Here is a 72,089-nt window from a genome sequence, read left to right as displayed (position 1 = left end):
TGCATGCTACTAAATCAAGTTTTCTCATTGCCCCCAACCCATATGTGCATGCTCACTAACGTAAGCACAAGAACGTCTGCAAGGCGGCTTGCAGATGTGTTCGAAAGGTCTGCTGGACGGCTGCAAGATGTATTCTAGAGAGCGTTTGCTCATGTGGCAGACGTATCTGATACGTCTTGCTAAGTTCTTCAAACAGCGTTTAGCAGCCGTATCCCAGATGCTCATCAATACGTCATAATAGGACATCCATCTCCATAACGTCTTACAAAGATCTTATAAAGGTATTAAATATGATAAAGATCTAGGACTACGACACACAGGCCCTGATGTACTAAGAATAGCGATCGTAACGTTTTTTGCGCCAAGGCCAACACGCAGAAAGCACACGCTATCATACTTCAGTTTACGTCCTATTTACCAATCCTGAAATTCGTTGGGTAATCTGCGCCGTGCTCCGCCCCTTGACGCAGTTTGCGAAGGACAACAACTGAACGACACGTCAATCAGAAGCGCAGTGGAATGAAGTTAACTGATGACAACATTAAAATGAATCCGACGTTTAGCGATCATGAAATAATACAATGCATAATGTCAACAAGCAGGAAGATAATTTAGGGCAGTAGTTCTACTCAAACTAGGCTTACTTGTGCACGTAGGCTATGGAAGATTGATCAAATCTAACAAGTAGGAAAGTTTAAGCTGATGGCGTGAAAGTGAAAGTAAACATTCGAAAAGCCACCGAAAGTTAAGGTTGCTTTTGATGTAGTACAAAGACGCAAAACTGGTGGTCTAATTAGCGATTTTGTTGTCTTTGAATGATTCTCTTATAGATGCATTTAACAGCAAATCGCATTTAACACCTGCTTTTACAAGGCGGAAATATTTAGGCGCAAAATAGACGTGCGCTTTCATGGGCAGTTTTAGTACATACAGGGGAATACATAATTAGGCGCATTTAACGCTTCTCCTCCCATCTTTTTACACAAACCTCCTACTATCAGCTGACACTCCCATAAATCCATATGCATGAGACGGAAAAGCGCAATTTGCCATTTTCAGCTCCCGCGACAGGCAGTCTGCGCCTTCACGTCATTGCGGCCCGTTAATACATACCTCGCCATCTTTCTATGCGCACGTTGCGAAACAAATACGCCTGAAGTGGGCGCAAAAGCGTTAGTACATCTGCCCCACATTCTCAGTGAGATGCCGCCGCTGTTTGTAAGATCAAAATAAGACGTTCTAAATGGAATGCGATGTAATTAAGCTGTTCAGATCTTTTCCAGGCGTCTCGGAGACGTATTTGTCTCTATTTGTGCTGACTCCCCTAAACTAGGTGGGAACAGTGGCCTCTAAAGCAGGCGCTGTGCCATTTTAGACGAAAACTATACTGTGAGTTAAGTGGTTTTAAAGAGACCCTATGCAACTTTATGCAGGAGACGATCGCTCTTTGTTTACATCTGGAAGTCTGAGACGAAGAACCACGCTTGCAATTTATATATTTAAATATAGCCTATACATGTATAAATATACACGCTAAAGCTGTCGGGGAAGCTCTGCAGAGAAAATGCAAGCATAAAACGAGCGAAAACGAAAAACGAAACCGAAACCAGAGATGAAATCGCCAATCCTGCATAGTTCCTCTTTAAAGGTGCACTATAAGATCCTGAATGGTGTTACTTCTGTTGACATTCCACGTAAACAAACAAAAAACTATTTTGCAATGCATGCTACAATCAAGATCTGTTTCGACCTCACTCTGACCGTCACTACGGTCTAAAAAATAGTCAAAATAGTCATGTCCATGACCTCCGGAAGCAGAACGACTTGCGTTAATTAATAGCAGAGAATGCTCCCGGGTCAGTCTCTTTCTCCTTCTCGCCTCAGAGACTTGTTTGTGAGTATTCAGGGTCCCCGCGGGGTAGTAAAAGGTAGTAAAATTTTTTTTCAGAATTAAGGCCCTTGAAAGGTAGTAAAAGGTAGTAAATGTAATTTCACTTGGTAGTATTTTTTTTTTTTTTCCGCCTCTATATATGAGTTTCCATTGTTTGCATAATATTTGTACTTAAAAAGGGGGAGGGGGGGGGGGGGGGGGAATCTAGCTTATAAATAAAGTAGCCGATGATTACGGCACCTCAACGGAGTAGCCGTCAGCATTCAATGGTTGCCATAGATAGCGACACCGCCAGGGATGTCATTGAAAGTGAAAGCAGTCATGTTGATGAATGTTTGATGCAAGTTCGATGTGTGTGGTGAACTATTTGTAGCTGAAGCCATGACACAGTAAAGGTCAAATTATTTATTTAAAAAGACATAATTTATGACGTTGTTTTTTGTTGTTGTTGGCTTTGCCACGCGTTCGCGTCCAGTTTTAACGTGTCTGGATTTTCCGATAATGACAGCAATCTCGTGATGCTGATATTGACTTTTAATTTCTGTGCGTGTAAACTTGTCTAGGCTACTGTGCTTGAAGTTAGCTGTGACAGACTAGCCTACTGGTTTTCATCGTTTTAGCCACAAAGCCTGTCTACCTTAGGTCTACTAAATTGTTTAGTTAGCGAACACCTTGTCATTTCGCATTTGTCCAGCCGTTCACCTCCGTGCGCCCGCCCCATGTCATTCAAAACATATTCGGGACGGATAGCCATCTCACTATGAGAAAACGTATGACGATAGTGCTAAGATATTAACACTTTGGCATACTTGGTAAACATCAGTCTTGCACATAATATTGAGCTGATTTCTTAGTGGAAATGGCCTACAGTAGCCTAGCATTGTGCTGATAGATGACTATTGACTATTTAAAGGCACAGTCTGAATTTTAATCCTAGCTCTCCTTTTAGTGTGTGCACTTGGACAACTAGTGATGTAGCTTATAACAGTAGGGCCTGCCATTTATTTTAGGAGGAGAGGGGACATGTTAGGCTACTTTGGAAGGAGAGGGAGTGGTGCAATTTTTTTTTTTTTTTTTTTGGAACTTAAATATCACAACCTTCAAGCAACCTCTTCAATCAGCATTCAATATCAATCTAGGTCTATGGTTCACTATATTGTACAGGACTGTAAGGGGGCAGGCTATATGTTATCAAGTAGGCCTATACTAAATTATGTAGTCAAAATGATAACTTTATGTTGGTTTAAGTTCAAACAAAACATGGTATGAACTGAGAAAATCCATGGTTCTACATCATTGTTGGCAAAATGATCATGATAGCCTACATATTTCAGGCATATTTAGGGGGTCTGCCTAAACATTGGTTGGTAACACTAGGTAGTCAAAATGGGGAAATGTAAGTTCGCGGTCGCGTCGTGTTGGTAGTAAAAATTATTTTGATGGTAGTAAAAAAGGTAGTAAAAGGTAGTAAATTCATCTTGATGATTCCTGCAGATACCCTGGTATTGAAGAGACTCCGAAAGGTAAGATTCCACTACTTTACGTAATTCGCTACCTGCGTGGTACGGGTGCATATATATTGCCCCCGAGGATTGGAGTAGTGTGTTTCTCTGTCAACTAAGCTAGCTCTTTTGTTTAGCTTAGATTGCTGTTTTGAGCACTAGTTTCCGGGCTATTTTGTGTTGTTTATACTGTGCCTAGACGCCTGTTCGCAGCCGTGGGCTTTGTGCGAGCCCACTAGGTGCGTGCGCGCACTGGTGTGGGCCGCCGTGCGGTCTTCTGTGCTTTGTTGTCATTGCAGCCGAACTTTTTCGTAAGTCTGCCTGTTATCTTTTGTGTGTTACTGCGTTGTGCAGCCGGATTTTGTGTGGGCCTGTCAGTTTGCTGCAGGCCGCCTAGCCCTAGTTTATTGTTTATTCTTACACGGTAAGTGATTACGTTATTGTGATATTGTGTGGTACTCTAGCCTGCTTGTGCAGTGGGGAGTTTATTATTTATTGTAGCACGGTAAGTACGTTGCTGTAATATTTTCTGTTACTCTAGCCTGCTTGTGCAGTGAGGAGTTTATTATTTATTGTAGCACGGTAAGTAATCACGTTGCTGTGATATTTTCTGTTAATACCCTGCTTGTGCAGTGGTTTATTGTTTGAGTGTACCTGGACTTATTTCTGGGGTGTTCTCTGTTGTTGTGTAGCCTGTTTTTTGGCTTTATTTTTGCTTAGTAATACTGTGTGCTTATTGTGTGATCGCTGCAGTGCTCCTCTGTGTCGCCTCCCTGCCACGCCCTATACCCCTGTTCGCAGCTGGTGGGGCTAGTGTGCGCCTGCTAGGTGCATTCGTGCGCTGGTGCGGGCCACCTCTATGGTTCTGTGGCACCCTAGACCGCTGTTCGCAGCTGATGGGGCTAGTGTGCGCCTGCTAGGTGCATTCGTGCGCTGGTGCGGGCCACCGGAATACCCTGGTGGACTGATCGAGGAGGGCTCCAGTCATCGACACCGCCTAGGCTTCTTGGGCCTGCGATGGCGTCACACTGCTGCAGGATCTGCAGCGCCTCCATGAGTGCAAGTGATGGGCACAGGGAGTGCCCCATGTGTCTTGGGGCCACACACGTCCTGGAGGACGTCGACCACCCCTGCAGCGCCGCCTGCGACCTCTCCAGGGGTGAGAGACAACGCCGGGCCGCCCTTATATGCGGCCATGTGCATGAGGGCCGACAAGAGAGGCGACGTTCCCCTGTCCAGCCACTCCCTTTCAGCGGGCATGCCCGTAAGCACACTCACAAGCGGGACCGACAGCATGGGTCCCCCCACAGGCCGTCCCAGAGAGCTGCACCCACTCCAGCTAAGCGTCCGGCTGAGCGACCGGCTGAGCGTCCGGCTGAGCATCCTGCTGAGTGTCTGGCGACAGCTGCAGCGACCGAGGGTGGTAGCGCGGAGTCGCTCCAGATCCTCTCTGCTCTCCAGGCTCTGGCACAGAAGATGGACCGGCTGGTAGATCGCCAGGCCTCTTCTCAAGACACCCTGCCCCCTGGCCAGGAGGGCACCCTCTCATCCAGGCCTGAGAGCCATGGTGAGGAGGAGGAACGGGACGATGCGGATGTGCTATCCCTCTATGCTCCTCGAACAGAGTCAGACCACACAGGTGACGACCTCATGGGCGATCTGCAGACGGGCTCTGCAGTGCTGGGTGACAGCTCCGTGGGCGCGGGAGAGGTCCCCGTCAGCTCCCTGATGGCGCGGGTGCTGAGCGCTGCCAACATCCTGGGCCTTGAGGCGCCCACGCCTGCTCCGGCTCCCATGGGAGGTATCTGGGAGGGCATCCCTTGTGCTACCCCACCACCCCCCGTGCCGGTGCCGCCTGACTACACGGCAATGCTGTGGTCGTCATGGGGTAAGTTGACGCAGCGCCCGCAGTTCAATGCAGGCTGCCGCCAGCTAGCAACAGCCACGTACCCCGTGGAGACAGGACTCGGGGACATGCCACCGGTCGAGCCGTCAATGGCCGCGTTGACATCTCTGGGCCTCACTGGGGTGTCGCCCAATCCACGCTGCCCCCGTAAAGAGTGCGCGAAGACGGACCGCCTGGCCACTCGTACGTTTAATGCAGCAGCACGAGCGGCCCGGATGGGTAACGCTCTGGCCATTACGCTGGCGTCGCTTCGCAAGACGCTGAGTCGTGACGACCAGGACGCCAGGGCCCTGCTGGATGCAGCTCTGTCATCCCACGCCCAGCTGACCCGTGACGTGGGAGACGCCATGGGTTCCGCGGCGGTGGCTCGTGGCTACCGACTGCAATTTCGACGACGGCCCCCTATGTTTTCAGGGGTCAAGGTAACGTCTGTACAAGATCCGGTTTTAATGTCCGCACTTGCCACAGAGGTTCAAGAGCTACTTCTGAAAGGGGCCATCTCAGAAGTACCGCCCAGCGCACAGCTCGTTGGGTTCTACAGCAAGTATTTTATCGTCCCAAAGAAGGATGGCGGTCTTCGGCCCGTTCTCGACCTCAGGCCCTTGAATCAGTATCTCAAGGTGCTGCCCTTCAAGATGGTCCACACAAGGGTGGTGATGCAGTCCATCCGGCAGGGGGAGTGGTTCACATCTTTGGACTTAAAGGACGCCTACTTCCACGTTCCGATTTGCCCGGAACACAGGCCCTTTCTGCGCTTTGCCTTCCAGGGCAGGGCATTCCAGTTTCAGGTCCTACCTTTCGTCCTTTCACTCTCCCCACGAGTTTTTACTCGCGTGGTGTCAGCCGCGCTCTCCCCCCTTCAGGCTCGCGGTCTCAAAATACTGCCGTATTTGGACGACTGGCTCGTCTGTGCCCCCTCCCGAGAACAGGTAGTGCGCAACACGGAGACTGTTCTGGCCCACATTCAATTCCTGGGCTTCAAGGTCAACCACAAAAAGAGCAACCTGCAACCCCGCCAACAGGCAGAGTTCCTCGGTGTCCTCCTCGACTCGGTCGGCATGACGGCATCTCTCACGCCACAGAGAGCAGACAGCCTGCTCGGCATGCTGGGTCATTTCCGCTTGGGTGGTCTCGTGACTGCTCACAGAGTCCAGAAGCTGCTGGGTTTGATGTCAGCAGCTGCAGCGGTAGTTCCTCTTGGCCTGCTGAGGGCACGCACCCTGCAGTGCTGGTTCAACGCCTTCGGTCTTCACCCGAAGAGCGACAGGCAGGTGAGGCTGCGTGTGTCCCGGGCTTGCATCAGAGCCCTGCGCCCTTGGAGGGACCGGGAGTTCTTACTCCGAGGTGTCCCACTGGGGGGCCTTCCACACAGGAGACAGGTCCTTTCGACGGACGCGTCCCTGACAGGCTGGGGAGCTGTCTGGGAAGGACGGACGGCGAGGGGCAGGTGGCAGCCCCCATGGACGTTGGAGCACATCAACGTCCTCGAACTGAAGGCCATCCATCTTGCCTTGCAGAGATTCCTGCCAGTGTTACAACACCAACTCGTTCTCGTGAGGACGGACGGTACTGTGGCGGTGTACTACGTCAATCACCAAGGGGGAACGAGGTCCCAGCGGTGCCTCAAGGTGGCGGAGGCCTTACTGACTTGGGCATGGCCGCGGCTGTCTTCACTAAGGGCAGTGCACATCCCGAGTGTGGAGAACAGAGCAGCCGACATTCTCTCCAGGACGGGGCCACTCCCGGGAGAATGGAGATTGAGCGCGGAGGTCGTAAGCCAGATCTGGATGCGGTACGGGATCGCACAAGTGGATCTCTTTGCATCGGCGGAGACGACACACTGCCCTGAGTGGTACTCCCTCACAGGGCAGGGGGACAGTTTGGGCCTGGATGCTCTGTCACAAGAATGGCCGACAGGCTTGTTGTATGCTTTTCCTCCACTCCCGCTCATAGCGCAGGTTCTCCGGAGGATCCAGGAGGGCCATCACTCAGTCCTGCTGGTGGCTCCACGGTGGCCAGCGAGGCCTTGGTTCCCGGACCTGCTCCAGCTGTTGCAGGGTCATCCATGGCAGTTGCCATGCAGAGTGGATCTTTTGTCACAGGCAGACGGGCGGATCTGGCATCCGAACCCAGGGACCCTCTGTCTGTGGGTCTGGCCCCTGCAGGGCCCGTCGTTGAGCAGGTAGATGTGTCTGTTCAGGACACGCTAAATAACGCCAGGGCTCCATCCACTAGAGCTTGCTACGCACTCAGGTGGGGGATCTTTTCAGATTGGTGTGTTGGCATGGGCCTCGAGCCAGCGACTTGCCCCGTGCCACAGGTTTTACGTTTCTTGCAGTCCGAATTGGATCAAGGCAAGGCGGCCAGTACTGTGAAGGTATATGCTTCAGCGATTTCGGCCTTTCACCGGGGTGTGGACAATGGTCCCCTTGGTAGGCATCCCTTGGTTTGCCAGTTCTTGAAGGGAGCCCGCCGGTTGCGTCCAGGTCGCACTTTGCGGGCACCGGGCTGGGATCTGCCCACGGTTTTAACGTCACTTACTGTAGGCCCGTATGAGCCTATTTTAGACGCAGATTTGCGTTCCTTGTCGCTTAAGACTGCATTTCTTTTAGCGCTCTGTTCGGCGAAACGTGTCGGTGAGCTGTGTGCTCTCTCCGTTAGTGACGACTGCCTTAGGTGGCAGGCAGGAGGTGCTAGCATGTCACTTTGGCCGAATCCAGCTTTCCTGCCAAAGGTTCTTAATCCGCAGTCCATTAACCAGGTTCTGGAGGTGACTCAATTCCAGCCTTCTTCCACCTCACAGGCAAAGCAAGACAAGTTGCTGACCCTGTACCCAGTCAGGGCCTTGAGGGCCTATCTGGCCCGTACGCAGTCCTTGCGGAGAGCACACTCTCAGCTTTTCATATGTTATGGGACAGCAAGGCAGGGGCTTCCACTCTCCAAGCAGAGACTCTCGCATTGGCTGGTGGAGCTTATTTCCCATGCATACAGGGCGCAGGGAATACCGGTTCCTTCTGGTATGAGGGCTCACTCTACCAGGAGTATGGCTACGTCTTGGGCTGCCCTTAGGGGTGTAGCAGCAGACGATATCTGTGCAGCGGCCTCATGGTCGACGCCATGCACTTTTACCCATTTTTACAGGGTGGATGTCACTCGCCCGCCTCCAGTCGGCGATGCCGCCCTCATGTCCGTGTCCAAGCGAGGTTTTAATAATTGATTCTGGGTTCCTCGCGACCCTTTTGGTATGTGTCATCCCTTTTTAGACCGTAGTGACGGTCAGAGTGAGGTCGAAACAGATCGTAGGTTACGAATGTAACTATGGATCTGTGAGACCGAGGGATGACCGTCACTATCCTTGTCGCTCGGACCATTCTGAGGCGTTCAGGGATAGGAGACTGACCCGGGAGCATTCTCTGCTATTTATTAACGCAAGTCGTTCTGCTTCCGGAGGTCATGGACATGACTATTTTGACATATGGTCTCGGTGATAGGCAGAACGAAGGTGATCATTCCTTTTTAGACTGTAGTGACGGTCATCCCTCGGTCTCACAGATCCATAGCTACATTCGTAACCTACGTTTTCTCACTGCCCCCAACCCATATGTGACGTTCCACGGCAAAACCAGTCGCTTGTCGCAACAGGCGTTTCTGAGAAAAATGGCCATTTATGTCTCTTGTGCTAAAATCGTGGATTTTTTTTTGTAAGTGTTTTGAAACAGTGGGAGGTCTACACTGTACGGTCGTGAATACATTTCGCCGAAAAACTGACCTTTTGTAGTCTAAAAACGTGAGTTTGTTGAGGTGAGAAAGTTAGAGGAAGCAGGAAGTTAGGCGTCTCGTTTTTTTGCCCCTCTATTCCAATATTTACGGTAAACGCACTCATTGACAACCACCAAGCCATCCGCGTGCTATGTCGTTGATACAAGTACCGTAAAACGTGTAATAGCGGCGACCTTACAAAGCGTTCGTGAGTGTTGAGCCGACGGTTAACTTCAGAGGCAGATTTCTCCGTTTTTCTATTGGCATGACAGGATGAACTCAACTCCTTTGAATGTTTATATTTCAGTAATATGACGTTCAATTCATTAGATATAGGTATCGTTTTGAAGGTTGATTATGCCCCTTCCTGAAAACGTAATAACTTTGATTTTGAAAATGTGGACATTGTGACTGATTTCGCCGTGGAAGGTCACATATGTGCATGCTCACTAACACCTAACCCCTCCCCTAAACATCTTGTTGTTGTTTGGCTGAGATATGGTTTGTTATGTTTTGGTACACAGTAGGCCTTTTACTCTCACTGTAAAAACTGGCTTAGCCTATGCCACTGCCATTATGACATCGTAGTTGACTTGTTTTACGTGATAGCTGTCTTGCTAAGTAAATTATAGCCCTTTTCTGACTGAGAAACATTACAGTACATTCACGTTACAGAAATAACGGGCTCAGGGGGATTTCGCAGTGTGAAAGGTAGTCGTGTTGTCTGAAGCCGACTGCTGAACGACTGCTGCTATTTCAGTTAGCTCGTTGGCTAGTTAGCTAGCATTAGGCAAACATTCCAAAAAATACTTGCTGGCCTTACTGTCAGACGGTTTTGGTAACATAGCAACAATAAACACTTGACCGAAGCGCTGAGAAAAGGAGGAGGGAGCTCTCACGAGCTCTCAGCAGCACCTAAAACGGTCGTTTGCTAAATAGTCAACACTTAAAAAAAAAGGAAAAAAAAAAAAAAAAACACATTCGAATTATAATTTTAACATTCGAATAGTATTAATTTTTTACAAATTTGAATTATATTCGAATACCGAAATTCGTTCCAACAGCCCTAGTACACGGTCTGTGCCCTAGTGTTTGTTTGACATTTTACAGCACCTGTGTTGTCTCCAGAGACCGGAGTTTTCACAATGTATTCAGGGAGCAGGCAGCAAGCTGATCAAAGGGAGATCGCTATGATTTGAGACAAAAAAGAAATTGCTCTAAAACCATGCAGATCTCATAGTGCACCTTTAAGGTATGTGGTTATAAAGAGTTGCACAGCTGGTACACACATTCAAAAGACCGAAAATGTGTGCGTTATTGAATGAGGTCTGGTCCAAAATGCCAGGGCTGATTTTTTGTCCCAGTCCGCCCTTAGGACCCACTGTATGTTTACCAAAAAATTACACAGGACAAGTGAGTTAGGGAGACACTTGTTTCATTATTCATTCACACGTTCCAGCAAACAAAACAGTGCTACAAAAGTGCAACAAATAGGTTAAAGTTAACAGGTTAACAGGACATCAAGTTCATCCACACAAACAAATTTCTTTCAAGATTTAAAGTTTAAGAGAGTGAGGGGCAGATGTACTAACACTTTTGCGCCCACTTCAGGTGTATTTGTTTCGCAACGTGCGTATAAAAAGATGGCCAGGTATGTACTAACAAGCCGCAATGAGGTGAAGGCGCAGACTGCCTGTCGCGGGAGCTGAGAATGGCAAATTGCACTCTTCCGTCTCATGCATATGGATTTATGGGAGTGTCAGAGTGTCGAACACTGCACTGAGGTCCAAAAGTACTAACACTGAAGAGTCAGTATTGAGACGTATATCATTTGAGACTTTGATAAATGCAGTCTCAGTGCTGTGATGGGTCCTAAAGTCAGACTGGAAACGGTCAAGGCAACAGTTTGATGTTAAAAAGTCTGTTAGTTGATTAAAAACCGTTTTCTCAATTTGCTGATAAAAGATAGATTAGAAATAGGTCTAAAATGGTTGAGAACTGAGGTATCCAATTTTTTCTTCTTAAAGGTACATTATGTAGGATTTTGAGTGTTTTAGTACCTCAAATCAACGTCTTCATTCATAAATAGATCCTCTTTGGTGTAAAATAACATATGCCAATGATCTGACTTGTCCTCCTGGCCGAAGAATCACTTCCCGGCATTTACATTGAAAGGGACGTTACCGGAAGACTTCCATGTCTTTCCGGTGTATGAACGGCCGAGAGGGACACACTACCTGTTAATACCACTGGGGAAAACGCGTTTCACGTTACACAGAGAAGCAGCGTGAAGACGGCCATTTCTATACAAATTAAGACTGCAGATTTGTAAAGAAACGCAAGCACCCACATCATAAGTGTATCTAAATTAGCTATGTACCAAACATGACATTTTACCGTGACTCAAGGAGCTGTAACCAACTTGTAAGGTTGTGTGTACAAAACCGCTAGCTTAGCTAGCGAACATCCCTACCCATTAGCTGCTAACGCCTTTGGTGCAAACGTTAGCTAGCTAGCTCGGTTAACAGGCTAAATAAAATGGTTTATTGTGTCTGAAAGTGTGTTTTATTGGTATCACACACAAGTAACGACAATGGGGAAGTTTCGATTTTATGTTATTTCAGGTTAGTTTGCAACAACAAGTTTAACCACAGTCCTTAGCTACCTAGCTAGCCAGCCTGACTAGCCCTTCACATTAACTTTCTATGTACTGTGCTACTGCTAGCTAGCTATTGTGCTTAGCTCGGTTAACAGGCAAAGTGAAATAATTTACGTGTCCGAAAGTGAGCTTTATTGGCATCACACACAAGCAACGACAATAGAGAAAAGTAGGAGAAAACTAGGAGACTGGAACTAGGCCCATTGATAGATAGATACTTTATTGATCCCCAAGGGGAAATTGTCTTGGTAGATTCACGAGATGAACCTTATGCTACAACAACCTGAATGCTTTGCAACGGCTTGCAAATGCCGGCAACGATGTGCAACGTTTAATCATAGACAGTAAAAGATAATTTCATTTAATTCACACCTCTGCAACAGTTTTGTCTCGTCGCAGATCTTTGAGTTATGTTTTTGACGTGAGATGGCTACCGTAGTCTCTATAGACTGCGATATAATCCCTAACCGCTAGATGGGAGAATTTCACAATGAAATTTCCTCAGGCTTACACAGTGTCCGTTTAATAAGTGGTCTGACAAGTGCTGTTTTCAAGGAGTTGGGGAAGATGCCAGACTGTAAGGATGCATTTACAATCTGGACCACATCATTTGACAGTAGATGAGTGGGTGGGCAGAGGGCCAGATGTACTAACGTTTTGCGCCCATTTTAGGCGTAACGTGCACGAAATAGCATGGCGATGGTATGTACAAATCGGCCGCAATGAGGGAAACGCGCAGCCTGCCTGCCGTCTGAGCTGAGAATGGCTATTTGCGCTTTTCCGTGTGAAGGCCCAATCACATTACAGGCGGCATGCGCTATGAAACCCATTCATTTCAATGGGTTGAGAGCGCAAAAACGGGTCTGCCGCTGTGCTCAGCAAAGCGCAGCGCCGGCTGCATTTTGTCGCTTTGCCGCTGTTGCGCGTACCGCGGTCAAAGTTGAAATATGTTGAACTTTGACCGCGGCGCGCTGTAAGTGAATGGTCTTTAGCGCGGAGCCCAGCAGTAACCATAGAAATAGGAGCGGTAACAGCAACAAATATCGTAGAACGTTATCTCAACCAAGAGCAACCTAGCGGTGAGCGCAGCGCATGCTGCTTATAATGTGATCGGGCCTTCATGCATATTAATTCCTGGGCGGATCAGCTGAAAATGGGTGTAACGCGCAAGTACAGGGGAGGAGAGGTGCTAATAGCGATTGATTAAGTATTCCGCCATATGTATGAAAACAGCGCACGACTATTTTGCGTTGAAAAACTTCCGCCTTCTGAAAGCAGGTGTAATCCAAATTGCGGTTAAATACGTCTATTAGAAAAACGTTTAGAGTCAGCTGAATCAATATTCAGAGCATCAGTTTTCTTCATTATACTATATGTCAAAAGCAACCTTAACTTTTGTTTGCCTCTCTAAAATCGTATTTTCTCTTTCACGACATAGCCTACACTTCCCAATCTGTTAGACAGGCATTACTGTAAGTCATATCCTGATAGTCTACCTGCAGTAAATAGTTCACAAGTATTTTTTAAGTGGATTAGTAGAACTTCTAGGCCTACTCTGTCTGTCGCTGCTCATTGACATCTCTTTGTATCATGTATGATCGCTAAACTTTGATTCTTTTTAATATTGCAATATTCAACTGCGCTTGTGGTTCAGCAGCTCTGCACACGCAACTAGCGTTGTAGAGGGGGCGGGAACGGGCGGGGATGACCGCAGTTAACGTAATGAAGTGACACCTTAGTAAATTCCACGCAATATAGCCAAGCACAGCGTTCGCATTCTGCGTTTACAAAAACTCGCTGTTAGCGCTGTGTTAGTACATCTGGCCCAGAGTATCTAAAAAAAAGATGTGGAAGAATTCATATTTAGGACAGTCTTCTGAAGGGTTTCATTATCTATCGGACTGAACTCTGATAATGTTGGGTTGAATCCCCTTACCCCAACAGGTGGTACGAGATTGTGGTTTGTTTGAAACACATTGGATATGTATGATCTGATCTTGTCAATTTTCCCCTTAAAAAAGGATGCAAAGTCATTACATGCTTTGACTGAGATGAGATTAGCTGGAAGCTGGGAGGAGGGGTTTGTCAGCTTCTCGATTGTTGATAACAGCACATGAGAGTTGTTCATATTTCTACTGATGATGTCTGAGAAAAAAGATACAGTGCTATTATTGTAGTTTTTGTTTGTTTGTTCACCTCTGCTCAGGTGCTGTTGTCATTCATTGTTGAAGACAGTAATGAGCCTCTTCCAAGGCCTATCCTGCATTACCAGCAAAACAAATCCAACAGACGCATTAGCCAAGCACAAAGGCTCAGATTCCCAGAGGATCTGGGATTCAGTGCAGAGGAGTGGGACCGGATAAAGAGGGCAGTTAACTGGGGTGAACCAAACCGCCAAATAACCAATGTAACTATGTGCACCAGTCCGGACCACTCCACATTCATTATTAATGGCTTCAAGAATAAGTACTATGTGGGAGAGGAACTCCAAGCCACCATTGTTGCCAAGGACTTCACTGGTAGGCCAAAAAGCTATGGAGGAGATTTCTTCCAAGCAAAGGCTTTTTCAAACGAATTAAAGGTAATTTTGTTCTAATCATCCTACGTGCTGTTACCTCAGTTTAAATTATTATGTTTTATTTAAAGCAGCACTATGCAAGTTTTTTACCTTAATATTCAAGCTTCAAAGTCATTTTGATGGTAAGCAAACTTGTAGGGAGCATAGCTGGCAGCGCCTCACAGGCAGAAAACCAGCCTGGCAATTTGGCTGACAGTGAGTCGGAGACATCTCACAAGAATTGTGAATAATTATGTGATCAGTAGATGCTCTTTATAGATTGTCTTCGCCTGTTGCTAGTCCTTCAGCTCCAAAACAAATGCAAATGCACTGTGTCTAAAGCTGGGCATACACTGTGCGATTTTTTCAATCGCAGTATTCAGCTGCTGCTCATACTCTACGAGTGAATTCGCAGGGGCAGCTCAAGATTCCTGTTCTCACACTACACGATCCGATAGTCGGAGGCGATCTGACTGCTCACACTGTACGTCCATATCCAACTCGTCGGACTCTTTTATCTGGAACTTTATCAGCTGTGCTGCCATGCGGCTCCGTGTTGTCTACTTGCTTTCAGTGTTGCCAGGTCACGTGAGGAGAAATAAGCAGCAGGTCTCTGAAAATAAGCCATAATAAAGACACAACCCCAAAAACTTATACACTAATCCAGCGCGAATTTTATGGGCGCTGCCATCTTGAATATCGCCATTGCTGCATGCCTGCAGAGTGTGACGAGTGACACTTGCCTGTGCTTTTCCATGAAAGCATCCTGTCAGAGAATGTCTAACAAGAGATCCTGCTCATGAAAGAAAATGTCAGGTGAAAGGGAACATTGGATAAATTATGTCAGACTGTGGCCAAAACCTACCGATGAAGGTAATTTATTAACAACATAATGTATTAAAGCCTACCTTACATTGACAGACTTTGCAAAGATTTGGAAAAGATTTTTGAAAGACTACAGTCTCAGACCCTCTCACATCTAAAGACAATTCATTGAGTTTTTAGACACAGGCCAGTCTCAGATTAGGATTTTGCAAAGACTGTGGGTCACTATTTACAAGACTGCTGTTAGATTCCTTCAGATTATTTCCATCGTGCACTAGGCTACACATCATCATCAACAGGAACTCACATGATAGCCTACTCATATCAAAGTTTTTGTTTTCGCGTTTATGCAGCAATGTTTGATGTGTGACATCACTAATAGATATAGAGTTGTTCTGTCACGTAGAATAGCCGACTAATAAATTATAAGAAATGAAATAACAAATAATCATATAGGCTACAGCTGTTGCCTATTTTGCCCTTTCCGGTTTCGTGTTCGACCGAGATCACTATTGGTTTAAAATGTTCACGTCAGTATTTGCATGAGCCACGACTGAAAAGACTTCCGATAATATCAAACATGTTAAACGGCAAAACTAGAAAAAGACTGACTCCGACGGACTTAAAACCGCTAAGATTGGCACCTTACACTAAACGATTTAGATGACGGGAGCGCGCCGAGATTCTAGTACAACTGCCAAGATTTCCGCAAAATTTAGTCGCCGACTGTTAAAACAGACCAAAATCGTGCAACGTAAGCCAGCCTTTAGATGTGTATTAATGACAGCTAACCTCTGCAACAGCCGCCTATGGAACCAACAGGCTAATTTCTTAGCAGCCAGCCACGCAGTAATGGCGGTGCTGCGTTACTTCCGTGTTTCGCTGGATTAGTGTATAGCATCCCCTCCCCGAACCCCTGTTACATTTCTGGGGTGGTCATAGAGGAGCCTACAGTTAGCCTACAGTGTAGTGTCGAGGTTCAAAATGCCCTCTGTGTCGGCTACATGTAGGCGCTGCGTGCAACCAGCAACTTCACACAAAATCCAGCCCAAGTCACTTAAAATAAGCAGACTATGAAAACACTGTTTGTTTTGTTGTCCGTATCTTAGAGGTTAGATTATCTGCCCGAGCCCGACGGGTCGGGCCGATATTTCCCGCCACTATCCTCGGGCCGGGCCGGGCCGGGTCGGGCCTTTGATCAAGCATTTGTGTTTTTTTAAAAACTATATAATTTCTTTATTAGCCTAACTGGGTGGGGAGACTATGCCATTATCCGAAATATTAAATATATTTTTTAGCAAATAGGCTTAAGTAACAAAATGTGTACATGCGCACGGTCTCCTCCACTGGCACGCATCACACTGCTGCTCAGTGATTGAACCTGCTCAGTGTGAAGACTGTTTCATTAATAATCCAACGTTACCTTGTTCATTTTGAATGTGTTCATTTTTTTTGTATTGGAGTGTAATCAGGCCATTGTTGCATTGAAGGCCTAGATCATTGCTAAAAATCTATTTCTTTTAGCCGCATGAAGCAGCGTTTTTGCACAAGCCTACGTTTTTATAATAGGCTAGGCTTTACAATTATTTATTTTATTTAAAAACATTCTATATTCTAAAACCTTGTTGAATTGTGAGCAGTAGCCTAGGTCTACTCTACGCCATCCTAAGTTAATTATTGTTCATTTTCTGTGTTCATCATTGTCTACGTTTTTTTTCATGTTTCTTCATTCGGATACATTTGTGATCCATTTCAGAATAAACAAACAACGAAGTTTACATGCTTAGTCCTTGTTTTATTATTAATTAAGATAGGCCTAATTCAGATTTATGTAGTTCAAACAACTCGTAATTGTAGTTGAGAACGTCAGTTATAAGGCTCACGCATTTAAAAAAAGTGTCGGGTTTAAATCGGGCTCGGGCTCATAATTACCGTTAATATGTCGGGCCGGGCCGGGCTCGGACACAACGTACACGGGCTCGGGCCGGTTCGGGCTTGATTTTTTGGGCCCGATCTAAGCTCTACCGTATCTGTGTTCGTGCAAGTGTAGTGTGACAGGTTGAGGTAAATTGGCACGTAACACTGCTTCGACAGTGCGATAGACACACGAGGGGCGACCAGGATTTCAAACAGGTTTGATATTCTCCCGATCGATTGGGAGGTGGTCGGAGGTGGTAATCGCGTCTCGTTACCCCATGTATACTACACGATGCGAGACCCACGACTGAGACAAAATTCGGCCCGATCCCCCAAATAGTTGCACGACTCAAAAATCGTGGCAAAATGGGCCAAAAATCGCACAGTGTATGCCCAGCTTAAAGGGATAGTTCGGGTTTTAAGACACGAAGTTATATGAGTTCCCTGTCAGCAACGTTGTGCATCAGCAATGACTTACCCCCCGACAGCGTCCTGTGAGCCGAGATCCAGCCGGTTTTTGATGCTGAAGAAAGTAGTCCGGCAAGTTTCTGGGGTCACGAAAGTAAAGTGTTTTTCTTCTCAAAACCATACGTGTTCAAAAGAGTGATATATTTGCACCACAAAAACGTTGTCCAGGAAAAATTCAGACCTCGTTATCTTGGCACTATTTTTCTCGATTCCTATCACTGCGCGCTACTGACAGCTGGACAACGTTTTTGTGGTACAAATATATCACTCTTTTCAACGCATATGGTTTTGAGAAGAAAAACACTTTACTTTCGTGACCCCAGAAACTTGCCGGACTACTTTCTTCAGCATCAAAAGCGATCAAAAACCGGCTGGATCTCGGCTCACAGGACGCTGTCGGGGGGTAAGTCAGTGCTGATGCACAACGTTGGTGACAGGGAACCCATATAACTTCGTGTCTTACAATCCGAACTATCCCTTTAAGGGGAAGGGCTCAAGCCATGAGAAAATAACAGCAAGGTAAAATATATTCCACGACTCTAGGGGGAGCTCTAGTAACAGGCCAAAGAGCTACAGTATATCTACTGACAAGGTAACGTTTCACAATAAAACGGCTGTTCACTGACTGTTTGCAAAATGTTTCCTCTTTCCCCTGCATGCTAGGCTAGTGTGTTTGGAGAGGTACTAGACCATCAGAATGGCACCTACATGGCCCGGTTTATCTTGCCATGGGCAGGCGAGGCGTTGGTGGCAGTCCGCCTGATTCACTCCAGTGAGGCTGTGCAAGTCATCAAGCGCCAACGGGACGCTCACAATCACCGTGTCGACTTTGTGGGCCATTTTGAGGGCAAGAACCTCCAGGGTGCTAAAGTCGAGGAGAAGGTGGCCTGTAACGTCAAATGGGAAGGGGTAGCAATGCCTGGAGAGGGCGACTGCTGCTGTGAGTACCCAGATGTCCATACAAGACTGACGTGGCTCTGCCGTAAACCCCCAACTCTGCCCTGCAATACCCTGGTGTACTACAATTTAGGTTCTTTCGGGATTGTCATGAAAGACCTTGACTACAAAATCATGCAAAAGTGAGTAAAAAGAAGTTTGCTATTTATTGAGATTGAATATTTATTTATTGAGATTTGCAATGACCAGCTGGTTTTAAGAAAGTTGAAAGTATAGTCCTTGAATGGTGCATTGGAGACTGTTTCAAGAGTTGGTGGCATTATAATAGAGGACAGACTTCCCAACTTCAGTACAGAAATGATGAATTTAAGTTAAGATAATTTAACTTGATCTGGCAGGGGCCAAATTCAGTTGGGGGAAGTAATGGGTCAATTACCTTCGACAGGTGAACTGCCAACTATAGAAAAGTCATCATATATAATATATATATTAGAGCTGGGTCGGTTAGTCGACATAGTCGACGTATTCGACTTAATAAATTAGTCGACATGAATAATTTGCGTCGATGCGTCACTGTTTTTTTTTTGTTCAAGTTCCCGTTCCCGTTCCCGGCCCCGGCGGTGGCGCGGCTGGCTGGGGCACCTGCACCGTACGCTGGCGACCCGGGTTCAGTTCCCGCCCCGTGGTCCTTTCCGGATCCCGCCCCGAATCTCTCTCCCGCTCGCTTCCTGTCATTCTCTCTACTGTCCTGTCCAAATAAAGGCATAAAAAGCCCAAAAATAAAAATCAAAAAAAAAAAAAAAAAAAAGTTCCCGTTCCCAACAACCTATGTACTTTCACTCCAGTCCAGTGGCGGCAGTAAATACGCACCAGAGCGCTAGTCGCTATTCGCATGTAGACTCAGAAAGATGGCAGCGGCAGAGAATGGCCCTTTTCGAAACGGATCCCTACTCACTTCGACTCGGTTAGCGAGTGAACTTCCTATTCAAGTCCACTCGTGGGTGCGGAGAACCCTCTCATTGAAGGGTTAGGGGGTTAAAACAGCGCTACATTTCGGATGCGCTTGAAGGGAGAAGGAAATTGACGTCATATTAGTTTTCATAGAAATTATGAAGGCAATATATATTAAATCGCCAATTAAGATGTTCTGGACACCCCTGTGTATTAGGATATACATCCCTCTTCTCTCCTTTCATTACTATGAGTGAGGAGTTGCATTTTATGTTTTATTTAACATCAAATTATAAAAGTGCTGTAAATGTGACCTGCACATGTGTTTAAATATTACAGCCTACTTGGCAGGCTACAGCGTCCGTACCATTTACAGGTCCGAGTGCCCACGGGGACCCAGTTTCATATCCGGCCTGCGGTCATATCCCAATCCCGCCCCATCTCTCTCTCCCACTTGTTTCCTGTCTACCTCTTCACTGTCCTATACTAATAAAGGCAAAAAGGCCAAAAATATATACTTTAAAAATATTACAGCCTACTTCTGTACGATCTTGCACATTTTACTAAGTATCAAACTAAACATGAGTTGTTACAATGTAGCTTAAATCACGCTTTTGTCTGTAAATGCTGTCATACGGACCAAAAAACAACTGGCAGGGAGATACGCGAGCTGCACGAACACTTGAAAACGGTTGCATCTGCGTTTCAAGACAGCATCCATGCTGACTTGCTCCTAGAGGCGTGGTAGCCCCTCTCCCTAGACACTTCACTCGACTCAAAATTCGTTTCGGATGATACTTAATGTGGCGGACCCTTGCGTGAACGCGCAAACGAAGTGGAAGTGTGTAGGACTAGGGTTTAGGGGCACGTTTTGGAAAGGGCCATAGTCTAATAAGGGGAGAACGACCACTCGCTGAATACTTCGGCATGGTACTGCAACTAGAGGGCGGTCGTGAGCAAGTGGAGAATGAATGGAGGTGAATGGAGTTTCTCCTAAAATCCACTTTTCTCTGGATATAATTTTTTTGTGTAGAAATCGGAATATTGCATGTGAAAGGGGGGTCAAGGAAAATACACACGGCTGAGTATTAGATATTTTAAGTCCCTTAATTGCTCTAAAAAGCCTTTCAAACGTGTCAATGTTTGTAGGGGCAGCCGTGTCAATGTTTGTAGGGGCAGCCGTGGTGTACTGGTTAGGGCTTCGGCCTTGTAACCGGAGGGTTGCTGGTTCGATCCCCGACTAGTCCACCACGGCTGAAGTGCACTGGATCAAAAAAGTATATATTCTATTCTATTCTATTCAATGACGTCATTCATTAGCAGGGTGCTAGTGTGTTATGGGCAACAACGACTAAGCCTGTGAGAAACCAAAGGGCCATAAGTAATGTTCATTCAACTTTCGACCTATAACCCATATTGAGCTTGCAGAAACTAAAATCCAATCTTCGATTTTTTTAATGACAATCAGGTGAAACAGACCAATTTAGCTGTCTAGCGCCATAGACCCCCATTGTTTGATCACTTGCTTGTGTTCGCCCCTAGTGGAACTGCAACAGGAACTGCAGGTACAATGCAGGTACAATGGAGTTACAGTTTTTTTCAATTGCTTACACACAATTTTTAAAACCGAGTTCTTTTTAACAAAATTTAAGCACAGCTATCCAAACGCCACACTCATTTTGCATAATTCCTAGATTCTTTGCAAAATGAAACACTTCAGTCAAAACATACACACTTCAGTCAAAACATACACACTTCAGTCAAAACATATACACATATTTGTAAAAATGCTATTAGTTGTCATTTAACAAACACAGTTCTCAATGATCAGACTCTATTGCAGCCAGTTTCACACTGCAGCGATAAATGCAAAACACATTTGTAAAAAGAAAAATTAGGAAATAGCATGTGCTAGATTTTTGCCCAGACATTGTTATGTAAGGGATCATTTAGATGTCCAAAAAATAGTGACAAACCCACAACATTCTTCATGATTAGTTCGAGGAAAGTGTACATAAATAGGTCTATAAATTTGCACTTGCACTGTACAACACTGAAGACTGCTGTACAGAGGCGTCGTTAGACCTGGGCATTCGGGGCTATAGCCCCGGATGTATTGGGGATAGTCCCGGATCTCCGTGCCTTACAAAATGATGAAAATCGCCAGAGTTTTTCTTATAAGGTTCAAATTGAATGCCACGTTCAGCAGCCCCTAGCCTGACGTGATTGCCGCTAGTGGCTAGATTTCTAGGCTATTTCTTAGCAGTCACAACTTAGCCTGAGAGCCAGAAACACAGGCACAACTGCAATATTGTTACTCTTGTTCGCTGACGTTCCATGGAGTCGGAATAAATTGTTGCAAATGCGACATCAGTGTTCCATGCTTCCCCCCCTCTGTCGGGCTGACTGCCAGCCTCTGTAACTCGCTAACTTTAAGACCGTTCATTTGGATAACAAAGAGATAAACTTACTCACCGACGTTACCTAACGGCTCTGTAGGATAGATTAACGAAACGTTCTGCATAAGCATTCGTTTTCCATGAACTTGTTCCATTAAGTCTACTAGTAGTCAACAGTAGTAAACACGTAGTAGCCTACAACAACAGTAGTAAACACTGCTAGTTACCACAAAACGAGTGGAAGAGTCAGGCTGGCCGCACGTAGATCTCCTAGGCAATTATACCAATGATTTCCATGCAAACTGAAAATTGTACGAGGAGTTGTGTTGGATTAATCCATTTACAGCGATTAGAGTGGCACCTGGATATGATTCATTCATTCATCATGTCACAGGCAGAAAAAAATGTTTGGGTGTGAGGTCTCTGTTAGAACTAATACCAGTAGCCTATAGGCTAGCCTTGAGGGAAATTAGCTTTATTTGTTATTAAAATATGATGAGGAGAACCCCAACGAATGTCCTTCCTTTCCTTCTCAAACTACGTTGAAACGGCATCTTTAACGGCCCAATTTTCAAAATTTCCCGGGGGAAAAACCCCCGGACCCCCGTAAGAAGGTAAAAAAAAAAAAAAAAAAAAAAAAAAAGGTCGGGCTACAGCCCCGGATCTTTGGTACACCTAGTGACGCCCCTGCTGCTGTAGACTGAATATTTCAAGTATTTCTTTCAATACTTACAGTATTTCTAACCATAATCAGTTACAGTAATCAACCAACAATGAAATCAACTGAACAAATAAAATATGTCGACAAACAAAAACTACTGCATGAAGTACATACACTTTGACTGAAGAGCAACTACTGCAAAAGCAACAAGACTGTATAGCACACTTGAGTGCTGCGTTTTCAATTTTGCACATGTGTGCTTACACACCTGGTGGATGTGAGTATCCAAATCGTTCATTAGTGTAGTCATTGGCAATCCGGGGCTTTGTAATGACAAGGAAGTAACCTCACAATCCTTATCTGTGTCTAAGGTCTGGAAATGTGTGTAGAATTTTACAAATCACTGTGTGTAATGTTTTGCAAGAAGGGTGAAGCGGACATTGTGTTTAATGTTGTGCCAATCTGTGGAGGTGTTTTGCTCCTTGGAGTAAAATTTTGCTAATTGTGTGAAAAAAAATATTTTAGTGTGTAAACAATCGTAAAAAATACGAAAATAGCGAGAAGACCGGCTCTCCATAAATGGGCTCTGGCAGCGGCAAGCAGTGGAAGCAGTGAGGAGCATCTAGCTAAAAAAACACGAACACGGTCTTCTAAAGTGTGGGAATTTTTCAACCTTAACGCTAAAATAGAGACGTCTTTTACAGTTTTTTACGATTGTTAACACACATTTTCTGAAAACATGCCTCATATTCTCAGAACTCTACACACAAATCCAAAACAACACACACAATGGGCAAAACTCCACATTTCTCCTGCAAAATGACACTTTACCTTCAAAACAATGTAATTTCTCCTCAAAATGCTCTTTTGTTCTCAAGAGACACACACAAACCATCATATATCAAGACATTTATAAGGACCAGTTGAACACTGATGTGCTCAGTGTAAAACACTGCGATGAACTGAAAACACTTCTTCCCCATTCATTATAATGACTTGGGCCTTTTTTTGTTCAGTGTCACACTACAAACAGTACTACAAACAGTAGATAAGCTGATACAGTAAGTTGATATGCTTACCCTATCAATATTTTGAAATATCTCATTGTTTTCTATTATTTTTCTTTGTATTTGACGTAATGTTATGCCGTTTTTTCTAGGACAATGCTCATGATTTCAGTTTCCTGTTCAGGAGACAGAAGCCCTTGTGTTGGTAATCTTTCGGCTGCCAAACAAATAGTAAAATACTGTAAACTGTGTAGGAATACAAAGTAGGATTACTTTCCCCAAATACTTGAAACATACTTTATTTTTACAGTCCTACAGAACAGCCCACAGGCAATACTGTACTACTGTGCTCATTGAGCTGTATTGTACTGTCCGGTACTGTACTGTATTGATACGCAGCACTGCAATGTTCTAGTGGTTCGGATATCATCAGAGATTACGGTCCTTGGCCTCCCCATCCTCCTCCTCTTACTCTCACTCCTCTGGCTCTGCCTCTGCCTGTACTACTATACTGTAATACTAAAGCTCTGATTGCTAATTGTAAGACTGTGTGACAGGAGTTTGCCCATCTGATGAGTCAGTGCATGGTAGGGCAGTTAGCTTTAGAATTTGAATGGCAGTGCGTTCTTTGTGAAAACAAGAGATTTTCTTCATGAAAATTGTGTCTAATGCACAGAATGTGTAGTGTTTTGAAAACAATAGAGCTCCCCAGTCCCGCCCCTCCTCCGAGAGAGGTGCTTGTCCGGAAGTAAAATTCTCATTCATTTCTCCCATTGACTTCTGGAAAAATTCGGATATAAAGAGTTTTAGACCATGCCTTAGGCTAACCAGCTACGATGTGACTCATAAGCATATAACTTATAATTTCGAGTGAAAAAATGAACAGAAAATGTAAAAAAAGCGAAAGGTACAAGACTGTGTACATATCTTAAATTCCGAGATAGAGAACTCAAATCCCAGGATGCTTTGCAAACGTACACACATTTCCAACATTTGCAGCCTAACGATAGTTTAACATGGTTCCATATTAATCTGAGAAAAGAAGATGATTACTTCCTACCGTTTCCATTGAGTAAATTCAACCTTCAAGATGAGAAAACCGTTATTTTTCGGAAGACCACACATCGGTCCTGATCAGCCCTGCAGCCATTTTAAGTTTTGAAGTTCCAGCGAGACGAAGCTGGACGATAGGCGCGGGAAAAGCTGAGTACAGTTTGTTTGGCATTGCCATGGCAACGGCGATCTCTACCAATCAAAGGCTCTGCTTTCACCAGTTTTACACGTTAGGGTGTCGGGTAGTGTAGTACTCTCTCGTTAAATCGTGAATAAAGCATTGTTTTCTCAAAACAAGGTTGATGCCCCCATTAACTTTTGACATCTATATGAGCAGGTATAATCGCTTAGTCACATCGTAGCTGGTTTTAAGTCTACCATGGACGGTTACGATGTTATGGCTTATTCTCCAATTGTCAATGGAGAAATTGTATTGGATTTTTACTTCCGGACAAGGCTGTGGGCGGGACTGGGGAGCTCTATGCACTGTAAAACCGAACACTACAAGTAAAATAGTTTTTTTGATTTGAAAACACTCAAAAATGAAAAATAGCTCATTGTACTTTAATCGTCTGTGTTACTTGAACAAATTTTTACTTTTAAGTTGACAGCACTCGTCCGCTTTAAGTAATTTGAAAAAATAGAATGCGTGGGAACAGATTTGTAGGCGGATCTTCTGCCATGGATCTTGTGCACGACAAGCGAAGCGACGCATAACGGTCGACCACCAGAGAAGACACGAAAAGAAGGGGGCACAGGAGAAGATACGACGGGACAACGAGAAGAGAAAACCGCAATTAAACGTAAGTGGAGAAATTAAGTGGTGCATTTTGACCCTAACGTACCACCTTTACCATATTGCTAAAGTTTGAAAATATTTGACTGCTAGCTGCTACGTAAATGTATCCAGTTACTAGCTAGCAGCTAATAATGTTGCTTCTGTAGCACTTGATTGATCAGCTAACTTAACGCTAGCAATCTCCAATGTGACTAAAAACATGGAATAATTTACCCCGTTAGTACTGTTTAACACAATGACTTTGAAGTGCAAGCTATGTGGTGCGTTGCTTAATAACAGGGCACAGGTTCTGACCGGCAACATTAGCGTTTAGCATGCTAGCGTTTAGAGAACATTCCTGATTTATAGCCTATGGATCCGCAGCTTACGTGTAACAGCCTATTAGGCTTTTGTAGGTTAAACAAGCTTTGCAGAAGTTCAGGAAAGCTGTTGTTTTTTCAGTTTAATTAGTCTGTGATTTGGGATATTTATTCTTCATAAAAGTAAAATGAAAATAAACAGTTGTTTCGCCAGTTGTAATAGTAGGCTATAGAATAGCATCAGGACAGACATCCACGCACTAGCTGCGCAAAGGTCTGCGTTGTTTGCGATGACTTCTTGTCCGCACTTGCGGTGTAGTTCCCCGATCTCATCAAATTAGGCTACTTAGAGGTCGGTAGTGTTGGGGAGCTTAAAGATTAATAGTCAAAAAGAACATGGCTATAGCCTACTTTCAGTCATTATTAATATTAATAGAGTCGGGTGCGCCCGAAACGCAGAGACAGACTACGGGAAAGTGTGTGTCTGCGCAACGCTACTATCTATCCTACTGTTTAAGTTTAACTGCTAATTTCTCTAAAAATAATTATAATAAGCCAACAAGGTTAACTTATAAATTCAAAAGGATCCAGTAGTTTAGGCTATGTCTATACAGTTTGCCTAATTTGTCTTCTTGAGTCGTAGATCCGTTTCCAATAAATGAAACTTATATAATGAGTACTATGACTGACGCGTGTTGCTATAAAAACGTCTTGTCTTCCAGTTAATGTTCTTGAATGTTTATTGTAACAAACAGCACAGTTCTCATATAATTGACACGACCAACACGGTCAGAAAAACCGTGGAACCCCTAACATTCATGCCGTGCATCACGTTCTTACCCAAAAACTAAAACGTCTTAAAGTGACATGCACCTATTTAAACAACATGTCACCTAGGGCCTCACACTAAGTAAAGTTACACCAAATTATATCCTGACATCAGAAAACATCAGAATTCTTTAGCATATTACATTTCAAATCAATTACTCCAAATCTTCAATAACAGAGGCCTATCTGACGGTACCTATGGCTGTGAGTTTAATTGTGAGGAATGTTTTGGAGATATACATGTATTTTAGGCATAATGCTGGCAGCCAATGGGCTATGGCCGGCCCTGGGAGCACTCTTAATAAGCAACAGTCTGCAGTATTGAATAGCTAGGCCTACTTTAAAATGTGTTACTTGTAAACGGAGGGTACAATTAGTCTGTATGGCCCTATTTTACGTAGGTCTACGCTAAGGCCCTTTGATTTGCATCACTTGCGTGTGTCAATTTTTTTTATTTATTTATTTATTTATTTGGACAATTTTTTTTCAGTCAGATGATTTTTTTTCACTTTAATCCATGGCAACACTGGAGTTACATTTCAAGCTTTTGTTTTTTTCACCAGGAAACTCCAGAGACGTTACTTAGTATTATTTCAAGTAATTATTTCAATAATGCAACTGCCCTGGAAAAGTTTGAGGAGAAAATGTTAAACTTAATAGTGCAATAGACATAGTAGCCCTTGACTTGTAATCCTTTTTAGATATTCAATTAAAGGCTGGCTTACATTGCACGTTTTAACAGTCGGCGACTACTTTTCCAAAATCGGCCAGTTGTACTAGAATCTCGGCGCGCTCCCGTCATCTAAATCGTTTAGTGTAAGGTGCCAATCTTAGCGGTTTTAAGTCCGTCGGAGTCAGTCTTTTTCTAGTTTTGCCGTTACGACAATATCAAACATGTTTGATATTATCGTAAGTCTTTTCAGTCGTGGCTCATGCAAATAGTGACGTGAACATTAAAAACCAATAGTGACCTCGGTCGACGAACACGAAAACGGAAGGGGCAAAATAGGCGACAGCTGTAGCCTGTATGATTACTTGTTATTTAATTTCTTATAATTTATTAGTCGGCTATTCTACGTGACAGAACAACAATATATCTGTTAGTGATGTCACACCATCAAACAATGCTGCAGAAACGCGAAAAAATTACTTTGATATGAGTAGCCTATCATGTGAGTTCCTGTTGATGATGACGTATAGCCTAGTGCACGATGGAAATAATTTGAAGGAATCTAGCAGCAGTCTTGTAAATAGTGCCCACAGTCTTTGCAAAATCCTAATCTGAGACTGGCCTGTGACTAGTCTGTGACTAAAAACTCAATGAATTGTCTTTAGATGTGAGATAAATCATCTTTGTTACTGGCATTATTTGCATACTGAATACACATTTATCAAGAAAATCAAATCAAATAATCAAAGAATGTATATAAATGATTGGTTAAAAGGAAGGCAAATGAGTTCATCCCAGCAGTTAAAATTCTTCAGTTTGAATCATTAATAGAAAATGTACTTGTGTGTGTGTATGTGCTTTATCACTTCTGGACATTCAACAATAGACTTAACATTTAGTTGGTATAAGAATGTCGGCATGATGTGTCTGCCACACAGTCAGCTGCACATGGGCCTCCTTTTGGCAGAGACATATACAGACATTCAAATTTCAGGTGGTAGTCATACTAAGCAACAATCTACAACATTGCACTTCCCATTTTTTTTTTTTTTTTTTTTATATGGGCATGATTTGTTAGTCACGAGAGATCCAACCTAACATTCATTCAGCAGATACTCTTTGGTTCAGTGACCGTTCATTTGGTTTAACCGGGGAGTATAAAGAAAAACAAAAAGTGTGAAGAATAATCATGCTACTAGCATCTGCACAGTTAAATGCTTTCAAGCCTCAACACTTACAGAGTCTACACACTCACTATACATGAGCATACAACAAGCTAGCAAATATTATTATCTTCAAAGTAAATAAAAACACTGTCTGAATATCTGACTAACAAATTTCCCATCAGAGCACCTTGGGAGAACAATGCTACAGGTTGTTGCATGGAATTATCTGTGCTATTATTAGTATAGGTTAATGTTATCATGTTCAGTTTAAAAATATAAAACTCTGTCTTACCATGGTCTTGAATGGTTAGTCTGCATCATTACATTGTCCTTCAGTGAAAGCACACACACACACAGCAATTTTGCGCCTTAACACCTAGAACAATGGATGGGTCCAGAGGCATGTGGGTTGTTAGGAGAAGCAAAGGTGTTAGATGATTGGACTCTGCGTTGGCGGTGTTTTCGAAAGCCTGTCGACCAACATGTCTGCATCTCATGTTCTGATTTTCCACATGAGTTGCAGACAATGCTTGGGTCGTTTGCGTCCATGTGTTGGATAGCCTCCTTTTCGCAGTCTGTTTGCGCTGTTCCAGTGGTGTTAGAAGAGACGTCGTTGCTTGAGTCGGCTGTGAACGACAATTCTGACGAAGCAACATATTCTAACATCGCTTTGTTGGGGATAGCCACATATCTCGCATCAGAGAAAGGTTTCAATGACTGCGCGGTGTTCAAGAATGAATATATGAAAAGAATGAGAAGTAACAAGATAACACCGTCCATCATTGCATGTTTTGTTGTTTGTAACGCATGTATTTCAATTAAAAATCGCCAGTTGCATATCTCTATCTCACTAGAGTAAGAAGTAATGCCTTCAGTTTCAACAATTTTAGCCATTTTCTGTCTTAATGTATTAAACAAAGAAATATTATCACGTGTCTACATCTGTCCATGTTCGTATTTCCGTATAACGGAGAGAGCAAAGTTTCTGAATCTTTAGGTGAGTTGATAGCGTAGGCCTAAGCGTGTGCTTTCTGCTACACGTCTTTAAGAAGTTTTTCTACTCACCAAATTTCAGAAATATAGGTACATCCCGTCATAACGTTCACGGTCGAGGTCGCCACTTGTAAGAGGGTGCAAAAACAGTCCCAAACGTGCTACACAAACACGTCGGACGTTCTCCCTTTACATGCGTGAAGAACAATGGATCAGTAGCCATGTGGAGTTAAATGGTAATGTTATTAGGAAATTCACCAAGAATCTGACTCCATAGATATATTGTACCTCTAATACATTACCAAATAACTAGTTTGTTTAACTATGGCAGAGAATGGAATGGCACACTAGATCTTTAGAGATATGCAAACTGAGCGAGGAGAATTAACCATTTATTAGGCCTTCAGCCTTAGGTAAAAGTAAAAGTATCAGTAATTATCCTTAAACAAAGTAACAAAGGATAAGTAATCTTAACCTCAAAACAAACAATAAACTTGGACTTAAACCTTAACAAGTTACCAAGTTAAAATGCTACATACACCAGATAAAACAATATATCAAATAATGAAAATAACAAACCCCATAAAGAAATCAAAAGATAGAGAGAGAGAGAAAGGCAGGGAGAGAGAGAGAGAGAAAGAGAGGGGCAGAGAGGTCAGTGTGACCTCTTGCCTAGACCAGAGCAGAGCAGGAAGAGAAGAGTCACCTCTTGCCCAAAGCTGAGAAAGTGAGAGAAGAGAAGCGAGCGAGGTGAGAAATTCTCAACCTTAAACTATCATGCAGGTCACCCCCCAACCCTGTGGGTGGGATGTGGGTGTGTCTACCACCTGAAGTTCTCCCGTGTAGTTATTACTCTACAATTATGTATACATACATTAGAGTGCAATGAAAGCGTGATCAGGCTGTTGCCCACATTACAAGTATTAATTCAAGACCAAACATGGATGTATTATCATTTGTCATGAAACAGATACATTTCAGTTTCCAACATTAATTCATCAGAGGCATGGAGAGGGGGAGAAGAGGTGTGTCCGAGGGCCTTTTCCCAAATGGCCGGCCACACACACAATGGGAACAGTTCAAATGCAAATAGATCACCTGGACACAAAGGAGTCTAACTGTGAGGTCGTCTCCCCCGTTCTGAACTTTAGGGATGTTTCTCAGATGGAAAATTTACCAGCTTACAGGTCTGAGACTGTAGTCTTTCAAAAATCTTTTCCAAATCTTTGCAAAGTCTGGCAATGTAAGGTAGGCTTTACACACAGTTGTTCTTTGTTAATTTTTTCAGGTCTCTCAATCGGAGTTCAAGATGAGGAAACCCAGCCCGATTTGTCGCCGATTGGATCTCGCTCTGCAGGCTGGAATCCTGCACATTTATCTCTTCTGCTTCCGTTTCACTTTTGCTGGAACCAATCGCATCCTGGCTTATCCATCAGACGCACCAGGATCGTGGTCTGATTGGTTGAAGGACTATCCAAGCGTACAGAGACATTTGAACTATGCAAATTCATCACGCCTCTTGTCTAGTAGAAATACAGCGCAGACTCCCCAGACAAATGTTAAATCTCAAAAGACTGAGCTTGGTGATAGCCAGGCTATGAACTCCAATATTTTTATAATGTATTCATTAATTGTTCCCTGAACATATTCGATGATTTGTTGATGGTTGAAGTTATTGTCCAATGTTTTTTATTATTTTAATACTATCATCTCCTACCATCCTCTATCTCATTTCTCAAATTAGAGGTGGATAAACTGTGTTTATTTGAATTTAGCCTCACTACAGCCTTGATCTGAACTCCAATCTGTACTTGTTTTCATGGTTTACATTAAAAGATTAAGTAGAATTTCAGTGGCCTATGTTCTTTCAAGTCCTAAAGTTCAAACTAAATCAAAATGGGCAAGTTTGTTCAACTTTCTGATAATTGAAACTTTTAAGTTAAGTTTAATTAAAATAATTGGTTGATGCTAAATGAAATATTTTATGTTGATATTAATGAATCCAAGTAAGCTGAGCTTAATTTTATTAATTACTGCAAACTCAACGAGTGGATGTTTCTTCAACTTAAAAAAGACTTGTTGAACACACTCAAAATTCGCTAGTGGAGACTAATTAAAAAAGTTAAGTTTCTTTGACTTAGCAAAACCAAGTTACCATTACTTAAATTTTTTTGTGTAATCGGTTTCACCAATTTTTTTGAGTTCAACTAGGGATGCACCGATCCGATATTTGGATCGGATATCGGCCCCGATATGAACAAAATAGCTGGATCGGGGATCGGAAAAAATGATGTTTAAAAAAAGGCTACTCAAACTAAACACATTGTCATTTTCATCTCATATTTGTATACACTGTTCTTGGTATCAAGACATGCAAATGTTCAAATTGGCTGTTAAAAACTTCTCATTTATTAGATAAAAAGTACAACTTCAAGTGCCGTTTACCATTACCATTCAAACTCCGTGTGAACTAATTAGTTTATCGTGGGGAAACTGCGGGGCCGTACCACTATGAGTAAATAGAGGGGTTTCGCGGGTGGCAGGGGTGGTTCAATGTCACTAATATGGGATTGTTATCTGCAAAATTGTTTTGATGGGAGAAAATTGTGCATTTGTTGAGTTTCATGTCAGCTAGTTAGATTTATTATTTAGTAATAACTGTAAACTTGAATTTGAATGCTGTTCCAAGTTGTTGCTGGTGCACAACTGTTTATTTTTAATACTAGTAATGTAATCAATAATGATGATGATAATAATAATAATAATAATAATAATGATAATAATAATAATAATAATAATAATAATAATACATTACCTTTATATTTAAGTGTTATTTTGTTAGATTTTTTCTTAGGAAAGTAATGTTTAGTTAGGGAAAGAATGTTTAAGCCTGATGCTTTTAGTCTTTTCCACATGGTGAGGTATACAGTTTATTAATTAACAATGGTATCGGATCGGTATCGGATATCGACCGATACGCAGAGCCCAGGCATCGGTATCGGTATCGAGACTGAAAAAGTCGGATCGTTGCATCCCTAAGTTCAACTAACTTGTCGGGTTTTACAGTGTGTGTTATAGAATTGCAATTTGAGTGTAAAGCAGAAATTGTGCTTATAGTTCAGCAGAATCGGTTCAGGAGGTTGGTGCATGAGCTACATATTATGAGAATTGTGTCTCAAGTACCAGAAATTGTGTGTAAACAATTGAGAAAAACTGTAATTAGCTCTAGAACAGGTCCCGTGTTTGCCTAGTTTAAAGCTGTTAGCGCCACCAGTCCCGACATGTTTATTATCTGTTTGCTAATTTACCAGATTTTGTAGCCTACTCCGGTGAAAAGAGAACTTCTGTCATTATTACAGCCTAGGGCTACCAAGTCTCACGCTTTGAGCGTGACAGTCACGCAATTTGACCCATTCTCACACTACACGACATACTTGACATTTCTCACGCAAAATATTTCCCCATTCAGTGCACTATATATTTTTTTCATGATAATAAACTTGGTCCTTGGTCCATATAAGTGACACCATTAGAAACCTTTAATGAACTAGGTTCCAAATATATATGTTTTAAAAGAGAATGGTTGCTCTGGGTGCTGGATGCTACGGTCATACACACACACAGACACACACAAACATGCAGGAACACATACACACACACAGACACATACCTACACACACACACACGACACGCACCAACCAGCACACACAACAAATTACACAAACACATGCACAAACACGCCCACATGCATGCACACACACACACACACACACACACACACACACACACACACACACACACACACACACACACCTATAGTTTAAAATTTTACCCATTTCACCTGTAGTAAATCCCAATGGCAAAATGCATTGGAAATTGCTACCCTTTGACCTTGAAAAAATTTATGTTCCACTAAATATAAATGGGTAGATTTTTAATATGTGATGCAGGAGGGTTTAAGGATCAATAAAAAGTATGAAACATTACTATTGCAATTAGTTTCATTTTTGGCCCTTTTTTGAGCTAGATTGACTGGCCTACAAACTACATCTTACATTATATCTTACCTTATGCCGAAGTAAGACAGCCGTTGACAGGTAGCCATTGTTCTCGACTTCACTTATCCAGAGACAGAGACGTCCGACGACTTAATGATGTCAAATGCGAACACGAAAGACTCAATCTTAATCAACTCAACCAATGTAATGCTTTACCAATGATATTAGTTGTTTGATAACCAATGTATTTGTTTAATATCTACCAATATCTTAATTAGATCAACCAATGTATGCTTTACCAATGATATTAGGTTGTTTGATAACCAATGTGTTTGTTTAATTGCTACCAATATCTTAGTTAAATCAACCAATGTATGCTTAACCAATGATATTAGTTGTTTGATAACCAATGTATTTGTTTAATTGCTACCAATGTCTTAGTTAAATTAACCAATATGTGCTTAACCAACAAGATTAGTCGTTTTTTTAACCAATCTGTTTTTAGAGTGTACTTATATGGAACGTGAATGTAATATAATGCATATTAATTTATCTTATGCCATATTCTTTGTTTCCTCAGTAAATATGTGAATCGATGGATCAAGGGTGATTCACGCGTGATTAGAGTCCTTGCCTCTAACGCCACTCTTGGTATATTTTCCCTTTTTCTTTGTATCTGTGTATGCCATGCCAACATAAAACACATACCCACACACTAATGCGCTCATCATATGAAAACCCTCACAACCAGTGTCAGTGTCTAACTCAGTAAAGTATTTAGACTGATGCTAAAGGTCATGTAAGAATTTTTTGCAGAAGGGCCCCGATATCTTAAAGGGATTATCCGGAGTAAAATGCACTTTAGATCAATTTACGGATGATTGGGAGTACATACGTTTAGTTGACATCAAATCATGTCATTGGGATGTCATTCTTCTTTATTGTACTATGTCAAAAGCAACATTAAGTTCTGTTTGCCTTTCTAATATCGTATTTCACTTTCACAACCTATACTTCCCAATCTGCTAGGTTAGGTATTAAGACATAGCCCTAGTCTATGTGCATTAAATAGTTTAAGTATTTATTTTAGTAGAACAACTAGGCCTCGTTTTTATGTCGCTGCTCGTTGACATCTTAGTATCATGTATGGTTGCTAAACTTAGATTTTTTTTTTAATGTCGCAATATTCAACTGCGCTTAGGGTTTCGCTGTGGGCGCACAATTGGCATTGTAAAGGGTGCAGGTAGGGGCGATGATGAACGCTGTTTACGCAATGAAGTGACATCTTCGTAAATTCTACACAATATGTCAAAGCATGGTGTTCGCTTTCTGCACGTAGAAAAACTCGGTAGGCTATTAGTGCTTTCTTTGTACATCTGGCCCTGGGTTTCTTTAAAAGTGCTTTGCCCACTCCTGCAGTGAATATCTGGCACTCCCCGATCTGGATACTCTTAGAAGAATTCTCATTGTATAATTGTACAGTTAACCTCTGTATACTAGATTTTAACCACTGATGGGCCGTGTACAGTGGTGTGCAATTAAACATATATTTTCTTCTGTTAAAAAGTTATAAGTTATATATCCCAACACATACAGTAGACTGCTGTGGCCTGCTGGTTAGGACTTCAAACTTGTAACCAAAGGGTTGCTGGTTCAATTCCCGACCTGTAGCAAGGCAGCTCACTGCTGCGGGTTAATGTGTGCTTCTTCTCACTAATTCATGCAGAGGCCAAATTCATTGTATGTGTAAGTATACTCAGCCATAGAAGCCTATATTTAAAAAAAAAATTTTCAACATATTGTAATATATTTCGAATTCTAAATCAGATAGTTCCGGTCCTTGATTGTGATCAGCTGAATCGTTGTAAATATCACAATATACACACACCTTGACTGCATTTCGTTCTAATGCGCTACCACAAAACTAGCACAAAAGTTAGGGGCTGCGTCTCGTTGTTGCATCTCGTTGTTGCATGGCAACCATTCATATTGAGGGAATATATTTCTTGGCAGAAGAATGATTATCTATGAATGAATACATTGTTACTTTTCCATTGCTGTGCCTTTGTTTCATGAAATCTTTCAAGATCGACGTAGTAATAACCGTTTTAGAAAAGCAATAAGCCACTCGAGTCCGTGGTTTATTCTGTATAATCGAACGGCCGCTTCGCTTCGTGCCTAACAAAGCCCCTTAGCTGTTCCATTATACAGTATAAACCACGGCCTCACAGGGCTTATTGCTTAAGCATATTTCACCCTATATTTTACCTAGCATGGAGCCAACTGTTACATTTCACTGCATTGTATGTATGTGACAAATAAAATCTGAAACTGAATCTGATGTATTTCAAAACTTATTTCACCAGATATTTCAAAATATACTTCACCTTATATTTTAATGTATTTAGAAATATATTTCAAACCATATTTCACCCTATATTTAAATATATTGAAAAATATGTTTAACCTTATATTTCAAAACATGTTTCACCCTATATTTAAATGTATTTAGAAATATATTTCAACATACAGTATATTCTGACATATATTAATATACAATCTTGAAAATATATGCACAATATATTTCTTTTGTGTATTCCATCTCTCCTCATACTGTCTCATCTTTAGGAGAGAGAGAAGCATGTAAACCAGGGTTGCCAACGCCGATACCAGCAGGATTCTACTTAAATGATGTTTGGACATCATTTGTGTGTGTCACCCGTCAATTTAATACAGTGGACAAAACTAAATGTCTGAAGGACAAGCACATCTACACGATGGGAGACTCCACTACCGAACAGTGGCATGACTTCATAGTCAAATCCGTGCCTAGTAAGATACATAAATATACACATATGTATACAGTGAAAATGTTTAATTCATATATAGACACACACACACACAGACAAATAAGAAATATACACACACCCACCCATGAAACTTACCCATTCTTCTCTATTACATAGAGATGAAGTGGGACTTTCCAATGAGACTATGAACTTGTCTGTACAATCAAGTATGCAAATGATTTTTTTGATGATGATTTTTTTTTTTAAAGCATGAAATTAAATCAAATGGTCAGATGAAAAAAAGACACAGAGTTACCCACTGATACCAAATACATTGATCCGGTAACACTTTATAATACCGGTAACTACGTACAATTAATAATTTATTAAGCATTATCTTACCTATTAGTTAAAGGTTTGTTCATCATTAGTAATTTATTGTTCATGCATAATTTATCATCAGTAAAGCATTTGTTCACAACGTTATATGGTTTGTGCGGTAACACTTTATTTGAAGGGGTCTATATAAGGGTGACATGTAAACGTCATAAGAATGACATGACACATGTCATGCAGATTAATGACATATTGATGTTTATGACTGTTGTCATAATGTGTCATTTGTCTTTTTGTTATGTCAAGTTGACATAGTTTGAGTGTCATCCTTATGACAACTTGACATTAGGCAAGATGACATTATCTGACGGCGTCTTTGTCATGTCAACTTGACATTAGCCAAGAAAATGTAATCCGTTTACAATATTGTCATGACAACTTGACATATAACTGTTTTTGGCCTGACTTATCTTCTAGGTTTTTTTAAGTGATGAGCCTGAACAATTGGCTGACATGACACCATTATAAATTGGTCATGAATACTTTTCTTGACCTCAACTACAGTGGTACAGTTTTGACTTGTGATTAAGCTATCACAAAGAACTATTACTAAGTCTTTTTAAAGCAAGTCACGTCACTCGGCAGCCATATTGGCCATGGGGTCGGGCAGCCAGTTTGAACGTAGGTCTATGGGAACAAGACCTGGCCCTATCTAAATGAATGGGGAGAGAGTTGGATGTCCATGTTCAGAGGTGTAAGGGACATAAAAATCACATGTTTGAAATCACAATGAAAATTAGACTAAAATCGCTGAAAAGGTTTGGTGGTTTTGTATCAAATTAACGCTTAAAAAGCCTTTTTCTTACTGGTAATCTTGGACTGCGCATGTGTGACCGCCAAGGATCGGCAAAATGATTGGAGCAACGGCACTGGAAGAGGCGGGACATGTGCAAACCGGCGTAAACACCCGCCATCTTTGCGTTATGAAGTTACCCCATGCATTTCAATGGGCGATTTTTCCAGTGCAGTGTCTCCTCATATATTTAAGTGTCTTTGCTATTACTGACCAAAATAGTTTTCTGACAGAAACTCTTGTTGTTTCTTATTTCCTGATTACCCTTGACCTCTAGCTCAATTATCATTGGCTCAAATAATACAAATGTAACATAAACTACACATTTCCATTCTTTTCACTTTTAGAATCAAAACATAATATCTTGACAACATTTCAATAACTAGGAAATGATAAAAAAAAAAATATTCATCTAAAGCAATGCATAACCATAAAATTGAATAAACATGACTTGCGTGCCTACAAGAGTCAACATTTCCAGGCTAGAGATGAATATATTTAGTTTATAATTTCCTAGTTACTGAAATGTAACTAGGAAATGATCTGGTCCATCCATTACAACCTATGCTTACAACTAGCCTACACGCTGAGTTTTCTTTGTTGCGCTATTGTGGAGTGGCGTGAAAGAGCCGTTTTGGTTTTAGGCTTCAACGCACACTAGCAACGTTACAGGCCTGCCACGCCGGTTGGGTAGCCTAGGCAACTAATTTTTTATCTATTTACTTAATAACTGCCGGCTATAGTATAGGGTTTGGTATTTCATTTTAATGAAAAAGAAAACCATTGTTTGCTTGGATGTTGGTTGTTATAGGCTACGTCGAGTGAGAGAGCTGTGAGGTAGGCTGTAAAACATTCTAAAACTCTGCAACTGCAATCTAACATGCCGAGCGTCATGTCTCTTTTCTCCGCTTGTCACCAGCGCGGCGTCCTCGGGTTTTCCATGAGCCGAACCTTCATATTATTAGGGCGGTCTATGTTGCCCCCTTGCGGTTGCAGTTGTAATTACAAAGTCCCGATGCTTCGCGATTCCCGATGTGCGGGAAAGAAAGGAGCATTCTCAACCCGTACCATCTGTAATTGATGCACCTGCGTTGAATCTGAGTAACGAGCTGGCGGCAATTAGTTCAGGACCTGAAGACAGACAGGGGGAGAGGGAAGTAAAAGGGGAAGTAAAAGGGGGAGAACTACCGCTAGTGAGAGCTTTCCCTGTGTGTTCACCTTGTGGGAATTTCGGTGACTAATAAAAGTCTTTTTTTTTTTATAAAACCAAGTTGAAGTTGACTCTTACTGCTGACTTTGTTTCCTGGACCCTGCTCGGATCATCCTCACTACAGGGAGTTTTAAAAGGAAGGAACGAGTCTCAGCCCAAGATCAGATTTTGTTTTGTTTGAGAAAATGGATGTATGGCGTGAGTGCTTGTCAACAGGCAAAATCATGTGTTACACGCCGAAAGCGTGAGAGTTGGCAGCTCTGTTGTAATTAGGTCCCAGTTAAGTTAAGGCCAGCACCCACCAGACACGTATGCGCCGTTACAAGAAAAAAAATAGAACTCCATTGTTTTCAATGGAGCAAAGCCCACTAGAAACGTCTGCCTCGCAGCACCCGCACAGAGATAGAAAACTATTCTAAAATCCTGCGTGTCAAACCCAGACCGTCAAACACCGCTGAACGGCTTGTCCAGTGAGCGCTGGGCTTTAGAGTCCTTTCGACTTCTTCTAAATTGTCCCAGACATAGGTGCTACTTTTAGGGCTAAATTGCCTTGTGAATTAGTAATAAAATATGTCTTTAGCTGCGTTCAGACTGCCAGCCAAAATCCGATTTTTAGCCCATTCCAATTTGTATCGGATGTCACTTTTGAAGTCTGAACAGTGACGGGTCACATGAAATCCGATTTTTGAGAAACGGTTGCAAACCACATCAAGGAGGTAGTTTCATATCGGATTCGTATCGGATATGGACAGATGCGTCTCAGTCTGAACAGCTCCCAACACTCAGATCGGATTTGAGTGTCCGTGACGTGACTTTACGTGCATGACCGCCCACCTATTTCGAGTTGTGGAGCAACGTTACGGCTATGTCTTTTGACCATGTTATATTAGACGTGACTTAACAATACTCAATGCTAAATAGAGCATTATACAGTCTCTGCTCTGTTTCTATGGAAGTTGCAAGAATCCACATTGTTCTATTAAATGCCGTTAAATAATTAAATAGCCTTCCAACAGTTTGAAGCGGAGCTTGCCACTAATTAGTTTCGGTTTCTGTCGCGCAAATACGCACACCTATGCATGCATTCAATGAACACTCACCTAGTTGTATTGTTCTATGTTTAATCACACCAAATTAGCAAGTATTTCCTCCTGATGGCAGAAATGTTTGTTTTCGTTACTACAGTAACCTGTCAGAGGGGTATTTCACAAAACCAAGATAGGGGATTTAGACAGGCTTACTGGGTTATCCTGGATGAACATAGCCTTGACTTGGTTTCACAGAAGAGATCACATATAAGTTACCATGGGAATTTATACTTGGAAGCTAGCCTGCTCCCGACCAGGCTAACAGCCAAGCTAAGTTAAAGGGATATTCCGCCATTTGTGGAAATACGCTTATTTTCCACCTTCCCTCGAGCAAAACAATCGATATTTACCCTGTTCCCGTTCATCCAGCCATTCTGTGAGTCTGGCGATACAACTTTTAGCTTCAGCCTAGCATAGATCATTGAATCGGATTAGACCATTAGCTTCTCGCCTGCTAGCTTCATGTTTAAAAGTGACTACGATTTCTGGTAATTTTCCCATTTAAAACGTGTCTCCTCTCAAGTTAGAAAGTGCAATAAGACCAACTGAAAATGAAACCTGGCGATACAACTTTTAGCTTCAGCCTAGCATAGATCACTGAATCGGATTAGACCATTAGCTTCTTGCCTGCTAGCTTCATGTTTAGGCTGATTTGACATGGAACTACACTCTCATCTGGCGTAATAATCAAGGCAACTTGCAGCTACTGGCACTACTACTGCTTGTTGTCTATGGGGACTATTTTCAGATGCTGCGTACGATATCACTGCGCCTATGGTACGTTTGTAAGTTGCCTTGATTATTACGCCAGATGAGAGTGTAGTTCCATGTCAAATCAGCCTAAACATGAAGCTAGCAGGCAAGAAGCTAATGGTCTAATCCGATTCAGTGATCTATGCTAGGCTGAAGCTAAAAGTTGTATCGCCAGACTCACAGAATGGTTGGATGAACGGGAACAAGGTAAATATCGATTGTTTTGCTCGAGGGGAGATGGAAAATGAGCGTATTTCCAAAAATGGCGGAATATCCCTTTAATTCTAATGGTAATTACATTATCTGATTGGTTCTGCTAGCTGTCATTCAAATCAGACCTCCATGCGATTTTTTCAAAGAGCTGTATTCTATTTGTATATTATTTGCTACTTGCATTTACTCGCAAAACACAGCAGAATGTCTGCCTAATACCATATGGATGTCATTTAAATTATGGTGGCCTTATAATTAATAACATACTCGTTGTTTGCTTCTTTTTTGACGGACGTTTGATGAATAGCCTGTAGTTGATTGGAAGTTGAGGGGACATTTTTCAAAGGTGTTTACAACTAATTTGTCTTATTAACTAATAAGACAAATTAAGATATTTATAGTCATACTGTGTGCATCTTTGCGGTGGCAAAGCGCTTTCTTAATGACGTTGCGTGCCGAGACAAGGAAACTCTCACACGTGGGTGCATACATACATTTGCATTCACTTGGTCTGCCACACCTACTCCCGCTGTAACAGAAATAATCATGATTCCCATCCAAAAAAGTACAACTTTACCTCGTTGTCAGTCTATATCAAAAGCGGTTGTTCACTTTGTGTGCAAGACGCTATTTTTCGCGTCTTTTTTATTCCAACCGTGAGATATTTGGGGGAGAAACGAGAATGCGCACACATACCGAATAACTTACACTATAAGACTTTGCTTACACCTGGCTTGACCTAGCCGCCTCAACTCATCTGCGCTCAGCATTAGTGAAACGTATTGAGCATGTTTACTTTGACCAGGCTTGGTCAACCGCGTGTGTCGTCACTTATCTTGGATCTACTTACTCTGGTTTTGTGAAATACGCCCCTGATCTGTTACTAATGTGACCCAGTCTGAACAGAGCCATATCCGATTTGGACACTTGCTAAAGGCAGTGTGAACAGTCAGCCCTAAAAATCGGATATGAGAAGGAATCAGATTTGAATCAGATTCGTCTGCAGTCTGAACGCGGCCTTAAAGTTACGAGTGGCACGCCCATCATTTTTAGGAGTTTCTTCTAAATTCGCCAGTTAGGAGCTATTTTAGCCAAAGGATTCTTTGTGAATCGACCCAGGTCATCTTTTCCTATTTAAATACATACTGTAGGCTACTACTGGATATTTGGTCCCTTACCGAACAATTGTGGACAGAATTTTGGACTGGGTAAGAATATGGCAGGTCTTGGTGTATATCATGGAGCTGAAGTGAATGTCATTCATTGTTTGTCCATTGTGCTAAAAAATGGTTGTCACACTTTCCTTTAGTCTCAAGAACGCTAGAAGCACACTACTAACATAAAATCCCCTTCCCCCCCTACAGCTCTCATTGCCATAAACAACTACATGGCTGTGGACATGGAGAACAACATCATCATACAACATCACGCACATAACACCCCTTACATGCTCGGGGACGGGCACATCATGGCAGATATGCACCTCCTAAGTAATGCGATAGATGACCTGGCTGGTGACCCACACACTGTTCTCGTCCTCAACATATGTGCACACTTTTCCAGCTTCCCTCGGTCCTACTATGCCTACCGAGTGTCCCTGCTCAAGCGTGCAGTCGCGGCACTGTTGAGACGCGCACCAGAGACCAAGGTCATCATCAAGACAGCCAACACAGGGCACAGGGTGAGTTGTTTTAGGCATCTTCTCTTACTACTTGCACTGCAATTTAGGGAGCAGCTTAGACTCAAATGAGTGTGTCAGTCTGTGTACACCCTTGCAAGGTCATGTGCATCCATTCCTTTTATTTGTGTGTGTGTGTGAGAAAGAGAGAGAGAGAGAGAGAGAGAGTTTGCAGTGGATAAATTAATGGTGGTAAACAGTGGCATTTTGTGGATAAAATGGCACTTATTTTAGACATTAAGAATTCTGTATTGTAGGCCTGAGAATCTGTGTCTCAAATCTGAATGTGAAAAAAGTTATTACTGGTTAGAAATGGCTTCAAAAAGTTTTGTGGATTTGAACTCGCATACATTTAAAGGTGCCGTGTGAGATTCTAATCTGATACACAAGTCAAATTAGGACTACATCCACACCACTACGTTTTTGTTTCAACATAATTTTTTATTATGATCGCTGTGCAGCAAAGCGGCAGGCATATAGGTTTAGTCAGAGGTTTTTTTTTTTCCCTTTTTTTCCCCTGCCTGAGCAATTTTCCCGGGATTCCCGGGACACTGAGACCCCGTTCACACATACACGGGTATCTTGAAAAACAGAGACTTTTCCTTTTGTTTGTGCCTTTCGCTTACACTCAAACGGCGATTTTGCCTCTGAATACGATTTTTTCTAAAAACTCTAAACTAAAAAGTGGATATCTAGGAAAACTCTCGTTTCGCGTCTCAATGTGAACTGAGAAAAACAAAGAAAAACAGAGTTTTAGGCAATCTACGCGCCTTTTAGGCAGCCAACGTCACAGTGTGTGGCAGTAGGCCCTACTTGCATCTGCGCAAAAAGTGTGACCAATGTTTACATTTTCATTTGGCTATGTTGATCATGGATGCTTTCAGAGTAGTATTTGCAAAATGTTGGTGCCAACGCTTTTGTTTTTTACATTTGCATTTGCAAATACAGTTGAAATTAAAGCTGCAAGCAGCAATGTGGGGGCCAAGCTTTGGAAATGTGGAAAGACAACCCCCCCCTCCCCCCACGACCACCATAGAGGAGGGTGTGTGTGCTTGTGTCTGGGTTTGAGAGAGAGAGAGATGAAAGCATTAATGAAAAATTAGCTGACTTCCTGTGATTATAGCGCCCCCCTAGCGGTCAAAAGACATGACATGGGAGAGTGGGCGTGTGCAAATGGAACCCCCCGCCCCCCACGACCACCATAGAGGAGGGTGTGTGTGCTTGTGTCTGGGTTTGAGAGAGAGAGAGAGATGAAAGCACTAATGAAAAATTAGCTGACTTCCTGTGATTATAGCGCCCCCCTAACGGTCAAAAGACATGACATGGGAGAGTGGGCATGTGCAAATGGGAACCCCCCCCCCCCCCCCCCACGACCACCATAGTGGAGGGTGTGTGTGCTTGTGTCTGGGTTTGAGAGAGAGAGAGATGAAAGCATTAATGAAAAATTAGCTGACTTCCTGTGATTATAGCGCCCCCCTAGCGGTCAAAAGACATGACATGGGAGTGGGCATGTGCAAATGGAACCCCCCGCCCCCCCCCCCCCCACGACCACCATAGTGGAGGGTGTGTGTGCTTGTGTCTGGGTTTGAGAGAGAGAGAGATGAAAGCATTAATGAAAAATTTGCTGACTTCCTGTGATTATAGCGCCCCCCTAGCGGTCAAAAGACATGACATGGGAGAGTGGGCGTGTTCAAATGGAACCCCCCGCCCCCCACGACCACCATAGAGGAGGGTGTGTGTGCTTGTGTCTGGGTTTGAGAGAGAGAGAGAGAGAGATGAAAGCATTAATGAAAAATTAGCTGACTTCCTGTGATTATAGCGCCCCCCTAACAGTCAAAAGACATGACATGGGAGAGTGGGCGTGTGCAAATGGAACCACCACAAGTCCACGTACCAAGTTTGGTGTTGATACGAGAAAGTTTTGCTAATTATAGCGCCCCTAGTGGTCAGAGTACACAAAATGTATTGTGCGTCCTCAGGGTGGGGTCCCAAGTCCATATACCAAGTTTGGTTTCGATACATGAAAGCATATGAGATATGAGCCTACTTCCTGTTACTATAGCGCCCCCACAGTTGTCAAAGTGCACCAAAGTTGTTGAGGCTTCTTTTAATTGGGTTCTGAGCCCATGTTCTAAGTTTGGTCTTGATACGTGAAAGCCTTGCTGAGATATAGGTTCACTTCCTGTGTGGCGGCTTCGCCGCCAATTTGGATTGGCTGTTACAGGCGAGCACTTCCTTCAATTGTTCCATAAAGCAATGCAATTATAAGTCATGGTCTGAAGATGGTGTGTGCACATTTTGGTGAGTATCGGATGAAATTTGTGACCCGTGAAACTTTTTGACCGTTTTTGACCTTGTCCTGCTGGTGGCGCTACAGCCTGAATGGTAAAGTCTTGTTAATAGGTGGGTGGGGTGAGTACTTAGGTCAAAGCATTGCAGAGCTACTTGCATTAATGTTGTTAAAAAATGTATACATTTTGACCTGTTGGTGGCGCTAGAGTTTTGGGGTCTGGAGTCTGTAAATTGGGGAAAGTGGTCATTGGCCATAGAGGAATATGTGTCTTAAATTTCAAATCTTTTCACTGTATGGTTCTATGGTTTCAATAGAGAGATAGGCTTAATGTCTGTGAGGCGGCTTCGCCGCCGATTTTGATTGGCTGTTAAGGGCAAATAATTTTGTCAATTCTTCCAGAAAGCAATGCAATAAGAAGGCATGGTCTGAAGATGGTGTGTGCAAACTTTGGTGAGAATCGGATGAAATGTGTGACCTTTGAAACTTTTTGAAACTTTTGACCTTGGTGTATTGGTGGCGCTACAGCGTTTGTGGAAAAGTCTTGTTAATTGGTGGGTGGGGCTATACCTTTTGCGTTAATACACTGAGCAAGTTTCAGCTTGATAGGTCTAAGCATTTTAGAGTTATTTGCATTAATGTTGTTGAGAAATTGATGAATTTTGACCTGTTGGTGGCACTAGAGGTTTGAGGTTAAGAGTCTTTAAGTTGGTGAAAGTTCTTAGAATTGTGAGTAGAATAAGTGTGCCAAATTTCAGAACTTTTTACTGTACGGTTGAGTTCGACCAATCAGAGCTGTGGAATAATAATAAGAATACGTAGAATCACTATGGGTTGCCTCGCAGGCAAGTGAAGCTGCAATGACCCAAACAACCACCAGGTGGCACTTGTGATAGACAGATGGGGGAAACGGTGAGGAAGCAGCCTGCAGATGGCTTGGCCAGGATCAACGAGAGTCAGCTCCCTGGCAAGTATAAAGTATGGAGCTACCAGTTCATACTATACCCAAGGGTGATGTGGCCGCTAAAGATCAGCGAAGTCCCCTCCTCTGTGGCAGATAAGATGGACGGGCTAGCAAACTCGTTCATCAGGAAGTGGCTGGGACTGCCGAGAGGCCTCTCAGATGTAGGTCTGTTCGGTAGGAACATGCTGCAACTGCCACTGCGATCCATCAGCCAGGGATACAGACAGGAGAAGGTGCGAATGGTGCTGGAGCTGAGGGAATCCACTGACCAACTGGTGAGAGCAGCTGGCTCCCAGGTACGAACAGGGAGAAAGTGGAAAGCCCAGGAGGCAGTCGACATGGCAGTCAGCAGGCTGAAACATCGTGAGGTTGTTGGAAGAGTCCAGGAGGGTCGAGCAGGACTGGGGAGAAATGACACCCCTCTCTTCTGGTCAAAAGCCTCAGAAGACCAGCGAAGAGCCATGGTGGTGGCAGAAGTGGCAAGGACAGAGCAGGAGCGTCTCCATGTCAAAGCAGTGTCTCAGAACCGGCAAGGAGGCTGGCTGTCATGGGAAGGCGTCACAGACAGGCCCATGTCATGGTCTGATCTGTGGAAGATCCCCCAAGCCAGGCTCAGCTTCCTGATCAGATCCACCCTATGACACTCTACCTTGTCCCCGAAACCTCCACCAATGGTTTGGTGCAGAAGAGACTTGCCCCCTTTGCAATACCATCAACGCAAGCCTCCAGCATATCTTATCAGGCTGCAAGACTGCATTGTCCCAAGGCCGTTACAGGTGGCGACACGACCTGGTGCTGAGGAAGCTGGCAGAGGTGGCAGAGTCTCGCAGACAGGAGGCTAACAGCAGACCTTCCACTCCAGTGAGTCTGCCCATCATTTTTGAAAGGGCTGGGGAGAACCCCAATCCTGCCCACCAGAGGGCAACAGCAAGACTCCTCTCACCCGGCAGTGAGTGGAACATGAAGGTCGACCTGGGGAGACAGCTCCAATTTCCCAGGGAAATTGTTGAGACGTCGCTCCGGCCAGACCTGATCATGTGGTCAGTGCCACGGAAGACCATCCTGCTGGTGGAGCTCACTGTCCCGTGGGAGCAGGGTATGGAGGCTGCCAACGTATGCAGACCTAGCGGCAGAATGCAGAGAGGCTGGGTGGAAAGCCATCATGTGCCCTGTTGAAGTGGGATGTAGGGGGTTTGTCGGGTCCTCAATGGTTCGCCTGCTTCGTGACATTGACTGCACGGGAGCAGGACGTCGGAAAGCCATCAAGGAGCTAGCAGAGGAGGCAGAGAGGGGTAGCTTCTGGCTGTGGCTAAAGAGGAAACAAGGGGTGGGGGTCGAACACCTAGGGCATCAGCAGGGGGTGGTAGGGAGAGATCCCTGCCATCGCTCCGCCACCAGGAGATGTACTGGGGTTAACACTAGAAGCGCCGCGCCGTTCTGACCCACTTATACCTAGAAGCGCCGCGCCCCGGTCATTTGACCGCTTTGACGACCTACTAGAAGCGCCGTGCTGTTGTGAACTACTTAAAGCGCGGCGAGGCGGTCAAAAGACCGCTGAGTCCTTAGACTGGGAGGCTGTTACTTACACAAAATGATCGCTAGATGGCGCTTCGTGCACGAATCAAATCGTTTGGTCATAAATTCAGTTTGCACGTATCATTCGTGTCAGACCGTGTTGTTGATAGTCTGTGGTTGTTTCATTATGACATACAGCACGTTCGAGTTATCTGTTCATTTAGTTGTGTTGATTTGTGTTGTTTGAGGTAAAAACTCTGGAAGGGTTCTTGAACAAACCTTAAGTAAACTTGACTTTCAACTAAAATGCTCTAAAAGTGAATGGGTAAAAGTCAATTCACTCCCCAAATTCACTTCTATTCATTTAATAGGTAGCCTATCTGTTTGCGCCGCCGAAAATGAACAGTCTGCCGACAATGAACAGTCTGGTTTCAATTACACAGTAGCCAGGATTTCAGGCCGCATTTTACAGGTTACCGTGGCTACTTTCTAAAACATTTTTTATTCATTTAGGGAGAAGCATCTTATAGGGTCTAGCTACATCGGAGGGAGGGAGATAGAGAGCTAAACTGAGCAGAAAGATATTCTCCGTTTTGTGAATGTGTATGATATGTTTGCGATGTCTGCTGAAAAAAGGCTATGTTTTGTATTGTTTCTACAATTTAAGCTAACGTATACGTGAATTCGAGATCCAGCATTCAGATACACATTTTAACCATTATGTAGAGGAAAACTATAGCCCACTGGTTAGAGCTTCGGCCTCACGTCTAAGAGATTGCTGGTTCGATTCCCGACTTGTTCATGGCGGAAGTTATTTTAAGCAAAGCATCAATAAATATAGGCTAGCCTATGTTCTGTTTTTTCTATTCACACAACTACACGCACGCTGGCGAATTCGAACATTCTGAAACGCGCATATGCGATGAAACATGATTGCGCATTCTTCCACGAGTTTCCTAAATAGCCATGCCTACATATGCACAGAGAGAGGCGGTGGGGGTGGGGAGGCAGTTAATTGTCCTCGATGCGCGGTGATGTCTGTAGTAGCCTAGCCGAAGACGAGTGTATGGGTGAGGGGGAATAATCGGTTTCAAATAGGCTATGTTGCAATAGATAGTGTGCTATGTATAGACCCCGAAGCCATTTGCTTTGAGAATAACGGCTGGCTGATGAAGTAGTTGGCTGGCTAGCTGGCCCAGCCAAAACCTAAATGAGGCTGCAGCCGCCAACGTTTTCATGACTGATCATGGCTTTAGTTGCCACTTCATGTCTACAGATGTCTATATTGTACTAGATCTCAACACACAATGTTATTGTATTGTTTTGGACAACGTTCTGCACGTTTCACTTCAATGTAGACTGCATGCGTTGTGAACAGGAAAGGAAACGGTGGAAGTCGCATCACGGACTTCTGTTTTGTTCTGTAATACCTCTATAATATCCTCTAGCCGCTATAGTATTTCTATAGCAATCTTGTAGTAGGCTACTTCTGTAGTATGTCCCAATTTACTATAGGCTAGTATTCCTATAAGATTCCTACAATATTTAGTCCCAAAATACTATAAGATTCCTATAGTACTTTTTCGTAAGGGCGTAGCCTAATAACCTATCGCGTTCAATGTTGTAAATCCGTCTGTTCCAGAATATTTGGTTCATATCATCAATCTTTGGTTTCGGTGTTTGTGCAACCTGGCCCTGGAGATTTAACAAAAGTCTGACTAGCCCTACGTAGGAATTAGGAAAGTATGTAAGGCGAGATCAAGATTAGGCTACGTTGCTTGCTTCTTTCTCCCATGTCGACTCACTGTGAGTTCTGTATATCGTAGCAACGAGCACAATACTGATGTGGTGTGTCCAGTGGGAAAATCTCATGTAGCCTAATTTCTAGGCTCGTTTATTTTTCGCGTGTCTCTATGATATAATTATTTTTAGATGCAAAAAGTCTAACTGGCTTAGTCAAAGTTTGTCAGGTGGCGGCTCAATTTGGCTAGTATTGTGATTCATCCGTTTATTTCAGATAGTTTGTTATGAAAAACCATTAACAAAAAATAATTGTTCGTCGACGTTGAAAAACAGTCTGCGAATAAGCTACATTTTATCGCTCGTGCCAAGCTGCGAACCCAGGTCTCCTGCGTAGTAGTCGAGAGATTTAACGTTGAGCCACTGAATGAATGCACCGCATTTTTTGGAAATATATTTCTTTGTTCAGCAAATAGGCTATGTAAGAAAATGCTTATTAGTCTGAGCTTTAAAAGATAGCCTACAAATAGAAGGTAAGATACAACTATGAATGTAGGCCTACGTAGGCAGACGCGCCCTACGTACATAAATAGGCTTCGACGAATTTCAGCTGAAAATATTTTTTACACACGTAGCCTAGGCCTGCCTAATAGAACAACGTCGCAGAACAACGTTTTCAAAACAAACTCGCATTTTACCACTGTAAATCGCCTCCATAGACTATGCCATGTAAATGAAAAATGGTTATTAAAATAAATCACATATATAATACATATTGCACATATATAAACTATATGTTTTATGGTAAAATATTATTCTCATGCCCGACTGACAGGAAACCCTTGCGACATCTGCTGTGAGAAAAGAGAATAGCAGCCTGGACAAACATGGCCGAACGCGAGACAACATAGTGTTGTCACATAAGTGAGCGCAAAATAGCTCTAAACTAGCTTGTACCGGTGTGCTTTTGGTCATGTAAAAATTCTGGGTGACAAAACACGCATATTTAGGAAAAGTCGTGAACGTAGGGTCCTGGAATTGAATCGAGTGAAAAGATTTTTTTTTTTTTGTAATCACTGCGGTCAAATGACCGCTGCCCGGCCGTTCTAGGTATATCTAGGTCAAACCTACACGGCGCTTCTAGTAATACGCGTCAGCGGTCAAATGACCGGTGCTTGGCGCTTCTAGTGTTAAAGGAGCGAAACATCCATGACTGGTGGTCCCCAGCTGATGACCCAAGCATGCCCACTAAGGTAGTCAGGGGAGCACTGAAAAGGCACCGTTGGAGGTGCGTCAGGTAGTAATGCTCAGCAGCTAGACCATCAACCTGTATCTTCAAATGTGAACAGGGTTAGGAATGTCGGCATTTACCACTAGCCAAACAATCCAAAAGTGAATTAAATCCTGAAGCAAGCTGAACATCTTATCTGCTTTCAATAGCCTAGTCTCACGATAAAACTTGTTATTGTTTATAAAGGTGTCTTATGTTAGCCTATTTTATGAAGAGGCATCTGGCTGTTTCGTTTAGGTTTGTTTTGCTGTCACTAATGGTTTCATGAGGTCACAAGGCCAGTTTCCAATAAGCAAAATTAGGCCTATGTCCGAAGCGCCACTTGCGTTATCGTTTTTGGGTCAATTCATACATTTTATTTCAAATGTGCGGATAGGCCGATGGTACACTTTTTTTAATGCTGGCAACAAAACAAAATGGTTCACGAATGTTATTCTGATTCTAAATCAATTAAACAATGTAAAGAAAATGTCCCATTTTCCAACGCACCATAAACCTCTTGCCTACATTAAGCTATATATTTATTTGAAATGTAAGATGACTTTTGTCAAATTTGCAAAAATAAAATAGGCCTGCAGGAGAAACTATATGGTTTATGCTCTCTTATGCCATTTCATTCCGAACTGAAAGCGAAGGAGGGAGAATGAATTAATAAATAATTCCTGAACGGTTTTGATCAGGTGCGGGAAACAATTTAAAAATGTTTTCCCATTTTCCGACGCACCACAAACATCTTGCCTATTTGAATATTCTATTATTTGGGCCTATTATAAAAGTTAGGACTTTTTCGTTAGAAAACAATTTCATTTGAATTATGGACTGCCTTGAAGTTTGATCGGACTTTCAGTTCATAGAAGAAAGTTTCAAGACGTTAAGAAACTTACTTGCCCCGTACTTACTCTGGCTTTCACCTCCACAGTCAAAGTAACTGAAATTGTTTTTGGAAAAGGTAGGCCTACATTGTTGCACGTAGGACAACACATTGTTTTGGCTATTTCAGTTCATTATGCGTTGGCATTGTCGATCACAATAGGTTTATCTGTAGCCCTGGGCAGTGGGTACCAACTTTTTTGATGAATTGCTAAACATTTTAAAGAGGAACTATGCAGGATTGGCGATTTCATCTCTGGTTTTGGTTTCGTTTTCGCTCGTTTTATGCTTGCATATTTCTCTGCAGAGCTTCCCCGACAGCTTTAGCGCGTATATTTATACATATATAGGCTATATATAAATATATAAATTGCCAGCGTGGTTCTTCTTGTTCTTTACGCGTCTCAGACTTCCAGATGTAAACAGGAGACGATACGTCTCCTGCAGAAACTGCAAGGTTGCAATAGCGGATAGGGACACTGGGGGCGGGAGGAAATATTACTGTTTTCGATGAAACTGGTCAGTCAAGCAAAACAACGATTTCTGAGCGATTTTATGACTATGAAAAAGTTGCATAGGGTCTCTTTAAAAGTGGTGGGGAAAAATCATTCATCATAAACAGTGGTGGAGACATGTGGAGACATCCGGAAGCCGAAAAGGAGTAGGCTCACTGTTGCAGACGCACACTCAACATAGCCTATACAAAAGATTGCTAATGATGTGTAAAACTGCTCTTGGGGGGTGGGGGATTTTTAAATAGCCTACGTGTTCTAAGGCGCAGAAGTCAGCTTACAGAGGGGGGATGGTACAGTTAGCTTCCAACACTTGATGGCTCTCATCCAGTGCCGCTGCTGACCATTTTGGTGCCCTAAGCAGAATCGCTTTGTGGTAGCCATCTGAATGGAATGCCTCAGTCGGCACGGCATAAATGCTTGGAAAAACGACTCAAAAGTCATAGACTAGACTAATCGTTATGATATTTTCTATGTTTCAAATCACTTGATTGCAGATGTTACAGAACCCTCACCAATTTGAGTTGACAGTGGGAACCGGATAACCTCGCAAACTCCTGTAGCCTCGTCTTTGTTGCCTTCATTATTTCCTTTTAAAAGGAAGATAAAATGACAAGCCAGCGGGAATCGGCCACTATCCCTCCTGCGCGCAAGATGCGTTCCCAATTAAGTGGAGTAAGTAGTTAGATAATGCTACGTGGTTGAGATAGAGGGCCCTAAAAAGTACATTCTTGCATGAAACATGGTGTTAGCAAATTGTAAACGTTCTTGAGTGAAATACAGTTTGCTAAGTAAAGTATTTTTGCTTGAAAATAGGCTACACGCATCCAAAACGACTTCTACATGGGTGCATCTGCGACATGGGTTGCCTACTCTGTTCACTGAATGCTTAGTGCTGTGCAGATAATTATACAAATAGACTACATAAATTGGCGTCACTACTATTCATTATTTGCTTTTTCTCTCTTTCTCAGAAGATAACCGATAACGTTACGTTTATCCTACATGGCACTAGCTTACACGCTGTGTTGATCCGCTTCACATCCGAACCCTCGCGTCATGGTATAGGAACGCTAGTGAGCTCCTCAATTGCGACACGAGTGAATGACTCGAACTAGGAAAGGAAATTAAACGTTTTCCAAATGAGGAAATATTTCTTAATTGTGTGTGGTCAAATAAAGAGGCCTGCAATTGGGTTAATTTAGTAGGCCTAATGTGAGCGCTGATTGAATGTGTGCACGTCTGCACAAGTGAAACCGAACGTTAGGCTATATAGATAGATAGATAGATAGATAGCTATCCAAAGAGAAATTACAGAATTACATTCATGAGGAAATACGTCAGATTACGGAAGTCTATTATAGAGACATTACATTACATTACATTACATTTAATTTGGGTGACGCTTTTTAACCAAAGCGATTTACAACATGGAAAAAAAACAATTTGTTTTTTTAAGAGCATTTCTAACAACAATAAAAAGCCACAATAAGTGCATCAATGGGTGTAATAAGTGCATAAATTAGTGTAATAAGTGCATGAATGAGTGCGATTGTCTGAAGTAGTGCTATGAGAGGAGATGTTCTTTGAAGAGCTGGGTTTTCAGACCTTTTTTGGAAGATGGCTAGGGATGTCCCTGCCCTAGTAGGAACAGATGAGAAAAGTTTGGATTGGCCTGCTGTCGGAAGAGCTAGACGTCGGTCAGCTGAGGAGCGCAGCGGTCGTGTGGTAGCAGATGCCTGTATGAGGGCATTCAGATAGGTGGGGGCAGAGCCGGAGAGTACTTTGTAGGCAAGCGTTAGAGTCTTGAATTTGATGCGGGTGGCCAGTGGTAGCCAGTCGAGCTGGATGAGCAGTGGGGTGACATGCGCCCTTCTGGGTTGGTTGTAGACCAGGCGTGCTGCTGCATTCTGGATCATGTTGCATGGAAGGGAGGGGTGTAACATAGTAGGTTGTTGAGCTTAAATTATCCATTGTGTCGTGTCTGTGTTTTGCAGGAATTCTATCGTTATAACTGGACATACATGCAGTCTGATCGAATCCTGCGAGAAGCATTCTATGACCTGGGAGTCTACATCCTGGATGTGTGGCAGATGACTGCCTGTCACTATAACGAAGCGGACCTCCATCCTGGCCCAGTGATCATCAAAAATGAAGTCGACATCCTTCTGTCTTTTATCTGCCCCATGTAAAGAGTACGTTTTTCCTGGTGACTGTGGGTGGGACAGGTCAATGGGGGTCCTGGGGGCAGTGTTGTATAGTAACTAAGTAATAATACTTCACTACCATACTTAAGTATATTTTGGGATACTTTGTACTTTACTTAAGTTTTTAAAATTCAGATTTCTTTCACTTTTACTTCACTATATTTTCCAACTTAATTGCATACTTTTACTCCAATACATTTTCAATGCGCCATTTAGTTACTCGTAACAAAAAAAAAAAAAAAGACCCTACCGGTGACTTCAACGAAGTCAGGATCAGGAATGACTTGTCTAGGCATGTTTGCACTTGCGCATGACGGTACTCCACCTGTCAGCTCAAGGCCGGCCCGCCGCTTAGGCAGTATAGGCAAATGCTAAGGGCGCCGCACAGCCAGGGGGCGCCAGAAATGGAGGGGGAAAAAGTGTAACTTCCACTATTCTTAAGACTGATATTACAATGTCTTAATAAGCCCACATTAATTTCACTGCATAGCAAAGCCTACTAAGTACTAGTAATAATAGCCTTATTTCCTAAGGCGCCCCCGCCCCCTTCCCTGAGAAATTACCTGTGACGGGCGAAAAACTTCTCTGTCGGATTGCTCAGAAAGTTCTAGTCACAGGCGTGACAGAGCACGATTTTAGCTTTCCTATGGTATTATGTAGGCCTAGGCTACTAGTTGCTGTGATAAACGTTTCGCAAGAAAAACCAACGTGAATGCTACATGAAATGTAAAACATTCTGCACATTACATTATAATGCAAAATGCACTCCCATTCTTCTGTGTTGAATTGCCCACGAAGTTCTAATCACAATGATAGCATATACATATCACCTGACAGAGCACGGTCTTACCTTTCCGGTAATACTAGTTGACATAATAAACGGTTCGTGAGAAAACCAATGTGAATTTAGGCTACATGAAATGTCATCATTTGCATTCCATCTATTACTCTCAGTAGAATCTCGCCTACATGACAAACCATACATCAAAATAAACGACAGACCTTACCAAATACGAGGATATGAAGCATTCATTTGTACAATAAGCCATTCCTGAGTAATCCAGTTTTTAAATTGCAGCACATTTCTACTTGGTTTTGAACATTTATTTAAACGATATAGAATTACATCAAAAACATAACCATTGCTTCCAGATATTCCTATGCATTATGCCTATTTTAGACTAGTCGAAAACCATGGCTAAAGCCTAATTACAGTACTCTCACGTTATTAAAGTGACTGGCACTGAATTCGACCTACAGTGTAATGACATTAAAGATGAATGTAAGACGATATGACAATCATGTCAAATTCAAGTCAAAATACAAATCAATATGAAATAGTTAACTTATACTGTATGTATAAATGTGTATGTATAAATATGGCAATATTAATTTCAAAATGTTTGAGATACAAACATATTATAGTGTGTTTTGGGGGATTATATGCCTTATAATGTCTTTGATCTACACAGGTGTGGTGGGGGGCTCCAAAATAAAATCAAGAAAGTATTACAATTCTTGACTTGATATCATTTTTAAATTGTGACCCATTACAATTATCATCATGTATTCATCTATTTTCATTTTCATAGATAGATAGCCTACCCATTATCTATGATTATGTAAGTAACTATTGTATTGAATGTGAGTTATCAGTCTACAACACCACTACAAATGGCACTGGGAAACCTATAGGCATACTGTTATATTTATTCACCTGGTTCAACAACTGTCACATTATAGCCTACTGTATGTAGTATTGGCTATTGGCCCCATGTGTCTGTCAAGGGGCCTGCACTAAAAGTGCTGATACCTTTTGCACCCATTTTTTGTTGCCCCCCAAAGATGACAACCTGGTAACCCCTCTAAGCTATTCATATTGTTTTTCATATGTTCAGTTCACTATTTGTTGTATTTGTTTCCTTAAGGCTTTCTAAGTAGTTTGAATGTGCTTTGCTTTATTTTCATATGAGAATGTTCAAGACAAAGCTCAGTGTCTTGTGAGTGTTTGTACACTAGCAGTGTAATTTACTGTGATGCAAGGGGGCGCTACCTAAAATCTTGCCTAGGGCACCAAATTGGCTAGGGCCGGCCCTGTGTCAGCTTCACGTCAACAGCTCAGCAGAAGGCAGAATAGAAAGCTTAACAATGGAAGAAGATGAGATGGAAACAGCAGCTACGTTGGCTACAAACAGTAGTCGAGTTGTTAAAAAAATGGCAGGGGGGGTGGTGGATTTTAAAATGCACATCTAGTCTTGCGGGGGGTATGGGGGTCCTCTAAGATGCAATTTCCTGTATTCTAATGTACGTCGATAAACCATCTGTACAACTGATACATTTTGGCCTATACCATTAAGGGTCAGCTGAATTGACCACCTATACCATATACACTCAAAAAAAGGAAATTAGCTGATTGTAACATTTACTTAAGTATAACATGCATTTCCTACTAAATAATTTTGTGTTACAACATTTACTTAAATAAATCATGTTACATTTGCCTTTAGTTCAACTGTATAGATTTTAATCGATTCAATTAAGTTAGAATAACATGAAACAATCGATTTAAAAAATAAGAATGTAGTTTAGCCTGCTCCTGACCATTAGATGGCGTGAGTGTGCGATTGGGCTGGATGCCAACACCTGAAATACACGAAGAAATGCCGATGCATCTTTTGGATGTCCTGGCTGCGCTGTGCTGGTAACCGATGAAGAGTCTGCTTTTTAAGCTCTAAAAGGTAAGTATATCAACTGTAGTTATTATGTGTGTTAATGTTATATAAGACGGGAATTCCACTCTTAGTTTTTATACAGTGTGTATTCTATTAGGTGTTGATAAATATTTTTTTCAACCAACAGCTAAACCAAACGGCTTTAAAGTTAGCAGCTAGCTATCAAAAAACGTTGCTCTAGTCTAGCAGTATCTATGCTAATGTGTTTTTTAGACATTTTCTGAGGGTTAGTTCTCTGGTTGTGTTTGAGAGAATCCATGAGTAGCAATTATTTATTTTTTTCACAAGTTAGTGGAACGTGGTGGCGTGGTGACAAGTCAAGAAGTGTGAAAGGTTTTAGGTTTACCCAAGGTTGGTTTGGTTGTGTGGGTGTGAGTGGATGTGTGTGCGCCTCAGTGAAGGTAAACCCCTGATAAAAATATAGATGCAGCCTCGGAATGTTCAATGTACTAACTAACATTGCTGAAGTGGATACATGTGAGTCTCTGCTTGTTGATTGTATCAAACAATGTAGTGCATTGTTGGGCACATATGCAAACAAGAGGAATTAAAAGTAAGTGTTTTGACCGCGAAAATTAAGCTGTAGCACAATAAAGAGTGGAAAAATGGTACCTTAAAAATGCTTCTCGCCCAAGCCATGTGTATCACTGATTGAGATTCATTCTTGTTTAGAGGCTGACCTATTAAGCTAGGATGAAGGCTATCCACCTCTCTCTATGTTGAGTCTAATTATGAGATCATTCAAGATGTCAGTTTTCAAGATTTTAATTCATCTTTCTCCATTACATCAAGGTCACTGCCAAGGTATGCTGATCTGCTGTCCGACTGCAAGTGTTCCTCCAACTGCACCTATCTGAAGTAGAGCTGTACCAGTGACCTAGCCTGACACGGTTTCTCCCAGCGCTGGTTGACCCGCCTCATTTAAGTGCCTCGATTTGCTACTGGTCGATGTCAGAAAGCGGTTTGCCGAGTTTAAACCAATAACAACACTCTTTCCTCTGCCTTGAACATGCCTCTACCCAGAGCCGTTGGAGCTGTTCAAAGTTGATTGGTTCTCGACCAAAGGGGGCAGTTCCGCAGATTTCGTGAATTCAGAAATCCTTCCCGATTAGCAGTTGACCAGACCAGCGACAGCAACGCCGAAGGTGTTACGTCACTGGGAGGGCGTGCCAGGCTACCAGTGACCACAAGTTAAAGGTGCACTCTTGTGATTTGAACTTTTTCATTACCTAGCCTAAAAGTCAAGAAAAGTGCAAGTTAATAAACAAATAGTGCTCCTATCAGAGGTGGAGAAAATGAATAATGAGGATCAGGTGGTGTTGTTGATCAGATTTTTGCCCACCGACATCAAGAAGTAGTCTGAGATGCACCCATGATGGCTGAATTAAGACGAGGTGGCCAGCATTTTCAATGTGCGTAAGGTAAGTGAAGCAAAATCCTTTCTGTTTTACATAATCTACAATTAAAAATTGATGACATGACTTTTGTTGTTGTTTTTTTTTTTTCCATAGCTGTGTGCGGAATTCAAGGGATCACTGGATGGATGCTCCATCTGCAAACCTGATGAAGGCATTTAGTACCTATGACTGAGGTATGATAACCTTGTAAATGAGTGTTCAACCAGGCATTAGAGATTTGGAACATGGTCAGATAAATTCTTCGTACTTTCAATGGGGAGATAATGTTTTGATCATTTATTTTTTGCGAATTAAAAGTGCTATCAATAATTGCCATAGCCAGCATGAGGTACCATGGTGTGGTTGTTGCAAGGTGTGTTTGTTTTATTCTCTGATATACAGGATTCTGGCATTGATGTCTGCCACGAATGTGCTCTCCTCTCAAGGGACTGTGCCTATATGAATGAAGACCCTTAGAGCGTCGTGAAGGAATATGGTATGTATTCCACAAGTTAATTTGATTTATTTTACTAATCAAATTTTAATAGTACAGAATGTCTTTTAATAGTATAGCATGTGTTTATTACTATATTGCTAAAAGTATTGGGTCACCTGCCTTGACCCCCATATGAACTTCAGTCACATCCTATCCTTAATCCATAGGGTTTAATATGATGTCGGTCCACCCTTTGCAGCTATAACAGCTTCAACTCTTCTGGGAAGGCTTTCCACAAGGTTTAGGAGTGTGTTGAAGAGAATTTTGACCATTCTCCCAGAAGCGCATGTGAGGTCACACTGATGTTGGATGAGGAGACTGGTTCTCAGTCTGCGCTCTAATTCATCTCAAAGGTGTTCTGTTGGGTTGAGGTCAGGACTCTGTGCAGGCCAGTCAAGTTCATCCACACCAAACTCTGTCATCCAGGAACAGGCCATCCCCGAGCTGGGCTTGGCCTCTAAGTTTCAGTGAAAACTCTGAATGCTTCAGCATTAACCAAGAGATTTTAGACAATTCCATGCTCCCAACTTTGTGGAACAGTTTGGGGATGGCCACTTCCTGTTCCAACATGACTGTGTACCAGTGCACCAAGCAAGGTCCATACAGACATGGATGACAGAGTTTGGTGTGGATGAACTTGACTGGCCTCCACAGAGTCCTGACCTCAACCCAATAGAACACCTTTGGGATGAATTAAAGCAGAGACTGAGAGCCAGTCTCCTCGTCCAACATCAGTGTATGACTTCACAAATATGCTGAAAGAATGGGCAAAAAGTCCCATAAACACTCCTAAACCTTGTGGAAAGCCTTCCCAGAGGAGTTGAAGCTGTTATAGCTGCAAAAGGTGGACCAATGTCATATTGAGCCCTATGGATTAGGATGTGACTGAAGTTCATGTGGGGGTCAAGGCAGGTGACCCAATACTTTTGGCAATATAGTGTATAACAGATAATGAGCACTTTAAAAAATCTCTTGTTTTGTTACAGCCAGGTGTTCGTAGTCACACAGTAGAGACCATATGGCATCAGATGGCATATCCCCCCCCCCCCCCCCCCCCCCCCCCCGAGGACGTTTGGATCGTTCTTGAGGCCATAGGAGCTACGTAACGTACCATTTGCTTTTGGACTGTGTTTACTTATATGAGCAGCTACAGTTTCTACTTTCTAAACAATGTTTAATTGTATCTGTTATGTGAAAACACACGATATGCACTTCAGTGAGCATTTAAATGTGCACTTGAACCCTTAACATGCAATATAGCTTTACAATATTGTGATGGGTTTTTTTTTATGTTAGGCTCTTTCAATATAAAAGTTGAATGTTGTGCACTTAAACCGTAATGTGAATATAAGGCTTGAAATACAGTTTGTATATCAAAAAACATCTTTGTCTGTTATTTGTTTTATCTTTTAGGCCTGTCATTGCATAATGTTTACCCCTTTTGGTGTTAACTTAAATGTAATACTTTGAACAGAGTTAATTAAATCATGGAAAGTATTTCCATGTGATTCAATTGCTCTCTTTCAGCATGAAGTAATTCATTTGAACCAACTTGATTTACTTGGGTTTGTGCAACTTAATTTGAAGTAGTTTTCAATAAGTTAAATCAACTTAAATAGATTGTGTTAACCCCACCTAAGTAAATTATGTGGGCTCCAAACCTTGCAAACAAGTTTAATGGACCCTAACAAATAAAGTTGAACTAACCAAAGTACCTTAAGTTGGACCAAAGATATTGCTTAATGTTGAAAGTAAGTTATTTAATCATGTGGAAATACTTTCCATGATTTTTTTAAGTAAATTCAACTAATCCTTTTTTTGAGTGTATGTTCTGAAAGCCTATAGCCTCTAGATGTCAATTCATATGAATTACGGCATGTTCCACCTATAGCCTCTAGATGTCAATTCATATGAATTACGGCATGTTCCACCTGAGCCATATATTTTCTGTGAATTTTCAGCAAATATACAGAATAGAACCATGTATAGATTTATTTGTAGTGCTACTGTTTCACCAGTAGATGGCAGCAGTACATTAGGACATGGTGTGGTTGTTGAAACAGGCATGCTAGTTATAAGCAATTTTGCAACAGTCACTGTTGTGGGGCTGTCTCTTAAGTATAATTGTGAACATAAGGCCTGGCAAATGTGCTGATTCATTTTGATAAAGATTAGATATCTGCTGTCATTTAATAGGTGTTTTCTTCCTTTTTTGGAAGGCAAACTCCATTAAACTGATCAAGTATGCACAAAAACGTGTAATAAAACTTTTGGAAGCTTACAGATGTTTTGGATGTCCTTGATATTCCTACTAATTAAACATTTGACTTCAATCTAATCAGGCGCCTGTTTATTGGATTGTATTTATGTATTAGCCCCTTAAGATCGTCTTCAAGCTGTACCAGATATTGGCTTATGTGAATACTGAAGGAACATTGAAATCATACACACATATAGACATTTCATTAGCCTACATTTCATGTAAATGCTTCAGGAATGCATTTCATTTCTTCATGGGTAGCCATGGAGAAAATGCATCTTCATCTTCAGGAATGCATCTTCATTTCTTCAAGTATTTATAAATGCATTATCTCTACAAACAAGTTTTTTTTTTGTTTTTTTTTAATACATTTTGTTCCATTCTATTGAATAGGCTTACCATGTATGTTGTGAAAGTGCCCAGGCATTGCAATCATGCCTTTTTTTATGACATTTATCATCTGTTGAAAGCAAAGATCATAGAATCAAAGTGAGTCTGCTGTTGTGAACATTACATGATTTCAGCAGGTTTTATGTTTTAACAACCTTTACATCTTGTCAGTTGAGTTTGCTTGTACTGTTGTGGGATAAATTTTATATGTTTCCCATTGTATTAACCATTTACTATAGCTTACATATAATTAACTCTAGTTGCCATCCTGGCCTTAGGAATGTGGAGGTGACCCCATGGTGAACCCATGGCACACAAACACAAACATGGTTGAGGAGTTCTTGTAAACATTCTTATCTCTGATAATTACCAGGTGGTTAAAGACTCACTAAAGTGTGTCTAGTGATTTTCCATGTGTGTGTGTGTTAAGGGTATAAGAACAGGCTTCGCCCACAGATGTGTGGGCTTGTTACTTTGACTTTCATGTGAGTAACATGCTCCCGGTATCGTGAATAAAGCTGCAGTCTCACACCAGTTGTCTTGGAATAATTTTGACCACATATTTGGCGACGAGGATGGGATACCTATCTCTGAGACATAGCGAGGAGGACCAAAGGCGCAGGACCCTAACCAAGTCGACTGGAGGGAGATCTCTTTGTGATCTTGGGAGAAGGCCGTCATCAGCAACCAACACTGCTCAGCGGCACCCAGCCTGGCCAGAGGGAATCCTCCTGTGACTCGGATACGGTAACACCCGTGTTTGGTGGTCACAGACAACTTGGTGGTGAGTCCCTGATTTTACATTTGTTTAAGTTTGTAAAATGGGGTGGTTGTATATACATGGTTTCCTACCTACTGTAAACAGAGGTAGAAGGTTTTCCTACCTACATAGGGGTAGAGGGTTTTCCTACCTAGAGAGAGGTAGAGGGTTTTCCGGTTTTCCTACCTAGAGAGAGGTAGAAGGTTTTCCTGCCTGTGATGGAGGTGGAGGGTTATCCTGCCTAAGGTTGAGGCGGATGATACGTATTTTTCCTGCCAGATATAGTGGTAGTGGCCGTGCTGTCTATGCGTAGACAGTGCAACCGGTTCTGCGCATTGTGTGTTTTGTGTGTTTGTGTGTTTTGCGCATTGTGTGTTTTGGGTGTTTGTGTGTTTTGTACTTTGGGTGTTTTGAACTTTGGGTATCTGATAAGATTGTCATCACATTTTGTTTGATTTGCTCTGATTTTAGGCGTAAGGCAATTGGCAAAATAAAAATATTAAGGAGACACTGATATGGGGAGTTAAATATACATGTAGAGAAAATATGGATCTGAATGTATAGATGGGAGATTAGTGGGTAAAGGGAATAGGTGAAGTGAAGGGAAATTTCCTTTATCTATAGTGTGGAGCATAGAAAAGCTAAATGAATGTAGGGCTATGGAAGAAAAGGGAAATTAATGTAGGGCTATGGTAGAGAAGGGAAAAGAAAGTAGGATAAAGAACAGAAAGAAAGATATACCTGTGCAGAAGAGAGAGAGAGGCAAAGGCTCTACAGAGGATATTATGGACTATGTAAAGAGTTCTTGTTGCTTGGAGTACTGTGGCTCTGAATGAACTGAACAATATGCTTGAAGGAAGAACATGGATGTGGCTATAGGGGGGCTAACCAGAGGAGTAGACCACTTTGTATGCCACTGTGACAAAGACAATCAGAAAGAGTATTGGGATCACCCATCACAACAGCACTCTCCAAATCCTGTCTGGTCTCAGCATGACAAAGCTGAATGGGATAGAGGGGTCCGAACAGGGGACCCACTTCTGATTTACAACTTGAACTGTTTCCTCAACTCGCTCTGACAACAACATCACAGCCTACTCAGCCAATTCTCTCTTTCTGTTAACGGGGATATTTTTTCTTGTTGAATAATAAAGAAGCAGAGATTAGATATGAGAGGGAAGAAGGATAATAGCAAGTTTGTGATAATGAAGAGTACAAGAGAAGTGCAGGGTATAGGAGTTTCAGATCAGTTAACATCAGACAGAGTTTTAACCCATGGGGAGTTAAATATAAGCAACATGTAGTTAAACAACATTCCTCCTCAGCAGTGTTTGCTCCGAAGATTTACTGGACTGGGATTTAATGTGTAAATGAGATCTTACAATTTCACTCACACATAATGGGGTGGGTTTAGAGGTCTGTTTACTCAAATAACTTTGATAGGGGACAAATGCACACAGCCTAGTGTAGTATTAACTTGACCCGTCTGAGTCCAAGGAGATAGGAAAACTCCAGAGTGCTTGCATTTTGTGATGAAATCTTTTCATGAGACCTTGGATCCAAAATACTTAGAACAATGGTACCACTTAGGACATACAGTTAAGACTGTTGAAACAGCTGGCTAATTAGCAATTACATGTAAAGCTACTCTGCAGATGTAGTAGACCCGTCACCTGGTCTGACATATTTGTTTGCAAACTCAATATTCTTATACACATGTGTATTTTAATTTATTTAAGGTGTGTGTTAATGCCAAAGGTTGGACACATGTCCAACACACCTTGGTTTATTTCCTATTATCATGAGGCATATTTCTGTAGAAATGGTGATTGGTAAAAGTCATCCCTGTGCAGACAGAGACAGATCTTTGTTTTCTGCAGAGAACAGCTTCTGCACAACAGGAGGAGTTTGTGACTCCTTCTACCTAACAAAAAGCAGATCTTCTCTACTTGTCTATTGCTCAGCCACTAACTGTAATATCAAATAATCCGTCGAAGGCGCAATATCCACTATTGAAAAAGGCTGAGCAGGGGATAGAGCAAACATGTAGAGTAATACATGAGAGAGGAGTTATTGTGATTAACTCTAGCACTAGTCTCTCTAAATGCAACATGTTTCTCTGTAATCGTTCTAGAATTGCATAAATTACAATTAGAGCGGATCCTTATTGTTAGTTTCGATTTGCGTTTATTTTCAAAGGACATATTTGCCACAAAGATACAGAGTCAGCGCCCGTTTCAAACAAAGCTCTGGTATCTTGCCTCTCTATATTAATTCTGCTGTCATGAAGCGCTATTATCACCTATGTCAATAATGTTTAACCAGCAAATCCGTCGACTGAGGTGTGCCAAATTGACACTGTGGCAATATTACATTCCTGGCCAGTGTGAGACTGGAAGTCTCCAAACAAAAGTTGCAACTCTGTCAGGAGAGGGTTAAGTAATTTGGGTGATATACTAACTCCTGGCTGTTGGGCCCTAGATGCATTTTGCATCTCATCAATAACTGCTTGTCCAGACCCAAGACAAAGCAGCAAATGTTGTGCTTCCTAGGAATAATTGGCTAATCCCTTGCTTGGATTTTAAATTAAACAGAGAGTATAGCCACTCCAAGCATATGCAAATACCTGTTAAAAATTGACTGACGAACTGACTTGGACTGACAATTGTGACAAAACTTTTTAGATCATTAGTGTCAACTCTAGCTCTGAGGTTGCCTAATCATGACCTACCATTCTGTGTGGAAACACCTCACTATGTCCCCAGTGGTATGTCAACAGCATGAGGGTCAGACTCAGCACAGACCAGTGGCTTTACTTATCTAAACAATTAGATCCTGAATGATTCCTTATCTGAAGTTTGTAACAGCAGCTGCCAGTGGGATGTTAGCTTGTGCTGACATTGTGTTGTTGCATCCACTTACTGCAAAAGTCCCACATGAAGTATATTCATTGCTTAAACAAATATCTTCTACAAGAAAATCTACGCATCTGCTAGTGTCCTGACATATCAGCATGTGTTATTAACCCTTACTCATATAACCCTTGCATGTTGTACAACATTTAATCCAACTACTCTATACCAACAAGATGATGGTGATTTGCGTAATTACTGTGAATTTGTTTCTATGTGCACTAATTCTAGCCTTGACATTTCTGAAACACTTTTGTCAAATCCTGACCTAATCTTGTTTGTTAATGAATCATCTAAGTGTTTGGAGTCCGGAGAGGTAGGGACTGGTTACTTTGTAGTGAATCATTTGATAAGAGTGAATCTCACTCCCTCCCATATTTCTCTGCCCTATCAGCTGAACTGGTGGAATTGACAAAAGGCAAATCTGTTTGCATTTATATTGATAGTCATTTTAACTAGAAAATTGTTCATGATGTGCCTGTAGTAAATTGTCAACCCACACTGCAAATACAGATGTTATCAGCTTGGTCAATAGGAAAGCTGACGCGGCAGCTAAGAGAGCCGCGCAGGGGGGAGTGCAGAGAATAACACCTGAATTTTGAATTTTGAGACAACAAAGCACATGTATTTCTTTTTGAATTGACAAATACCAGATATTGTTACATCTGAAGAGGCTTTAAAGGAAGCCCAGAAAGCATCAAATAATAAGGAAAGACGGAAATGGAAGAATTGTATGGAAAGTACACAGACAGGTCTGTGGCCCTGACAGTCAGGCCAGTTCTTCTGAGGTCTTGTGTTCACATTATTGCTAACCTATCTCATGGCTTAGGCAATGCAAATTCTAACGCTATGATAAAGACAATAGAGAAAATCTATTTTGCACCAGGATTCACTACAGTAGCAACCATGTATTGTGCAAGGTGTATTAATGTGTCTAAAATATAATGTTGCACCTACAATGAGAGTCAAGGAAGGACATCACCCACCACCTGAATGGCTGTTGAGCATATTATAATGTATTTCATTCAATTGAACAAATGGAGAGGATTTGAATATGTGATAGTTGATATGTTCTCAAAATGACCTGGATGTTTAATGAGACATGTGGTACCTAGATGGGGAGGCCCTAAGAAACTAACCTCAGATAACATTTTGTGAATAAAACTTTTACAATTCTATCAGAGAAATTGTAAATTGGCTTTAGAACCCATTGTGCATACCAACCACAAAGTGCAGTTGCTAATTCAATGTTGAAAGCAAAATTGACTAAAATTATAGTGTCAACAGAGATGGGCTGGGTGACAGCTTTTCCTTTGGCTTTTTTCTACCTTCAAAATCTACAGGGTTTAGCAGGGTTTCCTTTGGCTTTTTTCTACCATCAAAATCTACAGGGTTTAGCACTTTTGAGATTTTGACCGGACGTCCCTTGCCGGCTCCAGGTTACCTAACCTAAGAGATGTAGATAGGACAATGGTTACATGCGAGAACTGATTGCTGCTCTGTCTTTTGTTTCTCATCAGGTGGCGTTGGCCCTTCCACAAAGTTTGCAAAGGACAAACCCAGCCAAGCCAGGCTCCTAGGAACTCATCAAAGGATTGCAAAGGAAGAAAACGCTGGAACCAGGACAAATGGAAAGGACTTTTCGAAGAATTAACATCTACACCTACATGTACAGCCATAAGGATTTCAGAGTGGTGAAGAATCCAGAACATACATGAACTGAACTGAACATAACCAACACGTGGTTGCAAGAGAGGGTTGACAAAGTATCTATCTATCTATCTATCTATCAAACATATTTTGCAATAGACTGAAGAATGGACTTTTGGGGAGAATGAATAAAATATCACTAGCATCACATTAAAATATTCTTTCTCAGTTTAGCTAGATAAACGTTACAAGTTTGTTGTTTTGGTTTAATTTTATTTGGACAGTTACCTGAGGAGGGTCTAAACACCCAAGTCAGCTCTGCTGTTGAAGACTAGGATTAGGTTTTATTTTTGGTTTTGAATAACTGAGAAAACAGAAGATGTTGATGTTTGTTTTGCTTATTATTCATCTAATCATCCCTTAAGAAAGAAGTTTGTGATAATAATAAAGTCTGTGAGTTAGCCTTCCATGCTAAATTAACATTAACAGGAAATAATGAAATATGTTGGATATGCCAAGAAAAATCTTTTCAAGTGTGAGTGTTTCTGTATTAAGTGTTTCCCTATAGAACTTTTCAGGATTCTCTGTGCGGTCTATTGACTACTGTATGTACCAGCCCTCAATGTTTATCAACAATGACATGGTCCCATGCCAAGTGGAAAGTCTAAAGATTCAGAGAAATACTAGATATTACGAAAGAGGAAATTATAGAACTATAAAACAAGTCTAACCTTATGTTTATTGTATCATGAATATACATATATTGATGCGATAGGAATGGAGCTTCATAGCTCCACAGGGGGGAATATGTGGGATAAATTTTATATGTTTCCCATTGTATTAACCATTTACTATAGCTTACATATAATTAACTCTAGTTGCCATCCTGGCCTTAGGAATGTGGAGGTGACCCCATGGTGAACCCATGGCACACAAACACAAACATGGTTGAGGAGTTCTTGTAAACATTCTTATCTCTGATAATTACCAGGTGATTAAAGACTCACTAAAGTGTGTCTAGTGATTTTCCATGTGTGTGTGTGTTAAGGGTATAAGAACAGGCTTCGCCCACAGATGTGTGGGCTTGTTACTTTGACTTTCATGTGAGTAACATGCTCCCGGTATCGTGAATAAAGCTGCAGTCTCACACCAGTTGTCTTGGAATAATTTTGACCACACTGTCTTCCTAGGAAGAATGGAGTAGGCTAACAATCTTGAACAAATAGTCATCTGGTGACACGTTTCCTTTTCCCTCTATGGCCATTGTTTAATTTAGCTCCTCTTGCCAAGCCATACATGTCTGGTATTTCTAGCTTGGACATGTAGAACTTGACAGTGAGAGTGACTGCCTAATCAGGCACCATCCAAGGGAGAGTCCTGCACTGGCTTCCAGTTGCCTACAGAATCAATTTCAAGGTCCTGCTCCTGGCATACAAGTCCCTAAACAACAACGCCCCTACCTACCTCACTGACCTCCTGGAAGTGTACACTCCTGCCCGCCCTCTGAGATCCTCCTCAGCAGGCCTGCTACATGTCCCTGATGTGAACCTCTGCACCCTAGGAGAGAGGGCTTTGAGCTACATCGCCCCAAGCTATAGAATTCACTGCCAGACTACATCAGACACTCTGACTCAATTACTGATTTTAAAAGTAGACTGAAAACATATTTCTTCAAGAAAGCTTATGGACTGACTGACTGACTTTAACATTTTTCTTTTCTTTTTTATTTCTATGTGATGATTTTGCAACCCTGTAAAGTGACCTTGGGTGTCATGAAAGGCGCTTTAAATAAAATGTATTATTATTATTATTATTATTATTATTAAATGTGTGAGTCTAATCCGCCATAAAACAACGAAGAAAAAGAAGAAGTGGTGTTTTGCCCGTTTTGCCAAAGAAGAAGAAGTGGTGTTTTTTTTTTTTAAAGTCATATCTAAATATACGTGTATTAAATAAAACATTACTTTTCTATTTTTCATGTTTTTTGAAAGGAAAAAAAAATATGAAGACTATACTTTTTTATTGTAATTTATTTTGGCGCGATTTCATGCCTCACGTCACTGCTTGTGCGACGATCCTTGCAGGCACCATTGCGTTTTCGCGACTTTAGGTATACTTCAGGTAAGCAGGTCCAGAGAAAGAGAAGAGAAATTATTAAGCATTTACACGTCACAAATAATGAAGTTATGGCCAAAAACATATGTTGTTGTGTTCGTTGATTTTCATCCCATTGTAAGAAGATGTTTTTGAAAAGAAATGACATGATATATCTGTTTGTTGCATGAAAAAAAAACATGCACATATGTAGGCTGCATCAAATACATTCAGAATACTGCAGAGCAGTACAACAGGCCAAAACACATATACACATAATGACAACATCAACATAAGTTGATGCAACTTCACTTCTGTAATGGGAATATGCTGGCTGGATTTCTGTTATCAGTGAAGTATTTTAAACTATCATGATTCTTTATATCGGGGTCATTTCATGATTCATACACATGTATTTCTTACATACTTTTCAACCCACAGACAACAACAGGAAATTTGCAGTATCATTTACATTTCTATTCCTAGACATAATCATTTAACATAGTGTTGCACCGATGGGAACACCATAAAAGATCATACCAGTGGTATCACCACCCAACCAGTCAGCCTTTGCACTGCTTTCTGTGGCCCTGGCATGGGCTCGATGACGGTGTTGGCTTTGACCAGCCCTCTGACTAGGTGGTCTGCGAGAGGACCTGGGCCTGTCAAAGATGATGTTGCCATCACTGTCCCTCTTAACCCACTTGACGGGCTGGCTGGTGGATGGGGCTGGCTCCGGTGAGGATGGCATCAGCAGATCTTCCTCATCAATAACCAAGTTTCCATCCGGTTTTTGTGACGTTTTGTTATCGACAAACAGAATATGCGTGAAACAAATTGTGCGATATTTGCTGTCTCCAGCCTGTTTCCATCCAACTGGCTTTCTGTCGATAAAATGCTGTGCGTGATGACGTCACACACCCCTAAAACGACCTGTCGCATAAGTCTGGTGTATCGCCAAAAAAATCTGCCTTTGAGCCGTTTCCATACAGAATTTTAGGTATGTCGCAAATTAGCTACCTTTTACTTTCCACGTGACACCCCCTTCCACAAACAAACAAAAATGGAGAGATTAGTCAGACAGTTTTTTAAATTTGCCAGCTAACAGTAATTTCAGCTTCACAAATGTTGTAGCATTCCTTTGCCGTTTCCATAAAAAATAGATATCATTTTCTATTTAAAATTAAATTGAGGGAATACTGGGGGTCTCCCATGGGGTCTCCTCATCTGTCCATGCGAACCGCTCGCGATATTTGTGTTATTTCAACGTGATGATAATGCATCATGGGATACATGAATGTGCGATAAAGCCTTTTTTCCCGACAAAAAGTGTTTCCAATCTATTTTTTGCGACATTTGAAGAATCAATATGGTGTTAATGCGCTAAAGTTAAACGAAAAAATATTCTGTCGACATTTGCAAAATTCTATCGATAATTTGCGTTTCCATCAGCTATGTCGGTAAAAAATAAAAGCGCTAAAATACTTTCTTGCAAAAACGCCTTGGATGGAAACCTGGCTAATGAGATCAATGACTTTAAAAAATAAATAAATAAATAAATAAATAAATTCTTCCAACTCACTCATTATCGCTGGTAGAGGACACACTAAACACTGAATAACAAACAGAACAACACAATAAAGAGAGAGAGAGATTGCAAAAAGGTGAGGGAATTGGTTTATGCTTGGATGAAATGCATCATGTGTTGCCTCAGAGACTAGCCTAGCCTATAGTTCAATATAATATGAGGCATGTGATTGTATCTTCAATGGTAAAAGTACTACTAAAAAATATATATAGCCGTGGTGAAAAATGTCACTTTCTTATGCCAAAATCACCTTTTCCTTTGCCCAATGAGAACGGGTGACATAACACTATAGGTTTAAAAATCACCATGTGGGATTGTGGTGGAGTGGTGGACGTGCTGATATGATCATATGTCCAATATCTTATTCCTGTTCTGTGGAAATGGTGATGTTGTTACAACTATCCCTGTGTTACAACTATACCCGGTCTCCCCTATAGAAGAAACCGGACACAGCAAATGTTATGATATCGCGGGTTTTCTGGATGGTTTTCCCCGAGAATTTTCCGTTGGCTTTCCGTCGTACTGCGCAGACTCGTACTCACTTTGTGACGTTAGCCATCCTGCACATTGCTGTAACTCGTCTGATAGATCGAAAACCTCTGAAATTGTTAACATTCGTTTTTAATATTATTATTATGTTTACTTGCCTCTAGGTAATGCTTTACCCTATCAAACAGTAGACTACCGTAGGCTACACGCATTTTCACTGATCTTGCGAATGACTTTCCATCATGGTTTTCGTGCAGGCTAACTCAGCTTCTTATCCAAACATTACGGGGAATCTCCCCTCGAACGTTAGCTTCCCTACAACCGACATGCTAAAATACTTCTTTACGAGAAACCAACGTAATATACGGGGAAGAAGTGAATTAATTTTCCTTCGATACCCTATATAGAATACACAGAAGCTATAAGGGAGACAAAGGGCACATGTTACATGAAGTTATGGGATCGCAAAAAAATCTGAAATCTATGGCCGTCCAAGGGAGTTAGCAGAGCGTTGATCACCAGCTCATTTCGTGTTTCTACTTCCGGGAATATGCCTGCCCCCTTGGTGTGATCCCGTTTTGCAAAGATAAGCTGTAGCCAACGTCAACGGCGTCACGGCGACCAAAAAAAAAAAAAATGCGGCGTTAATCGCCTACGGACGCCAGAAGACTGAGTCCTGTCTGCTTCTATGGGGCTAAAACGGAGTGAACATACACGCGGAAAACGCCAATTGGCTGTCAAAAAGTGGCGTGTATAGTAACGCAGAGATGCCACGTTGCTGGGAGGCAAGTGGCGTTGACAAACACGCGAAAAGTCGAAAATGTATGTATAGCCTACGCCAAAAGCCATAAGGAATCGGCGTGACATATAACGCCATTTACTAGGGATGGGCAGAACGAGGCTTTGTGAAACAACGAAGCGTTCGAAGCAATTGCGCCGGAATTGTGTCGAGGTTTCGAAACAATCTGAAACGTGCATCTCCATGCTGACATCTAGTGGCCAGTTTTACTAACATCACATTTTGACGCTGAAGCTCCACTGTTTCAGACAAAGAATATAAATATCCATCATTTTACTTTAGGTAAAGATACTAGTAATGTGGCTCATGGCGTAGTTGCGTGCCTTCAATGCTGGCGACTGGAGTTCGATTCCCCGTAGACAAGTTACCTTACATTGAGTTGTTTTGAAATTTCGCCAGAAAAAAATGGCATTTTATTATCAACTCCCCATATATTTGTTTAACTTCCACTGTGGCATCTAGTGGCGCTATGAATGTTTTGCGTTTCACCAACACGATGATTAAACAAATCCCATGTGTGACGAATACGATATTTTCCTTCCGAGGTGAAAGTAAGTGGTGGCGCAGTGCTAGCTCTCTTGCCTATCAATCTGTTGGCCCGGGGTCACTTCCCGGCAGGCGCGATTTATAGCTTATTGACTGAATTCAATCGTATAAGATATGTTTTCACTTAGCACATTTTGGCATTCTCTGCTAATTGCAACACCTGGGAATTTTATTTATATTTTAAAGCATACCTCTATTCAGTGTTCGAATGGCTTTTAAGCATTTTGGGGCTTTGTGTTTTAGTTTAACCAGCTGTCAGGTAGCTCGCACGCCAGAAACCAGAGTGAAACACCACGAAGCCTGTGGTCACGTGACACGGGCGTTTTTGAACCACGTTTCGAAGCACGGTCCGAAACACTTGCGCTTCGGACGCTCGACACTGTTCCGAAACGTCAGCTTCGAGCGGCACATCCCTACCATTTACTGAGATCAGTCTGCTTCACTGCTGCACTGGCAATCGCA

The 72,089-nt window shown here is 42.1% G+C and overlaps 2 protein-coding genes and 2 long non-coding RNA genes across 4 annotated transcripts; all 4 read left to right on the top strand.

Annotated features, from left to right (window-relative positions):
- Positions 1-14,130: 14,130 nt before the first annotated feature.
- On the top strand, positions 14,131-18,567 carry LOC134089456 (NXPE family member 3-like). The gene is made up of 2 exons (XM_062543899.1): positions 14,131-14,298; positions 18,148-18,567. The coding sequence occupies exons 1-2, from the start codon at positions 14,131-14,133 to the stop codon at positions 18,565-18,567; spliced, it is 588 nt and encodes a 195-aa protein (XP_062399883.1).
- Positions 18,568-33,791: 15,224 nt separating this feature from the next.
- On the top strand, positions 33,792-53,499 carry LOC134089455 (NXPE family member 3-like). Its single transcript, XM_062543898.1, has 4 exons — positions 33,792-33,856; positions 35,834-36,037; positions 41,812-42,128; positions 53,305-53,499. Exons 2-4 carry the CDS (start codon positions 35,983-35,985, stop codon positions 53,497-53,499), a joined length of 567 nt encoding a protein of 188 aa, XP_062399882.1. The 5' UTR covers positions 33,792-33,856; positions 35,834-35,982.
- Positions 53,500-57,344: 3,845 nt separating this feature from the next.
- Positions 57,345-58,134, top strand: LOC134089340 (uncharacterized). Its single transcript, XR_009940045.1, has 4 exons — positions 57,345-57,443; positions 57,577-57,658; positions 57,758-57,837; positions 58,046-58,134. It is a non-coding gene; the product is annotated as an uncharacterized LOC134089340 (long non-coding RNA).
- Positions 58,135-60,985: 2,851 nt separating this feature from the next.
- On the top strand, positions 60,986-67,258 carry LOC134088872 (uncharacterized). The gene is made up of 2 exons (XR_009940006.1): positions 60,986-61,573; positions 65,982-67,258. It is a non-coding gene; the product is annotated as an uncharacterized LOC134088872 (long non-coding RNA).
- The last annotated feature ends 4,831 nt before the right edge of the window (positions 67,259-72,089 follow it).

This window comes from Sardina pilchardus, chromosome 8 (genome assembly GCF_963854185.1).
Source record: "Sardina pilchardus chromosome 8, fSarPil1.1, whole genome shotgun sequence".
NCBI lineage: Eukaryota > Metazoa > Chordata > Actinopteri > Clupeiformes > Clupeidae > Sardina > Sardina pilchardus.
This window is presented reverse-complemented; position numbering and strand designations above follow the sequence as displayed.

Coding starts and splice junctions, on each gene's coding strand:
- LOC134089455 (XM_062543898.1), top strand. CDS start 35,983: ATGGGAGACTCCACTACCGAACAGTGGCATGACTTCATAGTCAAATCC. Junction 36,038..41,811: donor CATAGTCAAATCCGTGCCTA/GTAAGATACATA, acceptor CCCCCCCTACAG/CTCTCATTGCCATAAACAAC. Junction 42,129..53,304: donor CAGCCAACACAGGGCACAGG/GTGAGTTGTTTT, acceptor TGTGTTTTGCAG/GAATTCTATCGTTATAACTG.
- LOC134089456 (XM_062543899.1), top strand. CDS start 14,131: ATGTGCACCAGTCCGGACCACTCCACATTCATTATTAATGGCTTCAAG. Junction 14,299..18,147: donor CTTTTTCAAACGAATTAAAG/GTAATTTTGTTC, acceptor CCTGCATGCTAG/GCTAGTGTGTTTGGAGAGGT.